This window comes from Panicum hallii, chromosome 2 (assembly GCF_002211085.1).
Source record: "Panicum hallii strain FIL2 chromosome 2, PHallii_v3.1, whole genome shotgun sequence".
In the NCBI taxonomy this organism is placed as follows: domain Eukaryota; kingdom Viridiplantae; phylum Streptophyta; class Magnoliopsida; order Poales; family Poaceae; genus Panicum; species Panicum hallii.
The window spans coordinates 40009431-40068661 of NC_038043.1; the positions used below are offsets into that span (position 1 = coordinate 40009431).

Here is a 59231-nt window from a genome sequence, read left to right on the forward strand (position 1 = left end):
AAGAAGTAATCCACCCGGAGTGGGTGGCTAACCCCGTCCTTGTATTAAAAAAGAACAAAGAATGGAGAATGTGTGTCGACTATACCGATCTCAACAAGCATTGCCCAAAGGATCACTTCGGGCTCCCTCGCATCGATCAGGTAGTCGACTCGACCGCAGGTTGCGTATTGTTATGTTTCCTTGATTGTTACTCAGGTTACCACCAGATCGCTCTCAAGGAAGAAGACGAGATCAAGACCGCGTTCATCACCCCGTTTGGGACTTATGCCTACAAGACGATGTCTTTCGGGTTGAAGAACGCTGGCGCCACCTATCAGCGGGCAATTCAGATGTGCTTCGCTGATCAATTACACCGGAACGTGGAGGCCTACGTGGGCGACGTGGTCGTGAAAACTCGAAGTCCCGAGGGCCTCATCACGGATCTGGAGGAAACTTTCGCCAGCCTATGGAAGTACCGATGGAAGCTTAATCCGACCAAGTGCGTTTTTGGTGTTCCATCAGGAAAACTGCTCGGGTTCATAGTCAGTAACCGGGGCATTGAGGCCAACCCTGAAAAGATTACCGCCATCACTGATATGGAGGCACCTGCCACAATCAAAGATGTACAGAAACTTACAGGTTGCATGGCAGCTCTCAACAGATTCATCTCCCGGCTCGGGGAGAGAGGATTACCTTTTTTCAAACTCTTAAAGTGTCAGGACAAGTTTCACTGGACAGAGGAAGCCGAGCGGGCTCTGCAGGATCTCAAGCAACACCTACAGTCGCCCCCGATCCTCACAGCACCATTGCCGGGTGAGACCCTTTTACTTTACATTGCGGCAACTACACACGTTATTAGCAGTGCTATTGTTGTCGAGCGCTCCGAGGAAGGCCATGCTTTTGGCGTGCAGTGACCCGTGTACTTTGTCAGTCAAGTACTCTCAGAGTCTAAGGTGCGCTACCCGGTGGTCCAAAAGCTTCTCTATGGCATATTGATTACTTCGAGGAAATTACGCCACTACTTTGAAGAGTACCAGATCGTCGTGATCACAGACTACCCGTTGGCGGATATCCTACACAACCAAGATGCCACGGGTCGTATTTCAAAATGGGCAGTGGAACTGGGGGCTTTGTCGATCGATTTCAAGCCACGCACTGCAATCAAGTCCCAAGCTCTAGTCGACTTCATGGCTGAGTGGAGGGAAAATCAAGTCTCAAATCCAGTTGACAAGCCAGCGCATTGGACCATGTACTTCGATGGTTCTCTCAAGCTCGATGGCGGCGGCGCTGGAGTTTTATTCGTTTCCCCAAGAGGCGAAGAACTCAAATACGTCCTCCAAATTCTCTGGGAGGTATCCAACAATGAAGCCGAGTATGAAGCGTTGCTTCACGGGCTCCGTTTGGCGATATCACTAGGGATCAAGCGACTACTTGTATATGGCGATTCACTCTTGGTCATTCAGCAAGTCAACAAGGAATGGGACTGCAACAAGGAGACCATGGAAGCCTATGTACAAGAAATACGCAAGCTAGAAAACAAATTTTCTGGCCTAGAAATTCACCATGTGCTGCGGGAACACAATGTTGCTGCCGATGCCTTATCCAAGCTGGGATCAACCCGAGCTCAAGTCCCGGCAGGGGTATTCGTTCAGGAGCTGACGCACCCGTCCATCAGCCCTTCACCACCGGTTTCCACCGCCACTGGCTCCGTACAGCCAGAACGGGAGGTACTGTTGGTCGGTGAGGACTGGAGAGGACCTTTCATCGACTTCATCCGAGATCTCGTCTTACCGACCGGGATGGACCCCAAAAGCACTGCCGCCGCTCGCCTCATGCGACGGAGCAAGGGGTTTGTCCTAGTCGAAGACAAACTTTATCGGCGCGGCGCACGATCCGGAGTACTCATGAAGTGCGTCACAACAGAAGACGGTCCGGACATATTGCGAGAAATACACGAGGGCGTGTGTGGTAACCATGCCGCCTCAAGGTCACTGGTTGGCAAAGCATACAGAGCCGGTTTCTGGTGGCCTACCGCCGTGTCCGGCGCCGAAGATCTGGTACGTCGATGTCAGAACTGCCAATTCTTCGGTAAGCAAACTCATGTCCCGGCCCACACCCTCATCACTATACCGCCTTCCTGGCCGTTTGCTTGCTGGAGCCTCGACATGATTGGGCCCTTCACAACGGCGCCAGGAGGTTTTACTCATGTTCTGGTGGCTATCGATAAGTTCACCAAGTGGATCGAGTTCAAGCCGATCGCCAAGCTTACCCCAGACAGGGTGGTCGACTTCATCTCCGACATCTTACATTGTTTCGGCTTCCCCAACACTATTATCACTGACTTGGGTTCCAATTTCACGGCCAACCAATTCTAGGAATTCTGTGAAAACTCATCCATCGAGGTCAAATATGTTTCAGTGGCTCACCCAAGGGCAAATGGGCAAGTCGAGAGGGCGAATGGTTTGATTATCGACGGCCTCAAGAAGAGACTTTATGACGCCAACAGCAAAAAGGGCGGGAAGTGGATTTAGGAGTTGCCACACGTAATCTGGGGGCTCAGGACTCAACCTTCAAAAGCCACAGGGTAGACCCCGTTCTTTCTTGTCTACGGCTCCGAGGCGATTCTCCCAGCAGATATCATGTGGAAATCCCCAAGGGTTGAGATGTATAAAGAAGGCGAGGCGGACGAAGCACGACAGCTTGAGTTGGACTCTGTCGAAGAGGCTCGCTGCTCTGCTCTCGTTCAGTCAGCCCGTTACCTACAGGGAATCCGGCGATATCATGATCGCAACATTAAGGAACGGTCATTTACCATTGGCGACCTTGTCCTTCGTCGCGTTCAGGACGAGTCGGGTTTGCACAAGCTTAACTCAAGATAGGAAGGACCGTTCATTTTCAAGAGGGTTACAAGACCGGGATCTTATCAACTTCGGCACCCCGATGGTCAGGATGTACCCAACTCGTGGAACATCCAGCACCTGCGACGGTTCTACCCCTAAGCAGACTCGTGTCCAATTTCTGTATGCGTCAATGGCAAGTTTTACTTTTCTGGATCGATTTGGCGGCTTTGTGCCACACAACCCGAAATGTAAATTCTTGAATATAATGGTGGCGGCTGTTGGCCACGCTTAAATTTTCTATAAAATCGACTACCTGCCAGTGGCACAGGGGTCGTCGCGATGCTAATCGTATTCTTTCAAACTGGTTAGGCCCGTCTGGCTCGGGTTCTATCTAACTCGTTTGGCTACTCCTGCGGTGGTTACACCTAAGGGTAGTTTTCGACTGTTTGCCATGAGCATCCTAGTCGTCGCGCCACAGACTGCGCGTTCCGGGTCCGAGTGGATCCTTTTTGGCAGGATCTTATTTAGCTCACCCGATGAGCTCTCGTGAAGGGCTAAATCGACTACTCTCTAAGTCGATGCACTCAGAGGTAGCACGCCTATGCTCCAAAGCAGATAGGGCTCTTCGTCTGCACATACGGCTACAAAGGAACAAAAGTGGTTTCTTATATTACAAAAGTCTTAAGCACTAACGGTTCAATCCTGGACCATGTTTCCAATATTTTTTTCAGCTACAGGCCGGACCTCTAGCAAATACTCGCGGAAGCCTTCATCAGTACAATCAGCAGCTGCACCCTCCGCGAGTACTTCTAGCCGAGCCTTTGGCCAGAAGGACTTTACAAGGCCTAGGGCATGGCCCACGTAAGATGTGGCAGCCTCGGTGACGAAATGGAGGATCTTCTGTGGCGCCCCACGAAGACGATCAAGTAGTGGTTGCCCATCTTCAGCACCGTCTTCCCGGGGATCCACCATCTCTACGAGTTCTTGAGCTGCCACCTTCAAATCATCGAGTTCCTTCTGGCGCTGCTCTTTCTCCTCGCCCAAAGTCTTGATCTGCTGGAGGCAGTCGACGAGTTGCTTCTCTGTGTCGGCCATCACCTTCCGCAGACCCTCGACTTCATCTGCGCGGCGATATAGCATGTTCTTCAAATCATCGGCCTTGGAGCTCGATGATATTCTGCTCGAAGCCGGCTCGCTCCTGCAACAGCTCGTCGATACGCGTGGTGGACTCTTCCAGCTTCGTTGAAGTTTTTTGGTTCATGTCCTACATGTTTTTGGGCGTCAGAGGATATCGACTTATTCATACAGTTACCAGCGGTCTAGTTGAGATTTACCAGAACAAATGAGTCGATCGCCTTGGTCATTTGGCGCAGGCGGTTCAGATCATCCCCCGGGAGGTGCATCTCTTGGAGTATAACGGTGTTTTCCCCTATAGGGGTCGGCAACCCGGGCGCCTCGCAAGAAGCACCCGCACCCTCCAAGGCGGACGGCTGCAAGGTCCCTGCAAAGGACGAGTATTAATATAGCAATGATTGCGGCAGAAGGCAGTGGGATCATTTACCTGCACCGCCGACGGGTACGGTAGTGGTGACCTCGACGTGCTCATTGCCGGGGGCTTCGGGTTCTATGTGCTGGAGCTCGGGTAGTGGCGAATCACGCATGATTGCATCTGCCCCCCCTGCTGGCTCCAGCGTGTTGGGTTGCCCAGGCGACGGCTCGGAGGCTGGTGGAGCCAACTCGAGTTCGGGTGTCACTGCAGCTGTTGATCTGCTCAAGACAACAGCACAACATTTTTACTGTGATTTGTACACATGGCTAAGGGCAAGGTCCAAGGCATTACTTACCTCTGGGATCGGATCATTGTCAGTTTCCTCCACACCAGCTTCAACGTCTTCTTTGTCACGGTACTTGTGGCTGGAGGAGTTGGCGTACAGGATGAGGGGGCTGGCAGGTCTGGCAGGGCGATGTCCGGGGCACCTATTGCCGGTGGCGGCACTATTTCAGTCGAGGGCGTGAGCTGCCCCGACCTTGTGCCTGCCACAGCGATAGTTACATCGTCTGCGACAGAAGGTGACGGATCGGCCCTATCGACCTCTATGGGCTCGGCTTCTGGTGCACCTTTTCTGGTGGAGGGCACTTCAGCTACCTTTTGGCGCTGGGAGCCGGGCAAGGAAGACGAGGGGCTGCAAGACAGGGTTGTCATCAGTGTTCAGCAAAACAACTCGACAGTTTTTATAGTTCGACAGACACTTACCCGGCAAGGTCAGTGGCGCTGGCTTTGCGTTTCCTCATATCCCGACGTCGCCGGGGAATGAGAGGTGCGTCGTCCGACCAGTCCACGGATGATCCGGAGGAGTCGTTGGCTTGCACCCTCTCCCCAGCCGCCAGGCTGCCCATGGCTGATTCGCTGCCAGCAATTTGTTCTTTCTGTGCTTTGGCGGCGCTGGGCAGCGTATGGTAAGGCCGGGGCAGATCGGGGTGTGGCGGGTAACTCCGATACAATGCTGATGAATCCTGTATTAAGACAATCAGTTAGTATTAACTCTTCAGATCAAGGGAAGAAGTCGAGAAGTCAAACACTTACTGCTGGTGGTCGATTCTGGGCTGTAAACCCTGCTGGAACATACGGGACAGCATCCACATCTACTAGAATTCGCCTGACGCGCATAAGTGCAGCATCGTCCCCAAGCTCTTCTGCGCACATACGGGATGGGTCTTCAGTTCCCAAGTATTCGAATCCTAAAGTATGGCGCTGCTGAATGGGTTGGACCCGGCGCTTGAAAAATGATAGCATCACTGATGCCCCGGTTACCCCTGTCTCTTTGTGCGCGGCAATCAACTCGAGCAGTTCTTTGACTTGGTCCATCTCGGCTTCATTTGGCTCCAATGTCCATTCGCTACGCTGAACAGGAGGCCTGCCGGACCGCACAGGGAGTTGGGGGGCATGGTTCGCAATGTAGAACAAGTGTTGTTTCCACCTGGGGACATTTGACAGAAATTTGTATGATATGTATTTGTCACTAGCGTGTTGTCTAAGCTGGATTCCAGCGCCCCCTATTGCAGAAGGATTTTTCGAGGTGGGCTGGGGCTTCACACGGAAAAGATAGCGGAAAAGAGCCCAATGTGGTTCAATTCCGAGGAAAGCTTCACAGAAATGAATGAAGATGGAGATATGGCAGATCAAATTGGGGTTGAGGTGTTGCAGCTCAATCCCATAGAAGTAGAGAAGACCACGGAAGAAGGAGCAAGTGGGGAGGGCGAATCCCCGTTCAGAAAAAGAGCAGAAAGAAACGATTTCATCGACATTTTCCATGGGAAATGGATCGCGAAGAGGAAGGCGCCAATTGATGAGATCCCTTTCCTGAAACAGACCCCCCAATACCAAATTTGCTAAATTATGGCGAGAACACTTACTAATTGCCCATTCTCCAGTTGCTGCTTGCGCCTCTTTCAGGTCCTTCTGGTTGTTTTTCTTCGGGGCCATTTCGAATCCTTGCAGCCACGATTTGTTTTCACAAGGGCTCGGGGGCTGCGGCGGTGGGCTCGAAGATCTTCGACTATGCTGGGTGGCGGAAGGGCTCGAGCAGGTCAGACTCTAATTGGGATTTTGTTTTTCTCTGATGGCGGCGTCAGATCTGAAGGCACAGGAAAAACCCTAACTGATCGCGAGGTTAAATACCCAGCGGTCAGGCAGTGGTTTACTGTGTGTCAGATGAAGCGTCGCGCAAAAAGGATTAATTGGATACAGGCGGTTTTTTGGCAGATTTTTGTGACCGTTACCCGATTCACCATTTTTTCTGTGTTAGTTGTCCCGAAAAAAGAGGTTTTTCGAGTTTCGAGTCTAATTTTTGCTAATTGCCTCTTTTTAGACTTTATTTTTTGCCACGACCTTTGGGATCCTTTTTTCCAAAAGATTTGGACTCAAGGCTCGGGGGCTGTAAGACACGTGGCATCGACTACTTATTTTTCGACAGTACTCGAAGGATATGAAGGAAAGATTTAAGGCTAGTTTGACCCTCAGCTTGATTCTTTGATTCAACCTAAGGCTCGGGGGCTACTCCATATGGAGTGCGATTGTTCATCGCACCCCATATAAAAGAAAAAATTCGGAGCATGAGCACCTCATAGCTTCGATGCAGTCAGAAGAGTACTCGAAGAGAAGTATCAAGATGGAGCTTCGAAAGAAGTCGAAGACAGCTTCGGAAGTACTCGAAGAGTCTGCAGTACTCAGCTACGAAGAGCTCGGGGGCTTGTCAGACCCGGGGCCACGGGGCTGTGTACATCAAGGAGTCCGTATTGGACTTGGGGATAGGACGTGTCCTGTACCTCATTTATGTTGTATTCTACCCGCATGCGGAGTAGAACTAGTCGATACAGAAGGAAACTACTCGAGTTGTACTTGAGTACGATTTCTATGTTAGTATCAGACTAGGATTCATGTAACCCTATCCCCCCGGATATATAAGGGCAGACAGGGACCCCCTCAAAATATAAGATCACCAGATTAACACCAAGGCAATACAAACCATCATACAGGACGTAGGGCATTACGCATATTGCGGCCTGAACCTGTCTAAATCTTGTGTTGTCTGCACCTTCGAGTTCCTGATCTCGGCGCATCCCAACCTAAAACCTACCACCTTGGGTATACCCCTTGGTGGGCAGCCGGATAAAACCCGACAGAGGAACCCTGTGCCATAGCAGAGAGCATCGACTTCCTTACTGCATCCTCCGCTTGCGATACGCTTTTCCTTCCCAACCGCTTTTTCCTTCCAGTCCGCTTGGGATAACTTTTTTCAAATTTTGGTCTTATGAAATTTCATTTCAGAATAATCTGTGTGTGAACGTTGGATAAATCTTTTGGTACAATTTCTACATATCATATAGTGCATGAGTGTCGCTGTATAGAATTTTCATGAATTTTTGAGTTCGGTAACTATTTAATTATATTTAAATGTATTTCTACATGCTTCTTGAGAGTAATTCGAACTTGAACTAAGACTACAAACAATATGTCTCAAAAAAATTCCTGAAAAATATATATTGTTTGATGTGTTATATTATTGACTAATTTCCAGAAAATGATCCAAAATTTAATTGTTTATTTACTAAAAAGGGTACCTTTGCTCTGTGTGATGGCAACAAATAAATCTAATAATATGGATTTTTTTGTCCAAAAAATCTATAACTTGACATGGCATCATACTTTAGGTTACTGAACTCCTAGAAAAAAATCACTTGATTTCGACAACTTTGGAAACACACTTGTTCATAGGATCATTGATTTAATTGACTTTATACTAACCATGTGACTCTTACTTGTGATCCTATGAACAACTGTGTTTCCAAGTTTGTCTAAATAAAGTAATTTTTTTTCTAGGAGTTCAGTAACCTAAATTATGATGCCATGTCAAGTTATAGATTTTTTGGACAAAAAATCCATATTATTAGATTTATTTGTTGCCATCACACAGAGCAAAGGTACCCTTTTTAGTAAATAAACAATTAAATTTTGGATCATTTTCTGGAAATTAGTCAATAATATAACACATCAAACAATATATATTTTTCAGGAATTTTTTTGAGACATATTGTTTGTAGTCTTAGTTCAAGTTCGAATTACTCTCAAGAAGCATGTAGAAATACATTTAAATATAATTAAATAGTTACCGAACTCAAAAATTCATGAAAATTCTATACAGCGACACTCATGCACTATATGATATGTAGAAATTGTACCAAAAGATTTATCCAACGTTCACACACAGATTATTCTGAAATGAAATTTCATAAGACCAAAATTTGAAAAAAGTTATCCCAAGCGGACTGGAAGGAAAAAGCGGTTGGGAAGGAAAAGCGTATCGCAAGCGGTTTCACAAGCGGTCGGGAAGGAAAAAGCGCTTGTGATGTTCCACGTCACAAGCGGTCGTGAAGAAGAAGCGCTTGTGAAGTTCTACATCACAGGCGGTCGTCAAGGAGAAAGCGCTTGTGAAGTTCTACAGCACAAGCGGTTTCCGTGTATCTCAAGCGGATTTTGGTTTATATCCGCTTGTGGTGTGTGTACATTATAAACTGGTTGGAATCGAGTTGCAGAGGAACCCTTTCGAGTTTCTACCGTTGCCTAACAGCGCCGCCTAGGCTGCCGTTGGCGAGCTGCCGCCGTCCCTGCCCCGAGCGCCGCGACGTGGGACGAGCTGCCGCCGCCGTCCACGAGCGCCGCGGCCCCGAGCGCCGCGCCGTCCACGGGTTGGCGCCGCGGGCCCCGAGCGCCGATTCGCGTCCACGAGCTGCCGCCGCCGGCCCAGAGCGCCACGCCGTTCGTCCACGAGCTGCCGCCGTCCCAGAGCGTCGCGCCGTCCAGGAGCTGCCACCGTCCCCGAGCGTCGCGCCATGTACGAGCTGCTGTCCCCGAGCAGAGCGCCGCGCGTCCACGAGCTGATGAACCGACCCCAAGCCGCAAGGTATCCTCATCAAATTTGTCTGTTGCTTTTATTTATGCACATTCGTTCATGATTTAGTGATCGAATTCAATTAATTAGGGGTTTTTGTAGTTCATGGCATAGAATTTTGAAGATTCAGACTTCTGTCATGTACCTATCGATATGATCTTGTTTCCCTGTCATGTACCTATCGTCATATGGTCTTGAATTCAATTTACGTTAATCAATATAGGGATAGGCAATGGACCGAGGTTGGATGTACAATGTGCCAAGACCACATCCGTCGTACATTCGAAATGTCAGAAGTTTTATTGAAGCGGCCAACAAGCACGCGAATATGCAAAAAATTAAGGAGATATTGTGCCCAAGCATCGATTGTGATAATAAGGTAGCTTGGAGAGATACAGGAGCAATCCAATCACATCTGCCCAAAAGAGGGTTCAAAAACAATTACACGATATGGACAGAACATGGTGAGCTGGATCCGTGTGAAGTGCTTGGTAATGACGAAAGTGCTGTGGGAATGTTAGCTAAAAAGGATGGTAAAGTGGATTCTGTGGATGCCAATCAAGATTTTGTAGAATTTGATTGCGAAGACATGTTGCGCCATATGGATCCAGAAATGTTGAGTTCTATGAGATCACAGAAGAAAGATCTACCTAAATTGGAGGGTCTGGAAAGTGCCTCAAAAGAACCTTTTTATGATGAATCAAAGGGCTGTGACAAAGAGTTTACTACACTGCGTACAGTTCTTGAACTTCTTAAGTTGAAGGCTAGCGCCGGATGATCTGATACTAGCTTCACAGATCTTTTAAATTTTCTGTCCCAACTCCTACCAAAACCCAACAAACTACCAACCAGCACTTATAAAGCGAAGAAGCTTATATCTCCCGTAGCTCTGGGTGTGCAAAAAATTCATGCATGTCTGAACCATTGTATTCTGTATCGTGGCGAGTTTGAGAACGCAACAAGATGCCCAGTTTGCAATGTCAGTCGATACAAGAAGAGCTACAATCAAGAGTGTGTGAACAAAATCGCGAAGATAAATAGAAACAAGAAAGCCGCTTTCGGACCTGAAATTGATGATGACACTTTTGATGACATGGATGGCAAAAGAAGGTCGAAGATCCCAGCTTTGGTGATGTGGTATCTTCCAGTAATTGATCGCTTGAAGCGTTTGTTCTCAAACCCTAGGGAGGCTGAGCTTATGCGCTGGCATGCTGAAAGTCGCAAGCAGAATAACAAACAGATTCGACACCCTGCTGATGCATCATAGTGGAAAACTTTTGATCATATGTATCCTGAGTTTGCCAAAGAAATCATAAATGTAAGATTTGCTTTGGGTACAGACGGAATGAATCCATTTGGTGAAAAAAGAAGTATACATAGCACCTAGCCCGTGACTCTGACGATGTACAACCTTCCGTCATGGTTGTGTCACAAAAGGAAGTACATTATGTTGACTATTCTTATTCAAGGTCCGAAAGCAGCTGGCGTTGATATTGATGTGTTCCTGGAACCTCTTATGGAAGATATGGCGAAGCTCTGGAATGAAGGAGTTCGAATATGGGATGAGTATCGCCAGGAGTATTTCAACCTAAGAGCAATTATATTTGTTACCATCCATGATTCTCCCGGGGGCGCCACACTTTCAGGGCAAAAGACCAAAGGAAAGAATGGTTGTGTAGTGTGCGTGGATGGAACTGCTTCCTTATACCTTAAATCATCCAAGAAGTTGGTGTTCATGGGACACAGACGGTTCTTGATGAAGCAACATAAGTACCGAAAGATGAAAGAGGAATTTAACAATGAACTGGAAAGTGAATGTGCACCAAAGCCTTATAGCGGGAAACTCATTTTTGAAATTGTAAAAAACATTCAGGTTGTATTCGGAAAGGGGAAAAAAACAAAGGAGAAAAGAGAAAGAGAACTGACCCTTCAAGTGACACAACTTTCAAGAAGCAATCGATTTTTTTCAAGTACCTCCCATACTGGAAGGATATGGAAATTTGCCACAGCATTGATTTGATGCATGTAACAAAGAATGTTTTTGATAGCATCATTGGAACCTTACTGGGCATGCCGAGTAAGACAAAGGATGGACTTAAGTCACGCCAGGACCTAGTAGATCTTCAAATCAGATTGGAACTTCATCCAGTGGATAGTGGCAAAGGGAAGCCTTACCTTCCCCCAGCTAGCTACAACTTGACAGTTGAGGAGAAAACAAAAATTTGCAAATATTTGCGTGGGATCAAAGTGCCCACAGGTTTCTCATCCAATATCAACAAACTAGTTAGGATAAAGGACTTGTCTCTATTTGGTTACAACTCTCATGACTGCCATATGATGGTGACGGTGTTCCTCCCAATTGCGGTAAGAGCCCTCGAAACAGAGCATGTCAAAGTTGTCATCACACGTTTGTGTTACTTTTTCAATGCAGTGTCACAAAAAGTAATAGCTTTAGGAGACTTGGACTATGTGAAGGCATACATCATCGAGACTATGTGCAAGCTTGAAATGTGTTTTCCTCCATCATTTTTTGATATGCAAGTACACCTTATCATACATCTCGTGGATCAGATAAAAATATTAGGGCCACTATATTTACATCATATGTTTCAGTTGGAGCAGTACTTGGCAGTGTTAAAAGGTTATGTGCGAAATCGCGCTCACCCAGAGGGTTCAATCATGGAGGGATACACTACAGAAGAAGTGATTGAGAGCTGTATAGATTACATCAGAGATGGAACAATGATAGGTGTGCCTGTACCTAAACATGAGGGTAAACTATGTGGGAGAGGGAGAATGGGCAGAAAAACTTTCCGCGTCGAGGATTACAAGATAATACATTGTGCTCATGGTAGTGTACTACAACATCTCGCGATAGCCGAGCCTTACATTGAGGAACACCTAGATGAGCTTCGTAAAGAAAATCAGAACCGCACAGAGGACTGGATCATGAGGGAGCACAAACATCGTTTTAGCGAATGGTTAATGGACAAAAACATCCCATCCGGAGACTCTTTGGAAGAGAAAACAATGAGGAATTTGGCTTCTGGACCATCGTGTTTAGTGACATCATGGCAAGCATATGACATTAATGGGTACACATTCCACACTAAATCAAAAGACATGAAAAGTGTTGTGCAAAATAGCGGTGTTCGTATTGATGCTTTTGACCTACAGGTACAGAAGACCACATATTTTGGATTCATAGAGGAAATATGGGAACTTGATTATGGTCCGAGCTTGAAAATACCCTTATTTAGGTGCCAATGGGTACAACATCCCGGGGGGGGGGTGACAGTGGACAACTACGGACTCACACTGGTAGACTTAAAGAAAGTAGGATATAAAGATGACCCGTGGGTTCTCGCCGAATGTGTTGCACAAGTGTTCTATGTACTCGATCCATCAAATGAGAAGTGCCATGTAGTTATTTCTGGAAAGCAAAAAATTGTTGGACTTGAGAATGTGGGAGACGGAGATGAGGAATACAATAAGTATGAAGAGATGTCCGTCTTTAATGGTCCTGAGAGAATCAAGCGTGTGGAAAAGAAAATTGATAAGAACTTGAAGCCATACATGCGGAAAAATGGTAGTTCATGAAAAATTGTATGAATCAAATTGTATTTGTCATGTGTCCGATCGACTATGTATTGTGGTTACCAATGAATTTAAAATCTATCAAGTTCTCTATGTGTGCTATTTAAATTCATTCACATATATATATGGTGGTTTTCTACTAACAATATAAATGCTCATGTTGATGCTAAAGGTCACGGTTAACTGATTTGTTTTGCCTATATGTGCAGCAATGCCCAGGAGAGGTCTCAGCTAGAAACTTCATTTGTTGGAGCTTATTATAGTATTACATATTAATTTGTTACTTGTAGATTATAGAAATTTCCCTTCTGTGATTCTGTATTTATCTATATTGGACTTGAAAGAATATCGATTCTGTGATTCTGTATTGATCTATCTTGGACTTGAGTATATTTCATTCTGTGATTCTGGACGAAGGGCCTCTGTCTATGCAATTTTACTGGGTTTGGTATTCACATACAAGCGGTTCTATTTAGCTTGACCGCTTGTGATACGTATCCAGCATCACAAGCGTTCCCTGTTACAGACCGCTTGAGATATGAATCCATTACAAGCGGTTAAGATTCTAAAACCGCTTGTGACACATGTCCCGCATTACAAGCGTTTCGTATTACTGACCGTTTGTGATTTCCAAATTATATCACAGCCGGTCAGGTTAAAAACCGCCTGTGATGGTGATAAACTCACAAGCGGGTTGTCTTATAAACCGCCTGTGATGTTGATGCGGATATCACATGCGCTTTTTAATTTCGGACCGCTTGTGATACTTAAACATCACAAGCGGTTTGAATGGCCTGGCACATCTCAAGCGGTTTTCCAACCTAGCCGCTTGTGATGGAAAAAGGCTACCGCTTGTGTAGAGCCATATTGTACCAGTGCAAGCACTAATGATACTAACTAGTGGTATACTAATCTAGCTTGGGGGTCCTGTGCCAGTGCACGTGCCCAGAGACGGGTCTGTTTCTAAAGCATGTGACCTTTCCACCTAAATTTTTAGTTCGATCCGTTTTGTAAAGTTAACAGGTGGGTCTTAGTCCATCCTGTATGCGAGTCGGACCATCCTTCCGTCCATGCCTCGATCACACAGATCCCTACAAATTAACGTACGTGCAATTATACGTATCCGACAATTATAGCATCTTTGTGCGTAGCAACGCACAAACATATTTACGTAGTAAGACTAAGAGAGAATAGTAGTGTCAAAACTCCAAAGTATCACCATTAACCATGCCAGCCTTAAACAGCATATTTGAGCATATATGGTCCTCACCAGGGACTGCAGGTGTGACTTGGACACCTTCTGTTAGAAAGGTTACCGGGTCAAGAGGAAGGTCCTCACCAGGGACTGCAGGTGTGACATGGTTGTGATAACTGAGAAAAAATTAATGGCTCTCAGAGATCCCTTATGAAACATAGTACAGATACAAACATTCATATACATGTAAGCATACGCACGTGACCCTACCTCTGCGAACATCTCTGGATATTGAGCTGGCGGATCCTCGATTAGTCCTGTTAGCTAAAGGACCACATGTAAAATTGTTTTTTAAGGATGGACCACACATAATAAGGATTAAGGAACCCCGACCTTCAGTTGTCCTTTTCAGGCCTGATCGAAAAACTAAAACTGCAGGGGCATCTTGACTTATATTTGTGGGGACAATTCGTTTCAAAGATTGGTAACTACAACAAATATGAGAATTGGTTAGGAAAAAAATACTGGATTATTGCTCGCAGCATGCAGTGAAGCTGATTTGAACGCTCAAGCCTGATGTATAAGCGTGCGTGTAATAACCAGGGTAGAGATCAATGGGAATTTTGGCGGCACGGAAGCTGCCGATCAGAAGAGCTTATTTGATTGTCTCCTTATTAGTAGACACGTCAACTTCAGTCCTTGTCCGCGAGCATGGTAAGGGTGCGGTTGGTTCGGCGTTGGCAAGCAGCGTTCGCGTCTAGAAAGTCGGAATCCAACCAAAGACCCAGCGTCCGCAACGTGCTTTTTCGAACGCAACGCTGCTTTCACGTTCTACGACCACAGCTGCCAAAGGGATGCTTTTTTCAGCGTTCCGCATAAAATTACCCGCACTGCCATTATGTGGATACCGATTCGTTTTCTCTCTTTCTCTCCCCGAACTTCTTTTCTTCTTGCTAGTGCCTCACGGAACTGAAGCGGAGCAGCAGGGCGAATAATGCACTTTTTTAATATATGTAATATTTAATTTTATGATGACAAACATGTCAGTTCAATGCAAAGATGATATCATTATGATTATTATGCATATAAATAGTATATTAGGGTCTTAAGAGCATTACAGACAATTTGTATCAAATCTACATTTTCACAGCAGGTTGAACCAAATAACTTTCAGCTTTTTTCACAGCTGACAGTTCACACAGCAGTTTTTTCAGAATAGACACCTTACGGTAGCTTTTTTACGGCTTACGGTAGCTTTTTTACGGCTCACAGCTGAACCAAATGTACGGTGATATCTAGAGCGATGTGCGCGTGCTGTATGGCCTTCTGTCTATCGCATGTTGGCCCAGCTAGATGACGATCTAGTCAACATGTTGACTTGGACTGGAAGCGACCAGCCAGCCAGGCTGGAAAGTTGGACGGGAAAAAATTCGGAAAACGAGCAGTCTTTGATAAACAAGTGCATGGTAGGGCTGGAAGCGCCGGCAATCCGAGCCATGGCTACAGTGCAAATGTGTTAGGCTGTGTTTGGTTCAGCTTTCTGAACCCGTTTCTATTTTCAGAAAGCAGAAGCTAAACTAAGGGGTTCAGTTTTTCTATAGCTGCTTTGAAAAAGCTGTTTTTCTATAGTATAAATTTGAAAACAGGTTGTACCCTGTTTTTGCAGCTTTTCCGAATTTGTGAAAACTAAACATCTACTATTGGTCACGTATATACCCTTTCAATTCTTTTTTATATATAAGAAAATAAAGATTTTCATATATAGGAAAATAAAAATAAAAACAATAAAAAAATTAACTCCAAATATTTTCATATATATAAAAATAAACATTTAAAGGAAAAAGAATTTGGTCATCACAAAGAAATATTGTATATTATCAATTTGCATAAAGACAATATATAACTTTTTCACAGTCGACAACTCACAGCAGTTTGAACCAAATGACTTTCAGCTTTTTCATAGCAGGTATCTCACAACAGTTTTTTCACAGCAGACATCTGACAGCAGCTTTTTCACAGCTCGCACCTGAACCAAACGCACCCTTAGGGCACCTTGCATTGAGGGGCTTCAGCAACAGCTTTTGGTAAAATCTTTGGTGAAGCTTTTGGTAGGGATCCATAAGGAGGCATAGATGTAAAATTATCTTTGATGGTGCTGCGCTTTGATTCTTTATAGAGCACAGCCTTCTTTAGAAGTAGATTTAGAATCTTAGTCTTGTAATTTCCATTGAAGTTTTCTCCTTTTTATCGTTGGGCCAAGCACCGGGCTATGTAACTTGTACAAATGTATCAATTGAAATTTATAAAATTTTAGTACGATCTTTTTTCCAAAACACAGTATTGCAGACTCTCATATACATGCACATATACTCGTTCCTATCAATACACACACGCAACTATACCCCTATAGCATTACCTCCGAGAGACTGAGCGGATAAATCCTCAACCACAGATGCCTCACTGTCGATGGGCACATCGCCTAACACTGGAAGATAAGCGTCAGTTCAATCTTGAAATAAATCCATGAAAATACTAGAACCAATGCCGAGTCGGAAACTCGAACCTGGGTGGTAGGTTTCCACCACAAGGAACCCTACCAATTGAGCTACCCTCATTTCCCAAATTTGAGTGTGGCCCTACCTGCTGCTTTGTTCAAGAAAAGCATTACCAAACAATACATTGGAAAAGGATTTCGCTAGTAAAGCTGGTGTGAATCTACCAATGCGATTGAACTGGGCAGTGTGGAGCTGAATCGGTAGCTCTTCCCGGCTGCTATTCCCCTGCTCCACATGGAACCGTATCCTGTTGCCGCTCTAGTCCACAATATATCTCTTGTCGGGGTTACTAGATGGCTCTCATCCCGCGTTCTTCCTCTCTCTCACATTAAAACACCAAACACACCGTTGACATCATATATCTCTTGCCGGGGTTACTAAATGGCTCTCACCGCCATACCATTTATAATTGGGATCGGATGATATTATTCTCAAGTGTATGGTTTGTTGATTTCTCGGTGGTTTTCATTTCATGGGTCAAGCGCCGGTGATCATAGGTATGGACTCTTCATCGGAAGTTACACTTCTTAACTTGATTTAATTCACTTAGGCCATTTTCAATGTAAGTTTCATTCTCATTAAATAAGATCTTGTTTCATTCATTAACCCAAAGTTTTTTTACATAATGTGGCACACTTTAAAACTGCATTCGGACAAAGCTAATTTACGGCAAGCCGTAATATTAGCTTTCCGTACGGTGCTGTATACGGGGAGTGGTCCTAATTGTTTATTCCTTATAAAATAAAATAAAACTAGATATTATTGCGGTGTTGTATATTCTTGGGAAGAGAAGAATGAAAAAGAAGCACATGCATGCAGGGGAGAGAAGAAGATCAATAATGTCAATGGAAAATTTAAAAAGTCATAGTTTTCAAACCGAGCATCCAAATCAAAAAAATTTTACGCCATTGCGCTTGTTTTAACCAGAGTATCAAAACAAGATCTCATATCAATATATTTTAGTGATATTTTTTTAATATGAGAAAATACTTTTCGGTGTATTATAATTTGCTTACTACTTTCAGAAAAGTTGCTTTTAACTTTACAAAAGATTGTTTCGGTCACCTCTGTTGAATTAAACGGATATTTATATTGATATTGTAAAGATAGATTGGACAGTGTAATCAGAAAAGAGGGTAAACAATTGTGTTGTGGTAGGTGGATGTTCCATGCATGTTTAATGATAGGTTATTTTTGCAAACTAATTGAGCATTTTAACTTGTTTGGTTTGGCACTTTTATATTTTACATAAGAAAATTATATCTCTTTAAAAAATATTATCGAAACAAAGTAGGATCTTATTTTGAAGGTGTCGTTGAAAGGAACATAATTGTTCAATTGAAATTTAAGTTTGATGCCTGGTTCAAGAAGTACAACTTTTTAAAATCTTGAAGTTGGTTGCATGCATTGACGTGATTGATAAAAATTTCAAACACATATTTGTAATAGAAAAGCTATGATAGTGGTGCCTGTGACTCTGGGAGAAAGACGAGACATGCAGTACAGAGAGTCTGGGAGAAAGACGAGACATGCAGTACAGAGAGGATAGGGTACCTTGTGTGTAGCAAACTGACGAGCAGTTGCGGCCGTTTCAGGTTGCTAATTTACGGCAGGCCAACCTGAAGTCTTTACCTTTGAAATTTCCCACTGCAATCTTTACTTTTGAAATTTCCCACTGCAAATGGCCTCGTACTCGCATCACAAAAATCGAGGATCCTTTCTAATAACAACCTAATTTTTATCGGGAGCAATAGGTCCTTCTAGAGTAAAAGAGTAGGCCACCAGGCGCATTCTTTGCCTAGAAAATCTGGGGCAACCTGTTCCCAATCTCACCCAAACGCTACCAGATGATAGACATGGTAAACTTATTAGATATCAAGAGAATAACAAAAATGCTTGAGAATAATAAAAGGAGGTTAGATTATTAGATATATATGATAGTCCCTCTGTCTCTAAATATAAAGACTTTTGGTGGTTCAATTTGTTTATAAATGTAAGGACTTTGGATATCTAAAATCAAGAGTTGGCTAATAATGAGATGATCCGGCCATTAACTGCGCCAATCAAATTAAGAGCTAGCCAGAACCTAGCCCGGCTGAGGAAAATGAAAGATTTTTTTCTCTCCTTACTTAATTTGTTCTAAAAAACTTATAAATCCTTGTATCTAGAATCAAGGGTCAAGGATTTTTTTCCCAGGCACACGCTGGCGGTCTAGTCTACAAATTCATAGTCATTAGTTTTGGAGTGAAAAGTGAAAGAGAGAATGAATGGAGTGAATTGTTGTATTCCACTGATGGGGGATCACTCCTTTTATACATGCCCAAGGGATCAAGGGCTAAAGGGACACACCTCTTCAAGTTGGCCCTTTCGTGATTAGTAAGCTACTTAAGGATATCATTAATCATTAACTAATTATTAATTATAGAAATTGATCACTAATCTATTTTCTTCATAACACTCCCCCTTGATCAATTTGCTCTTGTGGTCTTGGAAACAATGGAATAACTCCTTGAAAATTCTATGGGAAAAATAAGGAGATGTATGGATATGTCATAAAAAAACTCCTTTAAAACCCTTTTGGAAAAATAGGAGAAAATGTTGATATGACAAATATGATACTTGATAGCATATTGCCTCAATAAAAACCTATGTATGAGCAAACCTTGAAAGGAAAAACTCATTAGGAAAAGAGTGCAATTTTACAATCAGAAGATTATAAACATGTTTTTATCAAGGGTTTACTCCTCCTGATACTTGCAGATCTTTAAATCGTCTCACACCAATTCCAAAAATATATTTATGGAATAATGATGTAGATTAGAACTTAGTAAATAAATCTGCAAGATTATCACATGATTTAGTTTGCAATATTTCTATCTCTCCATTTTTTTGTAGCTCATGAGGATAGAATAATTTAGGAGTAATTTGTTTTGTGATATTGCTCTTTATATAACTTGCATTCATTTGTGCAATGCAAGCAGAATTATCTTCATAGATAATTATTGGTTTCATGATTGAACCAATATCACATGACTATTGTATGTGATTGATCATTCTGCGAAGCCATACACATTCACGTGAAGCTTCGTATAATGCAATTATTTCAGAATGATTAGTGGATGTGACTACTAGAGTTTGTTTGGATAATTTTCATGATATAGCCGTTCCACCATGTAAAAATACCAAGCTTGTCTGAGATCTGGCATTGTGGGGATAAGATAGATAGCCAGCATCTGTATATCCGATTATAGCTTTATCTTGATCAAATTGATCTTGTGTACCTTGGTGATATCTGAAGATATCCTTAACTCCTGGCCATTGACATTTGGTTGGAGCTGTGCTATGTCTAGCTAGTAAGTTTACCGCAAATGCAATATCAGGCCTGGTGCAATTTGCGACATATATTAGCGCTCTAATAGCACTAAGATATGGAACTTCAGATCCCTTCAGATCCCAATAATTCTTCATCTTCATTCTTAGGTCTGAATTGATCCTTATTCATATCAACAACGACCATAGGAGTCTTTGATGGATATGATTTATCCATAATAAATTTTTGAAGTATTTTCTGGATATATGCAGACTGATGTACTAATATCCCTGCTGGGAGTTGTTCAAGCTGAAAGTCTAAACAAAATTTTGTTTTACTCAAATCTTTCATTTCAAATTATATCTTTAGATGGTTGCATGCTTCATCTATATCTCGTGTATTTCCAATGATATTGAGATCATCCACATACACGGATACGATACAAAATCCACTTAAGGATTTTTTGATGAATATACATGGGCAATCATAATTATTGGAAAAACCTTTCTGTAGAAAGAATTCCTTTAGTCGGTTGTACCATATTCTTCTTGACTGCTTCAAGCCGTATAATGACTTTTGACGCTTTACAGAATACATGTTACAAGAATGATTCTTGTTCGGAATATCAAGCCCTTCAGGAATTTTCATATAAATATCCTTATCTAGTGAACCATAAAGATATGTTGTCACTACATCCATTAGGTGCATGGATAGACCTTTCTGAGCTGTCAATGATATTAAGTATCGGAATGTTATACCACTCATAACTGGAGAATATGTTTCATCGAAATCGATGTCGGGTCTCTGCGTGAACCCTTGTGCTACAAGCCTCACTTTATATCTCACCACCTCATTATTTTCATTTCTTTTATGGATGAAAACCTATTTTGATCCCACGGGAAAAATATTACGAGGAGTAGGTATAACCGATGAGAATACCTCTCATTTTTTAAGCAATTCTACCTCGATTGCTTCCTTCCATTTGATCCAGTCGGAGCGCTTGACGCACTCTGCCATGGTTTTAGGTTTTGGATTAGGTTGAAGGTCACTTGCAATCTTAGAGGAGAAATTAATATCGACAATTATAGTTTTTCTATTGAATGATTCTCCAGAATCAATATAATTGGTGAAAATTTCATTTACCCTTTGTGACTCTTCAATATTTCCCAAAGTATTAGAGTCAAGGTTTTTCGATGTCCTAGCACTTATATTTGTGTACACATTTGTGTACACATTTCCGCCTGTTACGCCCAAAATCACGATATATACCTGGGTCAGTGAGGCCGTTGTAGAAGCAGTCGATGATGTCCTCTTCTGAGATGTTGGCGATGGTGGCCCGCACATCGAAGAAACGGCGGGTGTAGGATCGGAGGAGTTCATTACGCTCCTGCTTGCACTGAGCAAGGTGATGCCGTGTTCCTGCTCGAGATATGGCCCCCTGGAAGTTATCGATGAAGACCTTCTTGAGGCCTTCCCAGGAGTCGATGGAATCGCTGGGGAGACTTTCCAGCCAAGTCAACGGTGCAGGTTCCAAAGCCATCGGAAAGTAGACGACCTTGGTAGTGTTGGAGCCGCCAGCCACCTCAATGGCAGTAGAATAACAGCGGAGCCATTGCTGGGGGGCCTGCTTGCCGTCATACTTGGTAATGCCAATTGGCTTGAAACCCTCCGGGTACTTATAGTTGTTGAATCTCGCAGTGAACGCGGGGAAACGATCGCTGCAGTCAGCATCGTCTCGCTCGACTACCTCGCGCTCCCGTCGTCTCGAGTCGAGGACTGATCGGGCATCGCGCCCCTCATTGATCTTCTGACGAAGATCAGGTTGGTGACGTGGAGGATTGGGCTGCCTCGGGTTGTTTGCCGGAGGTGGCTGTCGCCTCCCACCGGTGATCTGGCTTCCACCCACGCCATCATTGTTGTTGCTGCGTTGGGGTCGCGGGCGATGACCTGTTGTTCGACTTGGGGCCTGGCTTCGGCTGTCTCCGACGTGTTCGCCCCTGACGAGCGATGCCGGAGCCTGCTGGTCCAACTGGACCCACGCCCGTTGGGCGTAGATGAGTGCTTGTCGGATGTTGGGGTCGTTGCTTCGCTCGAGTAGTGTTGTTACCCGAGCAATGTTGGCCACAGGAGTCCTGAAACCACGTTCATCTGCCGCGGCGAATTCGGCGTCGAGTTCGCGCTGTGCAGAACGTATGCGCTCGTTGGCGCGCCTTCTGCGAACCGCACGAGCTCTGTTCCTTGCACGTCGCGCGTCGCGCTCGGCGTCGTTCTCGTTCTCGGCTTCTGCGGTGTCTTCATCTTCCGATATGCCGTCAAGTGCGCCAATGGGGATGAGGGCGTCGTCGTCCCCTTCTTCCGCCATCAGGACTTGGCGAGTTGCGAGTTCTTCGGAAGGGGCTTCGACTAGCTCAGTCGAGCCCTCGGATATGGCAGCCAACGCCCTGCCCTCTTGAAAAGGCAAAGGCTCCAGATGGGCTACCAATCGGTCTTCATGTCCGAGTGGGTCGGACAAGTTCATCCCCCCTCCAATGAACAATTCGTCCTTCGGAGGTGGTGGTGATCATCAGCCCGCAAGCAGCCAGGTGATCCTCAGCCTTCCGACATGCGGTGGCCTCGGAGCCTCCAGCCTGGAGCAAAGAGTCCAAGTCCTTCTCCAACGTGGAAAAAGGAACAGTAGAGACAGACGCTGCCTCGGTTTCCCTGGCAGAGTCAGAAAATGGCAACTCGTCGAGATTATCGACAAAGTCGTCGAGCCTTGCGGCAAGTGTTTTTAGCTTGAAGGTGTCGTCGACGGCGTGCCGACGGAAACCGCCTGCGCCGTTAGCGACGCAGACCCACGAGCCAAAAATGAAGGTTGTGCCCTCAAGGAGCACAGGACTGGGGAACTTAAAAATCGCCATCGAGTTCTCCAGCGGATCTCTGATGCGCCCCCCTACCTGGCGCGCCAGCTGTCGGGTTTTATCCGGCTGCCCACCAAGGGGTATACCCAAGGTGGTAGGTTTTAGGTTGGGATGCGCCGAGATCAGGAACTCGAAGGTGCAGACAACACAAGATTTAGACAGGTTCAGGCTGCAATATGCGTAATGCCCTACGTCCTGTATGATGGTTTGTATTGCCTTGATGTTGATCTGGTGATCTTATGTTTTGAGAGGGGTCCCTGCCCACCCTTATATATCCGGGGGGACAGGGTTACATGAATCCTAGCCTGATACTAGCTTAGGAATCGTACTCAAGTACAACTCGAGTAGTTTCCTTCTATATCGACTAGTTCTACTCCGCATGCGAGTAGAATACAACATAAATGAGGTACAGGACATGTCCTATCCCTTAGTCCAATACGGACTCCTTAATGTACACAGCCCCGTGGCCCCGGGTCTGACAGGTGTATCTGTTGAACATCCATATTATTAGGATTTTCATTATCCAATTAGTGTCTATCAACTTCATGTTGATTTGCATTTACCGTTTTGGAAGTATCCTTCCTTTGTTTTTGTGGATGCTGTTTTGGAGTATTATCCTTTGTTACCATATTTCTCTCCCTCTTATTTTGATTTGGGAGATTTTGAGTAGGAATCTCTACTCTTTCTAGTACATTAACAGCAGTGTTATATGATTTTCTGACACCTTTGTAATCAGTAAATGCTTTTGACAGGTTATTTGCAATGTTTTGCAAATTGATAATCTTTTGAACTTCACATTCAGATTCTATAGTATTTGGATCATAGGACTGAATACTTGAGGCATTCCAATTTATTTCCTGGCATTCGTTATGATACATATTATCTCCCCCTAATGCCGGGAAATTGTCCTCATCGAAGATGCAATCGGCGTGATGGGCAATGAATAAGTCCCCTATAAGAGGCTCGAGGTATTTTATGATTGACGGTGATTTATACCCCACATATATCCCTAATTTTTTATGGGGGCCCATTGATGTATGCTGCGGTGGTGAAATCGGTACGTATACAGCACAACTGAATTTTTGCAGATGGAAGATACTTGGTTGATTCCCACGTACTATCTACAACAGAGAAGCCGTATGATATGCAGTAGGTCTTATTTGGATCAAGTTTGCGGTATGTAAGACCGCATGACCCCAACAAGATGTTGGTAATTTGCAATTCTTTAGCAATGGTCTTGCAATTAATTTTACTCTCTTGATAAGAGATTTGGCTAATCCATTTTGTGAATGTACATAAGGTACAAAATGTTGCACATTAATGCCTTGAGCCATACAATAGTCATTGAAGGCTTTTGAGGAGAACTTAGCGGCATTATCCATCCTGATGAATTTTATTGGACTGTCCGGATAATATGCTCTTAATTTGATAGTTTGAGCAATGAACCTTGCAAAAGCATGGTTTCTAGTGGATAATAAACATACATGGGACTATCTTGTTGATGCATCGATAAGTACCATGAAGTACTTAAATGGCCTAGTTAATGGATGAATAGGACCACAAATATCGCCTTGAATGCGTTCAAGAAATGTTAGTGGTTCAGCCTTTATCTTAAGATAAGAGGGTCTCAAGATTAATTCCCTTGTGGCACATGCGGTGCATACAAAATCTGAAGGTATGGGAAATTTTGAAGTATTCACCTGATGACCAAGTGAATTGTTGATAAATTTTCGTATCATCCCAATGCTAGGATGACCTAGGCGATCATGCCAAGTCTTGAAGACATCAAGATTTTGAAAAATTATCTTATATGCAACATGTTGTACGGGTTTGATGTATGTGAAATACAATCCAGTTGATAGTGAAGGAATTTTCTCAAGCAGTTGCTTGGTATTTCCATCATTTTTAGTGATGAATAAATGTTCATCTTTGTGTCATTATGTGTTTCGATATGGAAACTATTACGACGGATATCTTTGTAACTCAATAGGGTACGAGTTGAATTGGGATACAAGACTGCATCCTCGATTACTAATTGAGTACCCATAGGAAGAATTACTATGGCTCGTCCTGAACCAACAATCACGGGATCGTGGCCTGCGATAGTCGTGACATTTACTTTACTGTTTGTGAGAATTTGGAAATATTTAATTTCCCTGAGTATAATGTTAGTACTAGCAATATCCACTAACCAAAATTCTTCCTCCATTTGGATTGTCCCCGTAGGATAATCTATAATGATTGAGTCAAATATATTATGGTTAACTCAAAAGATTATATAATACATACTTTATTGATTATGTATCATATGTCTTTACAATACTTTTTGACAACAATTATTGACAACACAACATAATATTATAAGAATATGGCTAGATAATCAAGTTTTAGGGTAATGGAGACTAGTTGGTGTCTCCAAATATGTCGTTGGATTGGAATTCCACGAGCATATCGTCAGTGCAGAATAAGTGATCCATCTGTTGAGGGATCTTCTCAGCGTTATTTTCCATAGGAGTATCCTTGGAGCAACTGGTGTCTAGTGAAGTGTTTTCGGTTGGTTCAATAGTGAAGTGTGCTTCATACTTGTCCCTTTGAACTTGTTTGCCAACAGATTTCTAGAAGAGTTCAACCAAATGCTTGGCAATGTGGCACTTCTTAGTGATGTGGTTGCGACAACCACACCTTTGACAAACTTGAGAGCTGTCATGGTGAAAAATTTTCTTAGAAGTGCCTTTGCCTTTGTGAGAATCCTTGTTTTTCTGATAATGATGCTTATTTTTGTTGTTCCATTTTCCCTTGAAATTCTTTTCGAATTTCTTGTCACCAAACTTCTTTTGAGTGTTCTGACTATTGTAATGGATTTCAGGCATAGGTGATGCGCCTACAGGACGCATTTGATGATTCTTTGTTAAGAGTTCATCATATTTTGCTGCCTGGAGTAGGTCGTATATCAAGTCAGAATATTTGACATAGTTGTGGCGGCGGTGTTGCTGTTGCAATAACCTATTTGCAGGGAGAAATGTAGACAACATCTTTTCAATCTTTTCTGCATCATTAATCGGTTGATCACAAAAATGAAGCTTGGAACAAATCTTGTAAAACGACAGAGTTATATTATGCAACAGATTTAAAATCCATAAGGTGAAGTAGAGACCACTCTCATCTTGCTTTAGACAAAATGATTGCCTTTTGTTGATTATAGCGTTCTTTGAGTGTAACCCAAAGTGCTCTAGGATTCTCTTCCATCATATATTCATTCTTGAGATCTGGGTGAAGACAGTGTCTCAAGAAATATAATGTGGTATATTTGGCTTCATCTGAAACAGGGGATTGTGGATTTGGCTCTCCAATTGTATTATTGAAGACTTTTGTTGTTAGCATGATTTTTACGTCCATAGCCCAAGTCAGATAGTTGCTACCATTTGCTGCGAGTTTAGCAAAATCTTTGTTGACTAAGTGAGCTATTTTTCTACATGAGAGATCATGTGTAGGATCATGCAAAATAATGAAGCTAAGATTATTCTTGCAACATAATGTAAGGCATATTGGATTGAGTAGTGTAACTATTTTGTTTGTATTCCTGCAGGAATTAATGACTTGATAGTTATATTTATACAAATTTTATTGTATAGGATATTTTGGATATACACATTGTAGGTAATCATCATAAAATATAGACCTCTCAGTAACGGGCAAGTAACTTGCTTCCTAAAAGCACGGCCTCATGGCAAATAAATTCTTAAAGAACTTATTGCAACCAGTGCCTAGATCTCCATCACCTTATGTTTTTTCAAAAATTCAGATTTATATACCTTAGTTGTAATTTTGCATATTACTACATGATGTAGAATATAATCAAGTGCTATATTTGTAATGATACAAATAAAATAAATAACACCTGAAAAGATTATTTTAAAATAAAATTTGCATAACCAATGAGAGATCTGCGGATCACATTATGTAAAATTACTGCGGTAATTATAGCATCCATTGGTGCTAATCTTACAAACATGATGGTCTAGATAGCTATTTACAATAATTATATAAATTCTAAATAGTCTGAGGACTGAAACAGAATAATCTAGGGCCTTCAATATAAACATGCAGAACATAATATTCTAAACATGTAAATAGATAAAATATCGGGGGCCTAAATGCAAGATTGCATGGGAGGGAAAGGGGGTCGGCTAGGCTGGTGGCCAGGCTTGGCTTACAGGCGAGCCAGCCTGCGGGCGGCCGGCTGCAGCGGCTCAGCCTGGCTTGCGGGCGGCCTGCTACAGCGGCTCGGTCCGGCTTGGCCTGCTGGCGGCCCAAGCTGGCCTGGCTGCCCTGGCTCATACTTTGGTTTTTGATGGCTGTTAGGGTTTCAACCCTAACCTCCTGCTCCCCTTCCAGCTGCCGTCGCAGCCGCCGCTGCCTCTACGCCGCCACCAACAGCGTGTGTCGCATCCCTCCTTCTTCTTCTTGGTGCCGCGACACCATCCCCGCCCCCGTGCGCTGGTCATGGACCAGCCGCCGGTCAGTTCGCGGAGGAGAGCCCCAGGGGGCTGGGGCTCCATGTGCTGCGTCGTATGCCTGGCCGGCGGTCGATGACCGTGGCGCGGCTGGGTCAGAGTCGACGGGCCAACAAGGCTGCTAGACCCGATGGAGATGCGGGCACCGCTGAGGCCGCTGATGCGGTGATCGCCGGAGGTGCGACCGTGGAGGGGGCAACCTGAGGGCCAAAGCCGGTGGTGCCGACCATCGCCGTCGTTGGGGAGGTGAGGTTGGGGATGATCCCGATGCCTAATTCCGTGTATCCCGGGAGGCGGAGTCGGAAGACCAGTGGGCGGCGAGGAGGATCCTCTGGTGGAGTAGGTGTCGGAAGATGTGGCGCGGTGGAGTTCCTCTGTCCATTGAGGACGATGCCATTAGTGTACGGCGGCGTCACCATCCTCGTGCACTCGGAGGAGGCATTGGTAGTATGGCTTGAAGCCACGACCACCGGCGTCGAAGGGTCAGGCCGTTGGCCTTGGTTCAGTGGTGTTGCCGGGGTTCCTCGTCGACAGCGAGGAATCCAATGGCGAGGCATACAGCAACCCCGACCACCGGTGAAGCGTCGGCCACGACACCACGGATGCGGTGGCCACAACGACCACATCAGCATGCAGTCATCCATTGCCGGAGTCCGTGCAGTGGCAGAATGAGGAAACCGTTCATGGCAAAGAAACGTAAGTCGTAATGATCCATTCTTACCTAGGGAGCGAGAGGCCTTCCGGCCTCTGTTTGCTTTGCGTTTAATAGAGAGTCGAGTGCGCGATAACGTGTTGGTGTGAAAAGTGAAAGAGAGAATGAATGGAGTGAATTGTTGTATTCCATTGATTGGGGGCCACTCCTTGTATATATGCCTAAGGGGCTAAGGGCTGAAGGGACACACCCCTTCGGGTTGGCCCTTTCGTGATTAGTAAGCATGCCTAAGGGGCTAAGGGCTGAAGGGGCACACCCCTTCGGGTTGGCCCTTTGGTGACTAGTAAGATGCTTAATGATTTCATTAATCATTAATTAATTAATTAATTATAGAAATTGATCACTAATCTATTTTCTTCATAACAATTAGAGTGCCTGTTTCTTCTCTTTATTGATAGGCTGCGTGCTTTTCTAGTAGAGGTCGGAAATTTTTTCAATTGTATTACCTACATCTACTTGATATTAATAAATTTCCCTTTTCGAAAAAAAATTCTGGGGACCAAAGGGATCACTATTAGCTAACCAGTGTCATGGGATATTGTATAAAGCCGCCCTTTTAGAGAGATGGGTTGGATGCAATCCACATCCAAATATCCATTTCTCATATTAATAATGATGCCTGCTGAGTGCTGACTATGCAAGGGAAGCTCGGAGAATAATGACTGCAGCTAGCCTTCCTAATAAGTTGTATGCATGCCTATAGCCTTCCTAATAACCTATATATAGCATGCATCCCGAAAAATACCAGGCCCCATGCTGAGAAGAGAGATCCTGACGCATCTCTCTTCCCTCTCCCTGCCTTGTTTTCTCTACCGACGCTTGGGTGGAAATTAACTGGGATGCATGACTTGCCAGGTTCAGGCACTATAGGCACAACGTAACGTTTGCAGAGCAGCATCGCAGTCAAACAGCGTTGGAACAGAAAAGCTCGTGGCCATTGACTGACTCGTTTCAGGTCGTTTAGATAATTAACGAGGCACCAATAATAGTACTGGAGAAGAGTCGAAGACTAGTAAGAGGTCAAGACGCCTTTATTGGCTGAAAAGGACATTATATATGTTTGTGGATAGATATCTCCTCCGATCCTTTGCCTAGAGACAAAGCCAAGTCACCACTCTGGCAACTGCCTTGACATCCACTTGGAAAAGAGAGATGGCGTGGAAGCCGCCATGTCCATGTGGTTCTAGGTGCTTCTTCTTGGTGTCGTTCCTCGGCTTGCTGCTTGCTGAGGCTGTCCATGGCGCAGGGAGTGAGGCGGTCGCCCCGCCGACTACGAGCCTCGTTCCAGCTGAAGGTGTTTCTCTCTCGCAACCTCCCGCGGCTGTGCTGCATTGAGATTTCTTCTTCAGCTGTTGCTTCATCAGTTTCGAGAAAAGAAAAAGGCTGGGCATGGAGCATGCCTTCTGCTTAACTGGTTTCGAGGAAAAAAATTGGCTGTACTCTTGAGCTACCAAATTACTGCAACACATGCCCAAGAATCTCCAAGGAACAGTTTCTTTGAGACAGAAAGTGCTCAACCCAAATGCTGTCTTCTCCTCATCTGTTGAAACTGTGTGTTTGCAATCTCCTTTTTCAGGGCGCGTTCTTCGCCGGATCGCGGCCAGGCTCGTCGTGCCGCCGCGCTGGAACTGGAACTTCACCGCCGGTCCTTGTGACTCCAAAAGCGACGAGATGAACTGTGTGCGGTATGACTGCTCCTTCTCCAACGGCACCGCTTGCCATGTCACCGAGATGTACGAATTCACTGCCACTTAGCTTCTTCACGATCCTTTTGGCCAACAAACTCGCACGAACGGATTTGACACCAGATAACCTTTGCAGATACCTGAAGGGGCAGAACTTCTCCGGCGAGCTCCCGCCTGACTTCGCCGACTTTCCCAACCTCCTCCAGCTGTGAGTTCTGGAACAACTGGTCAAACTGATTTGGCGCCATAAGCTTCTTTGGCTGTGTAGTAACATCATAGATAGAGCAATAAACGTAACCTCTATTTCCGTGTTGCAGACATCTAAGCAGGAATTTGTTCCATGGTGGAGTGCCTGCCCAGTGGGCCCGGATGAAGTTACAGGGACTGTGAGTGCAGGCCTTGCACTTTCCTCTTGCCCCATTGTTTGCTTGACTAGCAATAGATCGATTCATGACAGAGCCTAGGACCTCGGCTGTCGGCAAGCATCTAATAAGATACTAAAAATCTAGACCACTCTCACATACAATTTTTCTGTATCATTGATAGATTAGATGGCTTTTCCTATGTCAAAAAGCTAAATATGTGAATACTTGTCATCAATTTGTGCACTTTATATATACCTGCTTTTTCAGTAATTCATTTATTGTTAGAGCAGTCCCAACCCACTGAAAAGGATAGTTTTTCCATAGCATTAAATAGACTGTCATGTAAGCACTTGGCAGAGGTGGTAAGAGAATTATTAATGGGAGAGAAGGAAATAGTTTCTCCTGCAAGACCTTGTCAACTTGAGAACCATAAACGAACAAAAGGGATAGGGTCATGAAAGGAGAGAGAAGAAAGGGGATTGGAGGAGGATTATTTATTTTGAAGAAACTGTCCATTAGGATTGTAGTTTCTATGTATAGTCTATATATGACATAATAAGTATAGAACCTACATAAAGTGTCTTGAGTCGGGGTTGCCCTTAGATTTAAGATTTAGCACAAGAAAAAGAAATTATTAGCTCCCTTTGCAAGGTTCAACACAAGAAAAGTAAATTCAACTGTGAGCTCCCTTTGCTGTCTTGTTGCATAGTAAATTCTTGCTCATGTAACTGTGTATTTAATTCTCATTGGAAGTTTTGTTGTCCATGAATAAGGTGCCACGTAAACAAATATAGTGGCACGGCATTAGAGTTATATATGAGAGAGAGAATAACTCAGTTCACACGGTTTCCAACAAAGTAAATCTATACTTCCACACATTCATTTAGGCCTAGAGTTTCATTGCATCCAATCCCATGTCCAATTAAACCCTTCCATGTCATGCATGACTGAAATACTAGGGATTCCTATGAAACAACAAAATTGAAACTTGCCATATAAGGGTTGTTTCATTCAAGGTTTCATTGCACTCCTGGATGATGTGGTAGTCTTGGAAAACAGTTAAATGAAACTGGCCAATGGCCATGCTAATGTCATTAATCCACTACAAATAAATATATTTTTCTGATGATAAGCATAAAACTTATTTACTACTCCCCTATACTTTAATATTTGACCTTGGCTAAGCAACGTCAAATAATAGAGAATGGAGATAGTACAAATGAAGGTAGAGCAGAGTTCAATTCATAATGTAGAATAGAATCACACAACATGTTGTTGATCTATTGATGTCAAAGTCATGCAGGGTACTCAATGGAAACAGATTGTCAGGGCCGTTTCCCATGGTTCTCACGAATATCACAACCCTAACTGACCTGTAAGTAACAAGTCTGGCAAGCAAGCAATTTCTGTCAACTAGTTTATGAGTTTGCTCTCCGAATTCTGACTGTCAAATTAATATGCAGGGAGATAGAAGGCAACGAATTCTATGGGTCAATCCCTCCTGAAATTGGACGTCTCATTCGAATGGAGAAATTGTGAGTGTATTTGTAACATAATTCACAAATAGAAGATATGGTTATTTGTAGAGTTTTGTCAATAGATCGAAAGACCGGTTTGATAAATATGTAGTTTTCAATGACTCACGTCCTCATCCTGAAACACAGAATATTATCAGCCAATGAATTCACTGGACCCCTTCCAGCTGCTCTTTCCTTGTTCAGCAATTTAACTGACCTGTAAGGGCACCCCTTCACCTATTTTTTTCCTGCTTTAGTTGACTTTGAAGAGTTCTTTTTATAATGTTTAACTATCAAAACTGGTAACAGGAGGATTTCTAGCACCAATTTTTCTGGAAGGCTGCCTGATTTTTGGGGGAGATTGAAAAGGCTTACAACATTGTGAGTCAGTGAATTTGTGATGGACACATTTCGTAACCATAGAAATACCTCAGGTTTATCTTCTTTTTTAATGTAACCCCTCTTGGTGCAGGCAACTTGAAGGATCTTTGTTGAAAGGGCCAATTCCTTTCAGCATATCTGAATTGACAAACCTTTCTGATCTGTATGTCAGCAAAAATGTTTGATTTTTTCTCAGAATTTTACATATATAATGATTTTCACTAAATCATGGTTGTGTCACTGTGTCATACAGGAGGATTAGTGAACTGAGAGGTAGTGGATCAGCTTTCCCCAATTTACGTGGAATGCAATCAATGAAAAAATTGTAAGTTTGTGTTGCTGAAGTTTTCAAGGTCTTCATATGACAAATCTCATGTGATACAATTTTTTTTCTGAAATGTAGGGTACTTAGGAAATGTTCCATCAGTGGAAGCATCCCATCTTACATTGGCAACTGGAAAAATCTTAAACATTTGTAAGCATGTTTGTAAAGATAACACACACATGCATGCACGCACGTGTTTGTGTGATCTTCTAAATTGCAAAATTACAATGTACTATAATGCCGAATGTTTTAATTATATTCACATATTTTATTGTCAACATTGTCCATGCAGGGATCTGAGCTTTAATAAACTGAATGGAACAATACCACCTTCTTTCGATGGCATGCGAGGTGTAGATTACATGTAAGTTGTGGCATTTTAATAACTGTAACAAACATAGCGTTTCATTATGCTCCTTTCTTATATATGCCACTACCAAAACTGACCTGCAGATATCTAACTGGAAATGAACTCACTGGAAATATACCTGGATGGTTATTGACAAGAAACAAGATCACGTAAGTTATTGTCTATTTACACAGACTCTGAGGCAACAAACCTGAATCAAGAACGCATGTATAAAGATGATAAATAGGTCCACGAGTTGACACCTACAGATATCCATGAAAATATGTCAGTTACCTTTCTAGGAAATGTCAAGAAAGTACGGCATCAATGCAACTTTCTAAGATGTAGCAATGCTTAATAGCAACCCTAGGTCTTGAGAGCGAATTTCCAGGTTAAAAAATCCTCCTTACTAATAAAGCCGGGTTCGGAGGATTTCTCGGCCAGGATAAGGTTGACCTTCTTTTAAAAAACCGCAGCGCAGTCTTCCCCCACCGATTGCAATTCTTTTTTTTAACTTTTAAGATGGTGTTTGTTAATACAATGCCAATTGCTGAATTACTTATCCTCTTATATGATTGCGGTAAACTGATCGAATATTTCCTAGTTGTAAAAAACATCCGCGATGCTTCTGATAATGGAAATAGCTTTGAAGATCACTTCTGTCCACCCTTGTTTAACTGGTGCTTCATATCCATATGTACACGTAACTAAGAATTTCAATAATACTGTAACTGTTATTACTGAAACCAAAAGTCAAATTTTCACTTAAGTTAATACAACCCAATATAATAGAAAAATATTCATTTGCAGGGACATATCTTTTAATAACTTCACGACGGGGAGTTCAGGTCCTAGCCCACAATGCCCAATAGAGAGTACTGTGTAAGAAACCTATAGCATTGTACCCAACCTTCTTACCCTTTGGAATCCATATGAAAGTACATAACCTTTTCCTGTGAATCCTTCAATTGCAGCAATCTGGTGGAGAGCTATTCACCTGAAATGAACAGTTTGTAAGATCCTTTAGCTTGTTGCCTTAATACATCAAAAAACTTTATACGAACACACCTTCCTAGACATAATAAAATTCTCCGACTCCCATGTTTACCTTCTGTGCAGAAATAATGTTTCGCCTTGCTTAAAGAGGAATTTTCCATGTCTTGCTTCTAGTGGTAAGTTTATGCTTATTGTTGCTTCACAGTTAGTTCTAAAGCATTGGTACACCATAATGCATTCGTGTAGAGAAAGAACGAAAAAGATTTGTTTCTTTACGTGGATGCTCATAATTATGAGACAAAGGTAGCATTGGGAATGATTAATAAAATTTGGACAGGTTGCGAATCACTAATGCTTGTACGATTGTTAATCAAAATGCTTAACTCGAAATAAGCACACCCATTAAAATCACTTCATGGTAAGCTGCTGAGGCTACTTCCTACACAAAGGGACATTGGTTTTAAAGTACATAAATCTCAGGTCATAGTTTTCTTCTTGTTTTAGAGCTGAAGCTGAATGGAACATTTGCCTACACATTTCCACAGATCAGTTTTCGTTGCATATCAATTGCGGTGACAAGGAAGCTACTATTAATGGAACTACATATGAAGCTGACACAACACCCAAAGGGGCTTCATCTCTGTACATAAGCCCAGGCTCGAACTGGGCATTCAGCAGCACTGGGAACTTCATGGATGATAATAACCCTGATGACAACTTCATCGCGACAAGCACATCAAAATTGGCCATTCCCAATTCAGAGTTGTACACCAAGGCCCGTCGTTCTGCTCTCTCGCTCACATATTATGGGCTTTGTATGTTTAGTGGGAGCTATACAGTTGAGCTCCACTTTGCTGAAATTGTGTTCACAAATGACAGCACGTATTCTAGCCTTGGCAAAAGAAGATTCAACGTGTTCATACAGGTAAACTAGATTTTTAGTCGTTTCCTTTCTGATAAAACACTTTCCATTCTTAGTACTGATACTAATAATAAGCTGTTTAACCTCAGGGGAGAATGGTGCTCGAGGATTTCGATATCGAACAGTCAGCCGGTGCGGTTGGAAAGCCAGTAATCAAGACCTTTCAAACATATGTCTCAAATCATACACTAGAGATTCAGTTCTATTGGGCAGGAAGAGGGACAACAGGTTTTCCAAATAGAGGTTCTTACGGCCCACTGATATCTGCAATATCAGTAACTCCAAGTGTGTCCTTTTGACTCCTGAATTTTTCAATTTCGCATGTCAGTTCCACAAATTAACATGGGCGAGGGCACAGTATTGAAAATCATGTGTGTGGTGTTCTTAGCTGTGCATATTATAGTTTTAATAAAAGAAAGCTGTTATTTCCCATACTAATCTGGCAGTTGTGCTTTGTGTTGGTCTTGTTCAGATTTCCCGATTCCATCGGGCAAAAGCCGTTCAAGGGCATCTATTGCTTTAGTGATTGGAATACCTATTATAGCAGTATTCACTGCTCTGGTTGTTGGCATTTATTGTATTAAGAAGCAGAGAAAGAGTTCGATGCAAAAAGGTATTATGGCTATTTTCTCATTCAACCCATTTCAAATTTTAAATTATTTTGCAAACCGGTAAATAACTTTCACATTTTTGCAAAACCCACAAATAGAGCACACGTACTGCTCAGCTGCACTAGGAATTGCAAGAAGATACCATACATCGAAAATAAATTGAAATATCATAGCATGCAATATTGCTTGACAACAATTAATTTAGGATTGTGAAGATTTTGCAAATTATTGTGGGAACTAAGAAATCTTTTCTATCTATTTTTCTTTTTGCTAGGCCTATCTTATCTATGTTAGTATATATGTCTTAATGACAACACACATAAACCCTTTCTGCAGAACTCAGAGCCCTTGACCTGCAAATTGGCTCCTTCACCTTGCGTCAAATCAAAGCAGCAACTAGGAATTTCGATACAGCAAACAAGATTGGTGAAGGTGGTTTTGGTTCCGTTTACAAGGTTAGTAAGCATTGCTTCCCGGACATCAACTACGTAGAAGTTAATACTGCTAAAATAACAATCTTACCCTGGAACGTTGCCTTTGCTGACTCGACAGGGTTTATTATATGATGGCACCATCATTGCTGTCAAGCAATTATCATCAAAGTCTAAACAAGGGAATCGAGAATTCGTGAATGAGATAGGCATGATATCTGCACTTCAACATCCTAACCTTGTCAAACTTTATGGCTGCTGTACAGAAGGAAAGCAATTGTCCCTAGTTTACGAATATATGGAATACAATTGCCTTGCACGGGCTCTTTTCGGTAACCATAATCTCCATATTTCTTGGTTTAACCTTTTCTAAACTTATGCTATATATTAGAACTCACAACCTACTTTTATGGACTGTTATTGCTGGGTTCAGTTGAACAATATAAACTGAGACTGGATTGGGCAACAAGACATAAGATTTGCCTTGGGATAGCAAAAGGTCTAGCATATCTGCATGAGGAATCCGCAATAAGGATCGTGCACCGTGATATCAAGGCCAGCAATATACTGCTTGACAAAGATTTTAATGCCAAGATCTCAGATTTTGGGCTAGCAAAACTTAATGAAGATGACAACACCCACATAAGCACAAAAGTAGCTGGAACCATGTAAGTGTTTTTATTCCATACCCTTGTTCTCTGTGAAATTCAATCGACCTACAAAGCTACAGAGAATGTCTACAAATGAAGGCAGTATATGAACCAATCGTAACAGTGGACATTGTATTAACCTAACAAAAATCACTCAAAACCTAATATAATGAACATTAAAACATTTAACCCAACCCAACCACTGGAATTAGTATGTTTATTGGACTAAATAATTTAATGTTGACTTGATCGTTTTGTATCCATGCAGCGGATATATGGCTCCAGAGTATGCTATGCGTGGTTATTTAACAGAAAAAGCTGATGTATACAGTTTTGGTATTGTTGTTTTGGAAATTGTCAGTGGCAGAAGTAACACAAACTACAAGCCGAGGGAAGACTTTGTTTATCTTCTAGATTGGGTAACTCCTGAAATTTCATCCATTCATAAATGACAGTTTAGACATTGTTGGGTGGGGGGCTTGCTATGTGATCACCTTAGACATAGACCCTGTTTGGTAGAGCTCCACTAGAAGCTTCTTCAGAACCGATTCTGTGAAGCTCTACCAAATGGTTAAAGCACATCTAGATTCTAATTGGAAGCTGACAAGAATCACTTCTCCATTTACATTGTGAGCTGGAAGTAATAAACCCACTCCAATTTCATTCTACACCAGAATCACTTCTCACCTGCTCCTCACCCTGCTTCCCACCAGAATCACTCTATCAGAGAATCTGGCACCTAAAGCCGAAGAATCAAGGAGTGGAGCACTACCAAAATAGCCCATAAATAATTAAACTAACAAAGCAAGGTTGGGCCTCAGACAATTGTTTCTGTTGCAAATATCAGTTGTTGGGACGTGAGCGGTTCTGGATTGACACTTGGGTGTTTTGTATCAAAGTGCATATAACTTATTATTTGAACGTAATATAGCATGCATCCTTTCTATAAATAAATAAATATATAAAAAGGGAAGTAAGAAACTATATGAAGCTATAGTTACAGAAGGGGGAAATAGAGAGGAGAAAAACAGGGAAAACAACAAGGGAGGGGTTTAGGAGAGGGTTTTCCACCCAAGAAAGCCGCAGGGTGTTGTTTGTTGTTATGATTTTTACCTCTAGATTAACAAGACGAGGAAAGGGCACCTCGTTTTATGCATAATCAAGGGAAATTGGGTCATATCAGAATGACAAACCCTACCAATTCTTGTTTTATTCAAATGCACATATCTCAACTTACAAGCTAATTGCATCTCTTGAATGTGTTCCAGGCTTGTGTTCTACATAAGAGAGGAACTCTCCTGGAGTTGGTAGATCCAGATCTAGGATCCAATTACGCAATAGAAGAGGCGCTCCTGATGCTGAATGTTGCCCTGCTATGCACAACAGCAACGCCGACACTTAGACCAATGATGTCGAAAGTTGTTAGCCTGCTAGAGGGCCACACCCCACTTCAGCCCTTCTTGTCAGACTTCAACCTTGAAGCAAATAGCCTTAGTTCAAGTGGTGTACACGGCAACTTTTGGCAAAACCCATGTGAGAGCCGGAGCCTGACAGCAGAAGTTTTGTGCAGCGACACCAATGAATCATCAGCATAGATATAGATGTGCATCATGATTCATGAACTAGGTGTACATGTAAGAACAACTAGTATTAGCATCACAATAAATATACAGCAAAAATGGCCCTCTAGGCCATAGTTTGTGAATTGGATGATTGAGCGATAATATAGTTTTCGGGACTAATGTGTTTGTGAAGTATATGTTTTAGCTGGTTTTATGGGTCTCAAGGATGGAACACAAGCAATTTGTGTACCTTTTCACTTTCATACTCGTAACGTGTGAATATAGAAGAAACTGACGACTGATACTTTGTTACCAAGTAATTACACTCTCAAGGAACATCCAGCAAGAATCAGACTCCATTCTTTCGCCAGAAGAACACCTTGATGAAGACTGCATTGTCGTTGTATGTCAGACGACGGGGGCTGCTCGATCTGCACTTGCCCGATGACCGTGGAAACTATAGAAACAAAACTGTGGCGTGCAGAGGTATGCAAGAAGCAGACCAGGCAAGGGGTACGATACGACCGGAGAAATATTATCCTCCGCTCCACTCCGACAAGGCAACGATGGCCTCATGCATCTTTGCTCGGGGGGGTAGGTGGGTAGGAATGACCTCATATGTCTTGTTCGTTCACGCGCTGCCTTGCACGGCAGCTGCGTGCATCCGGAGTCCGGACTCACCTGGGGCACTGCAGATACCTGCCCTTGTTTGTAACAGAGCTGCCTGCCTTTATAGGAGACGAAGCCAACTCCTTTGTATCTCTGCCCAGTCCCCAGCCAGGAAGTCAACTCAACTCACTCCATCCCCTGTGGCGTGGAAGATAGAGAGGGACACGGAGCTTTGGAGAGATGCCGTGGAGGCCGCCGGCGGCGCCATGTGGCTGGAGGTGGCGGCTGTTCTCGGCCTGCTTCTTCTTCCTCGGCTTCGTGCTCGCCAAGGCGGCCGCCCATGGCGCGGGAGCCGGGGCACCAGCTACAGCAGCTCCTGCTCCTAGGCTCCATCCAGCTGAAGGTCCGTTACCTTATTGTGCTTCCCTTCCTCCTGCATGCTCCACTCACCACCAGCAGGACAGCACCGCATTGCTCTTCGGATCCAACGCCGCTCTCCCTCTCTTGCGCAGCGCGCGTCCTGCGCCCGATAGCGGCCAAGCTCGGCATGACACACTGGGACTGGGCTGCCGGCCCGTGCGGCCCTGCCGGCGGCGTGGACTGCCAGTGCTCCAACTACTACTCCAACCAGACCGTGATCTGCCATGTCGTTCGCATGTATGTAATTAAGCGTGGTTTCTCCAAACTTGCTGACGATCCGATCCAAGGCTGTGCTGTCATGCCTGTAGTTCAATGGGTGACACAGCAGATTGCATTGATCGTCTTTGCGGAGTCCTCAAGGGCCGCAACTTCTCCGGCGAGCTTCCGCCCGACTGCGCCGACCTCCCATATCTGCAACATATCAGTAACTCCAAGTGTGTCTCGTTGTCTCTTGAATCTCACTACGCCGAAACAGCAAATACGAGCAAGCAATCTGAGATAAGTCTCTAAGGGTACGTCTCAGATTACAGAAAGAGCGTCGCGCTAAAAATGAGGGCGCGGCGCTGCGTGGGGTGGAGACAAATGCGAGACGCGCCGTGGGAGGGCACGTCTCCGATCATTTTGAGATCTGAGATGCGCCTTAACGTGGCTCGTCTCGCATTTATTCCCACCTCAATGCGCCGTGGGCGGGCTTGAACGTAATGCGAGACGCGCCTTAGTAAGACTCGTCTCGCATTGATCCCAAAAAGGGGGTGGGGCGCGGTGGGGCGCGTCTGTAGCGTACAATACAATTACATATTACACGTACATGGAATCAATCTCTTAAAACCGAACGAATATTCCATTACATTGTCTCAAATACGAATAATGTCACAATACATTACAATGTCTAGGCTAAATCTAGCAATTATTATTACATCGACATCAATTATTACATAGATATTAAATCAGGCATTGGAGCTGGCTTAGGAGCGCTAGCAGCTTCGCGAGCTGAATCAACGTCCTGCCCCCTGTTTGCGTTGTTGTTCCCCGAGACACAGCAGTTTACGGTGACTGCACAGTCGCTGCAGGGGAGGCAGCCGCCAAAGCAGCTAAACAGTTTCGACCAGCTCGGAAATTTCATCCTGGACCAGCTCGTGTTTCGTGGGTTTCGTGAGACAATAGAAATCGATAGAGTACTACCACTAAAGCAAACAAAGAGAAGCTTCCTCCGTGGGTTTGCTGATGCCGATTCAGGCAGAATGCGACGATTACAACAAATACCTGCAACAATGGGGGATGTTGGTGGTGAAGGGCGTTGTGGTGCCCGTGTCGCAGATCTGCAGCTGGTGGTGGAGAAGCCCGGGGATGTTGGTGGTGAAGGGAGCTGTGGTCCCCGTGTCGCAGATCTGCGGCTGGGGGTGGAGAAGCCCGCTGGCGACCGCCGTGATCTCCGAAGCGGTGCATTCCGGGAGCGCGGCGGTCTCGGAGGATGCGTCGAGGAGGGTGATGCTGAGCGCCGCGGTCTCCGGCACGCTGGGGAGGGGGATTTTGGTGGTGGCGAGCTCCTCGGTCTCCGGGACGCTGGGGAGGGGGATTTCAGCCGTGGTCATCTCGTTCAGCGGTACATCTCGCGACTATTTTCTTTCGTTAAATAGCCGGGACGCGTCTCGCTTTATGAATGGGAGACGAGCCACTGGATGGTGCGTCTCAGATCATGCGGATGGGAGACGCGCCATTTACAAATGGGAGACGCGCCGCTGGACGGCGCGTCTGTAAGCATCTAGGCCCTCAAGGTATGTTTCGGTGATTAATGACAACCATTACTGTGACTAATGAGATTGTGCAGCTTGATAAATCATTATCGCTCATTTGGTCATATGTCAAAAGAGCCCCCTAATTCTCTTTATTCAAAAAGGCGATCTCGGCATTCAACTCAATAATATGTCAAGACTAAGAATCTTTCTAGTTCTAAGTGTCATAAGGTTGAGAAGGACACTTAGGTTAGTATAGGTTTTATAGTTTTGTAGTGATCGCACTATTAAGAGGGGTTTAGGCTAAGTAACTTAAGCATGGACATGGTCATTTGAAAATGGATGCACACAATGGTCACTCAGGTTTCTAGAAGCTCAGATAAGTGGTTCTCAACTTATATCTCAAGAATATTTGGATTTCATTCAAGACTCAAATCAGAAAAGGCAAAATCAGGAGAAATCCTTAACACCGGTTTAACCGACGCCTCAACTTTTCTATACGTCGGTTAAACGAGGTCAGCAGAGTCTGGACAAGTCAATACACCGGTTAAACCGACGATATTTGAAATTGGACGCCGGTGCAGTTGTCCAGAGACTTGGTTTTTCAGTTGATCAGTGGACAACTACACTCACCGGTTAAACCGACGATATTTGAAATTGGACGTCGGTGCAGTTGTCCAGAGACTTGGTTTTTCAGTTGATCAATGGATGACTACACTCACCGATTAAACCGATGATACGACGGTTAATCTGCCCAAGCTGTAACGGCTAGTTTTCAGAAGGGGTAGTTTACATTCACCGGTTAAACCGACGATGACTGTTGGAGGGACGTCGGATTAACCGGCGCTACACAGTTTTCTGGCAGCTTTTTCTCCAACGGCTCTATTCGTGTGAGCTGCCTATATATACCCCTCCAATGGGTCATTTTACTACTCTTGACACCATGCAACATCCAATCACTCATACTATAGTCAAGAGCCACCTTGAGCTTCATCATTTCACACACTTGTTCATTCAATCATTCAAGAAGCAAGATTAAGGACTTGAGTAGAGAGAAGCTTGTGTGCATCCGTTCTTGGTGATCGGTTCTTGCTCAAGTGAAAGGCCTTAGCTTGTTACTCTTGGTGATTGGCATCACCTAGGCGATCTTAGAGATCGAGGTGATTCTCGCGGAGCTTGCCAAGAATTGTGGGAGCCCGGAGAAGAAGATTGTACGTGGCTTGATCTCCACCACACCGGGATGGTAAACGGAGACTCTTAGTGAGCGCCCTCGTCTTGGTGACTTGGGAGGTGACAATACTCTTTGTGAGTGTCACAACGTGGAGTAGGGGTGTGTGCCAACACATCGATACCACGGGAAAAATCCGGTTGTCTCTTGTCCACTTTACTTATTCAATCACTATATTTCTTGTAATATTCTCATGTGCTTGATATAGGGATCATTCTTTGCTCTACCTTGCTAGGATTTATCTCCTTTTATCTTTCCTAGCTTGCGTAGGTAGTTTAGTTACCCGGTTGGTGAATTGGTGCCTTTCTAGTTTTACATAGGATAAGATTGCTTTATCTTGTTTTAGAATTTGAAAAAGGCCCAATTCACCCCCCCTCTTGGTCCATCGATCCTTTCAATTGGTATCAGAGCCTCGTTGCTCATTTGGATCATTAGGCTTCACCGCCTAGAGCTATGGCCAAGATGGGTGGTTCGCTGCCTCACTTCGAGGGCAAGAACTTTGCCTATTGGAAAGTTCGCATGGCCGCATACCTTGATGCGATTGCCCCCGAAGTGTGGTCGGCAACTAAAGTCGGGTTCACCGGAACTCCCACCCCCGAACAATTAAAATGGAATGCTAAAGCTAGAAATGCAATTTTCGAAGCTATTAGTGAGGAGGTCTTTGCTAGAGTAAATGGCATGGACCTAGCAAGTGATATTTGGAAGGAGCTTATTAAAATTCATGAAGGTTCCACCAAAGTTCGTGAGCAAAAATATCACTTGTTTAGAGCTAAGTATGATTCTTTTAAAATGCTAGCTCATGAAAATTGCAATGATATGTATTCTCGCTTGAATGTCATTGTCAAGGACATTAATGCACTTGAAATATCCAAAATTGACAGTGCATCCATCAATCGCAAGATCTTCATGCTCCTCCCAAAGCCCAAGTATAACATCATCAATGCTATGCTTCAAAACGAGGATCTTGACACAATGGAAGTAGGAGAACTTGTGGGGGAAATTCGCGCTCATGAAATGAGCATTCTTGGTATGTCCGAAGAGCCAACTTCAAGCAAGTCAATTGCTCTAAAGATCCAGACAAGCAAATCCCGCAAGCTCAAGATGGTCAAACAAGATTCAAGTTCAAGCAATGAAGAAGATGATCATCATGAAAGCTCATCCGATGTTGAAGATGATGGGGAACTTGCTCTCATGATGAGAAAGTTCACACGCTTGAATGAGAAGATCAACAAGAAGGGTTTCAACTTTGACTCCAAAAAGGGAATGTTCCGGCCAATGGATGTCAAGAACAAGATTTGCTACAATTGTGGCGAAAAAGGGCACATCCGTCCAAATTGCCCCAAGCCGGATAAAAGAAACAAGGACAACAAGAGCAAGCATCACCATGATTCAAGCGATGATGAAGAAGAGGAAAGAAAGAATAAAAACAAGAGATTTGGGAAGAAGAAGACCCATGACAAGAAGACCAAGCTCTTCCCAAAGAAGAAAGGGCACATCAAGAAAAGTTTCTTGGTGGAAAAATAAGAGTGGGTGACCGATGTCTCATCAAGCGAAGACTCAAGTGATGAAGAAGACATTGTCACCATCGCCCTCACCAATGAAGAACCACCACTACCTCCGCCTCCTATGTGCCTCATGGCAAAAGGTAACACCAAGGTATGTGAGGTAGATAGTGAAGATGATAGTGATGAAGAGCTTGATCCTAATGAATTCACTAACCTCATCAATGAGTATACATCCGTCATCAAGAGGGAAAAGGGCAAAGTCAAGATTCTTGAGAGCACTCATGCCAAGTTAGAGTTTGCCCACTCCGACTTACTTGGTAAGTACAATAACTTGCTCAAAAAGCACAATGAGTCACTTGTACTTGCTAAGCAAGTTGAAGAGAGCCACAAAAAGCTCAAACAAGAGCATAGGGAGTTGGCTCACAAGTATCAAGAACTTGAATTTGCCTATGAAGTTTTGATCCAAGTCTTGAGAAATTTGCTCATGAAAAGGTCAACGCTTCTACTTCATGTGATGACCTACTCGTTGATGCAAATGCCACTAATGTTGTGCCCAAGCTTGCCTCTTCTAGGGAAAAGGAATTGATGGATCAAGTGGCAAGCCTCAAGAGTAGTGTGGAGAAACTCTCAAGAGGAGAATACATCCACAAGGAGATTCTCTTCAACAATGCCCGTGACTATGGCAAGAGAGGTCTTAGTTCATTTCCGGAGCCAAACATGGTTACAACTCCTTCTCCGGAGATTAAGACAAGCTTCATCAAGGAAGTGGGTTCATATTGCCAACATTGCCAAGTCACCGAGCACCACACTAGGGAGTGCACTTTGCCATCACGTCCTCTTCCTAAATTACCCAAGAATTACTCATCAATGTTCCTAAATAACCATTTTCTCTTGAGTAAAGTGAAGAGCAATGTGAAGGCCAAGTTCATTGGCAAAATTGCTAAGGAGTCGAAGAAGAAGCTCCCCAAGAAACTTTGGGTCCCAAAAGCTCTTGTCACACATGTGCAATGCCCAAAGCTTGTTTGGGTTCCTAAAACTCAAAAATGAATTCTCATGTGTGTAGGTGAACTACAAAGCCGGTGGAAAACATTGGGTACTTGATAGCGGTTGCTCTCAACACATGACCGGCAATGATAGCATGTTCACCTCTCTTGAAGACCCCGGCGATCATAAACATGTCACTTATGGTGATAACTCAAAGGGGAAAGTTTTAGGTTTGGGTAGAATTGCAATTTCAAAAGATTTATCTATTTCAAATGTTTTGTTTGTAGAAGCACTTAGTTTTAATCTTATTTCTATTGCACAATTATGTGATCTTGGACTAACGTGTGCCTTTGACAAGAATGGTGTTGTAGTGACTCATGAAAAAGACAAGTCTTTGGTATTCACGGGGTTTAGGCATGGCAATATCTACTTGGTGGATTTCTCTTCAAAGCAAACAAGCACCATGACTTGACTCTTCACCAAGTCGTCTCTTGGGTGGCTTTGGCATAGAAGAATTGCTCATATTGGCATGAGCAACCTCAAGAAAGCCCACAAGAGAGGGATGATCACCGGCATAAAGGACGTCACGTTTGACAAGAACAAGCTATGCAAAGCATGTCAAACCGGGAAGCAAGTTGCAACACATCATCCTATCAAGACGATGTTGTCTACCTCCAAGGCGCTCGACCTACTACACATGGATCTCTTTGGTCCAACTTCATACAAGAGCATTGGTGGTAACCTCTATTGCCTAGTAATTGTTGATGATTTTTCACGCTACATTTGGGTCATGTTTCTAGGCAATAAGAGTGAAACTCCGGAGATCTTCAAGACATTTGCAAGAAAAGCTCAAAGGGAATACAATTCCCCAATCGTGAAGATCCGGAGTGACAACGGCACCGAGTTCAAAAATATGAAGATTGAAGAATGGTGCGATGAAGAAGGAGTCAAACATGAGTTTTCCACCACCTACACGCCTCAACAAAATGGAGTGGTGGAAAGAAAGAACAAGACACTCATCACCCTAGCAAGAGCAATGTTGGATGATTATGGTACGTCCGAGAAGTTTTGGACGGAAGCAATCAACACGGCATGTCATGCATCCAACCGAGTGTATCCTCACCGACTCCTCAAGAAAACTCCATATGAGCTCATCACCGGGAGGAAACCAAATATATCATACTTTCGAGTCTTTGGTTGCAAATGCTTCATCTATAAGAAGAAAAGGCTCGGTAAGTTTGAAAGTAGATGTGATGAAGGTTTCTTTCTTGGTTATGCATCAAACTCCAAAGCATATAGAGTATTCAATCAAACCTCCGGGTTAGTTGAAGAAACATGTGATGTGGAGTTTGATGAATCTAATGGCTCCCAAGAGGAGGTTGTTGGTTATGAAAATGTAGGGGATGAAGAGATTGAAGAAGCCTTAAAGAAGATGTCCATTGGGGATATCAAGCCGGAGGAGGTGCATGAAGACAATGATCAAGGGGGAGGAACTTCCTCATCTTTAACAAACACCTCCACGGCACCCCAAGTAGATGAAGATCAATATAAAGTTGATCCACTACCTCAAGAAAATGTGTCAACGCCAACACCCCAAGTCCAAGAACAAGAAGAGCAAAATGTTCCACCACAAGCACAAGTCACTCATGATCCACCCCAACAAGCATCCACGCAAATACCGCTTGTGAAGCATGGTCGCATCTCCAAGGATCATCCAATTGGTCAAATCATTGGTAGTCCTTCCAAAGGAGTAAGAACTCGCTCTAAGCATGCTTCATTTTGCGAACATCACTCGTTTGTTTCTTGTATTGAACCCACTAGCATAGAGGAAGCACTCGAGGACTCGGACTGGGTGATGGCCATGCAAGAGGAATTGAACAATTTCACCCGCAATGAAGTTTGGGTCCTCGAAGCCCCTCCGAAAGACAAGAACATCATCGGCACAAAGTGGGTCTTTCGAAACAAGCAAGATGAACATGGGGTGGTGGTGCGCAACAAAGCAAGACTTGTGGCAAAAGGGTTTTCTCAAGTCGAAGGTTTGGATTTTGGTGAAACTTTTGCTCCGGTCGCAAGACTTGAAGCTATCCGCATCCTTCTTGCTTACTCTTCACATCATAACATTAAGTTATATCAAATGGATGTGAAAAGTGCATTCTTAAATGGCTTTATTAACGAACTTGTTTATGTTGAGCAACCTCCCGGGTTTGAAGATCCGAGGAATCCTAACCATGTTTATAGGTTGCACAAGGCACTCTATGGGCTCAAACAAGCTCCAAGGGCTTGGTATGAGAGGCTTCGTGACTTCCTAATCATGCAAGGCTTCAAGATCGGGAGGGTGGACACCACTTTATTCACAAAAGACGTCAACGGGAATCTTTTCATTTGTCAAATTTATGTTGACGATATCATCTTTGGCTCAACTAATGATTTACTAAGCCATGAGTTTGCTACCATGATGTCTAGGGAATTCGAGATGTCCATGATTGGCGAATTGACTTTCTTCCTTGGTTTTCAAGTCAAACAAATGAAGGAAGGGACATTCATCTATCAAGAAAAATATACTAAAGATATCTTGAAGAAGTTCAAGATGGATGAATGCAAGCCAATTAAGACACCCATGGCTACAAATGGACATCTCGACTTGGATGTGGACGGTAAACCGGTTGATCAATCTCTCTATCGTTCTATGATAGGGTCTTTGCTTTACCTTACCGCATCTAGACCCGATATAATGTTTAGTGTGTGCTTGTGTACCCGTTTTCAAGCTAACCCTAAGGAATCACACCTTTCGGCTGTGAATAGGATCCTTCGGTATCTCAAGCACACCCCTAGCATAGGCTTGTGGTACCCCAAAGGCGCTAGCTTAGATCTCTTGGGATACTCGGATTCGGATTTTGCCGGAAGCCGTGTGGATCGCAAGAGTACCTCTGGGGGTTGTCACTTGCTTGGGCGTTCTCTAGTTTCTTGGTCGAGTAAGAAGCAAAATTCCGTGGCTTTGTCCACCGCGGAAGCGGAATATATAGCAGCCGGTGCATGTTGTGCCCAAATTCTATATATGAAGCAAACTCTTTTGGATTTTGGTGTAAAACTAGACAAGATACCACTCCTTTGTGACAATGAAAGTGCCGTAAAAATTGCCGAAAATCCGGTTCAACACTCTCGCACAAAGCATATTGATATTCGCCATCACTTCTTGCGTGATCACGAAACCAAGGGGGACATTTCCCTTCAAGGTGTGAGATCCGAGGAGCAATTGGCGGATATTTTCACAAAACCTTTAGACGAGAGTACTTTTGTTAGGCTAAGGAATGAGCTTAATGTGTTAGATGCGGCAAACGTCATGTAAGTTGCCATGTCATATAGAAAAATGCATACATAATAGGACACTTGTCTGACCATGGTAAGATAGTGATGAGCAAGGGTTTAGCTAGAGGTGGTGGTCCACTTGTTTTCCTCTAGGCTTGTAGAAAGGCTCATCATGATGAAGCTTTCCATGGGATCAAACTTGACAAGTAGAATTTAAATTCTCGCTATGCATTTCTTGTCATATAGTTGTGCACTTCATGTTTACCTCTCTTTCGCATGTGGTTGAAGTTTGCATTATCATTGCATGCGTAAGGGTCACAAAAGAGATCACTTGATGAAAATGAGACTTGTTTTACGTACAAGATCTTAATTCATGAGAAGTGAAAAGAGTAAAGTGTTAGGTGCGTTATTGCCTAGTGAGCAATGTCGTGATGAGTATGAAGCTTCCCTTCTTCAATATTTCTACGACATAGCTCATACATTTTAATTTGGAGCTTTGTCTTTCTTGCGACTTTTCCTTGTTTTTGAAAAGAAAAATTATTTAAGCTAGTAAGATATCCTATTTACTTTGAGGGGTAAAGTCGCCTATGCAGGTCCATTAACTTGAGTTTAGTTGAATTTTATAAGTTCATTGGACTTAGCATAGAAGAGTGAGCTGAGAGAGGGTTTTTGGGTTCACCGGTTAAACCGACGTTCAATGGATCTATACCCATCGGTTTAACCGGCGTTACTAAGTTTCAGGTTCAGCTCAGACATTTCAAGCGTTCAACCGGTGTATACAAAGTTCGCAGCATCGGATCAACCGGTGGACAGATCACAAATTTGACCTGAAAATCAACTGTTATTTGCATCGTTCAACCGACGAGTTCATTTGTGGAAGCATCGGTTCAACCGGCGTACAGATGCAGATTTGGCAGAGTCCTTGGTAAACTACACCGACGCAATCAACCGGCGTTCAAAACCTAAGCGTCGGATCAACCGGCGATAAGAAAATCTGCGGGGTCCACATGTCATATATCTTTCTTGCCCACTCGACCGTCGCCTGCTCATTTTCGCGTCACTGCCGTCGTTTAACCTTCGTCCTCACTCCCGCCACCGCGCCGTCGTCCGCCGCCGTCTGCCGCCATCAACCGCCACCTGCACACCCTCCGCGCCGTCCGCCGCCCGCTCGCCGCCTTGCACCACCGCTCCGCTCACCGCCGCCCGTGCATTCCCGCGCGCCGCCTGCACTGCTGCCACGCCGCCGCCGTTCGCCACCCGTGCGCCACCGCATCAGCGCCCTCTACGCCACCGTGCCTTTTGCACTGCACACGCGCAACCGCATTGTACCACCACCGCCTATACGCGCCACCCGTACGCCACTGTGCCGGCCGTGCACCCTGTGTCACATGCACGCCACCGCGTCGCCGCGTCCTTGTTACTTCCTGCGTCGTGATGGGCCGTGAGAAGAGGAAAGGGAAGGAGATCGTGGTCGAGGAGCCCGCTCGCAAGCGGACTCGTGCAGCGAGAGAGGCCGAAAGGGCCGAGATGGTGGCTAAGGCCGCCGAGGAGCAGGCATCAGGCCGTGCTCGTCCGTTCGCGATTCGGGATACGTCAGCCAGAGGCAGAGGTAGAGGCAGAGGCATGGGCAGAGTCCGAGGCGCCAGGGCCACCAGAGCCACGACAGCAGCAGCAGCAGCAGAGTCAGATCATTCACATTCAGTGGCCGAGTCGGATTCAGATTCAGATACAGAGCAGTTCGAGCAGTCTCAGGAGCAGGATACATAGGAGTCACCGATTCCACGACGCTCTGACCGCACTCCGCAGACGTCCGCAGCAGGTGACACTTCACCAGCGACCGAGCGTCGCACTGGACCGTGGACACGAGGAGGTTACCAGCCACAGGAGCCTCGCAGGTCCACAGCAGCAGCAGCAGCTCGACGAGCCGAGGCCCTTGCGGCCGAGCGCGCAGTGTTCCGCATGGACACTGTCATGCGTCTGGAGCCAGGTGTGCTGCTCCAGAACTTGACCAAGGCCAATGCGGCGAAGGTCAAGAGGCTCAGGTGGAGTGTACAGGAGGAGGAGTGGTTCCCCATGACACGCGACAGCCGGGTCGATCGTAGATTTTGGACACTTCTTCAAGCCAGTTTCTACGAGACCTATCAGAGGCGGGGCCACAGGATCTTCCCGCACAGAGTGCTTGACTGGGTTTCACTAAGGAAAGCCGCAGGGGGAGCAGATGTCAGGGAGCACTTCGCTTATTTCAGGGGACTGACCAGGTTACTTTCGATTGAGCGCAACAGATACATTGAAGATTGGGTCAGAGTCTTTTATGCCACAGCATGGATAGCCCCAGAGCGCAGAGCAGTTCACCTCATGTTTGGAGGCCAGGTCTTTGGTCTGTCCAGAGCGACACTTGCAGGGATTCTTGGAGTTGACTTGGTTGATGTCTCCCTGCACGAGATGGTCTATGGTGATGCAGATCCTCCACGCAGGGCTATGATTGGCGGAATTGCACCTTCACACGAGGCGATCTCTCAGTGTTTCCGCCAGCCATTCCCTGCTTCCTACGCCAGAGTTCCCAGTCTGCTGACCCCAGAGGCTTACGCAGTTCACATGGCACTTCGGAGGACTTTGCTCCCGAGGAGTGGCTACCCAGAGGGGTTCACAGGTCTGCAGCAGCTACTGCTTCTTCACATCCTTACTCACGAGCCGTTCGACATTGTTGACTTCATTTCGGCTGAGATTGAGGATGTCATCACTGACGGGATGGGTGTCGTGCGTCAGTTTCCTTATGCTCACTGGATCAATTCATTTGCTCTATGATAGTGCCAGCTGAGTCACCCGTCAGTGCAGTCTACAGACAGGACGAGGTTCCCTGGTTCCCCGTCTACCGCCCGACAGCACCCTCAGACCGGAGGAGAGGCAGACAAACAGATCGAGCTGCCATGGCACGCCTGTCACCTGAGGTACAGGCCCGAGTGGCCCAGGAGGATGAGGCATTGCTAGCCGCAGAGGCACAGCTTCCCGGAGGAGATGATGAGATACATTGGTCCGACCTAGAGTCAGACTCCTCCGAGGATGAGGAGTACTTCCCTGCACCAGCCCCAGCTAGTCATGATCATGAGGCAGGGGGGTCCGGAGAGCCAGCTCCAGCGACAGCTGCTGCCGCTACAGTTTCCGAGTCACAGGTGTCTCAGCCGTCTGAGCTCACCGCACTTCTGCAGCAGCTGGTCACACAGCAGAGAGAGGACCGTCGCGCACAGGAGGAGGCCAGGAGAGCCCATGAGGCCCAGCTTGCAGCGATACAGAGAGAGGCCGCCCGAGAGCGAGCTGCTACCGAGGAGCGTTTTGTCGGTCTTATTGATAGAGTATCTCAGAGGACTGACGCTCAGTTTCAGCAGATGCAGCAGGGCATGATGGCGATGTTCGGGATGATCTCATAGTTGTACTCTCACACCGGACTCGCCCCGCAGCAGCCAGGACAGTCAGGCCTTCAGGACATTGGAGCACCACCTCTCGCAGTCACACCAGCTCCAGCCTCTACTGCTCCTGCTACCTCAGCGACCCCGGAGATCACGTTCTCGTTGTCCGCACTACTCGGGTCTGCAGGTCATCCATCTTTCTCTCCACTGCCAGCGACTTCACTCTTCCAGGAGACACCTCCAGCAGTGCAGTCAGTCGGCCTCCCCGTTGTACCACAGCCACTACTTTCAAGGGGAGGCGGAGAGGTGTCCTTGTTTCAGCAGTCATCACAGCCGGCAGCGTCAGCACTTACTACTTCAGATATTGACACGTCTTCTGCTGAGCCGGCTACTACTTCCACGGACCCTCTTCCTGGCAGTGCCAGCACTCGAGCCTCCACGACAGCTACTCCTCCAGTCAGCTCAGCGCCAGCCGGCAGTTCAGATCAGCAGCTCCCATCCATCACCGAGGATCCACCGTCTGACGACGACGATGATGATGACCCGGATCGTTTCCTCGCCGTCCCGCGACAGCCGGATCAGTAGCTCGCCTTTTTGGGTGCTTTGATGCCAAAGGGGGAGAGGGAGTGAAAGTCAGGGGGCGGGTAGCATTAGAGAGAGCTCGTGATCTGGACTTTGATGTTTCTTATTGTATCATTTGATGTTAGTTCATGGATATGTACATTTGTCACTTGAGTATGCTGCGTTTTGAGACATATCTATGGATTTCATTTGAGCCTTTGAGCTCTTTGGCTCTTTTCTTTCGAGTTTGCTTGTGTTCATTATTGCCTTATCTTTTTGCTCTCTCGTTATTTATGCTTTGTGTTGTCATCAATCACCAAAAAGGGGGAGACTGTAAGCATCTAGGCCCTCAAGGTATGTTTCGGTGATTAATGACAACCATTACTGTGACTAATGAGATTGTGCAGCTTGATAAATCATTATCGCTCATTTGGTCATATGTCAAAAGAGGCCCCTAATTCTCTTTATTCAAAAAGGCGATCTCGGCATTCAACTCAATAATATGTCAAGACTAAGGATCTTTCTAGTCCTAAGTGTCATAAGGTTGAGAAGGACACTTAGGTTAGTATAGGTTTTATAGTTTTGTAGTGATCGCACTATTAAGAGGGGTTTAGGCTAAGTAACTTGAGCATGGACATGGTCATTTAAAAATGGATGCACACAATGGTCACTCAGGTTTCTAGAAGCTCAGATAAGTGGTTCTCAACTTATATCTCAAGAATATTTGGATTTCATTCAAGACTCAAATCAGAAAAGGCAAAATCAGGAGAAATCCTTAACACCGGTTTAACCGACGCCTCAACTTTTCTATACGTCGGTTAAACGAGGTCAGCAGAGTCTGGACAAGTCAATACACCGGTTAAACCGACGATATTTGAAATTGGACATCGGTGCAGTTGTCCAGAGACTTGGTTTTTCAGTTGATCAGTGGACAACTACACTCACCGGTTAAACCGACGATATTTGAAATTGGACGTCGGTGCAGTTGTCCAGAGACTTGGTTTTTCAGTTGATCAATGGATGACTACACTCACCGATTAAACTGATGATACGACGGTTAATCTGCCCAAGCTGTAACGGCTAGTTTTCAGAAGGGGTAGTTTACATTCACCGGTTAAACCGACGATGACTGTTGGAGGGACGTCGGATTAACCGGCGCTACACAGTTTTCTGGCAGCTTTTTCTCCAACGGCTCTATTCGTGTGAGCTGCCTGTATATACCCCTCCAATGGGTCATTTTACTACTCTTGACACCAGGCAACATCCAATCACTCATACTATAGTCAAGAGCCACCTTGAGCTTCATCATTTCACACACTTGTTCATTCAATCATTCAAGAAGCAAGATTAAGGACTTGAGTAGAGAGAAGCTTGTGTGCATCCGTTCTTGGTGATCGGTTCTTGCTCAAGTGAAAGGCCTTAGCTTGTTACTCTTGGTGATTGGCATCACCTAGGCGATCTTGGAGATCGAGGTGATTCTCGCGGAGCTTGCCAAGAATTGTGGGAGCCCGGAGAAGAAGATTGTACGTGGCTTGATCTCCACCACACCGGGATGGTAAACGGAGACTCTTAGTGAGCGCCCTCGTCTTGGTGACTTGGGAGGTGACAATGCTCTTTGTGAGTGTCACAACGTGGAGTAGGGGTGTGTGCCAACACATCGATACCACGGGAAAAATCCGGTTGTCGCTTGTCCACTTTACTTATTCAATCACTATATTTCTTGTAATATTCTCATGTGCTTGATATAGGGATCATTCTTTGCTCTACCTTGCTAGGCTTTATCTCCTTTTATCTTTCCTAGCTTGCGTAGGTAGTTTAGTTATCCGGTTGTTGAATTGGTGCCTTTCTAGTTTTGCATAGGATAAGATTGCTTTATCTTGTTTTAGAATTTGAAAAAGGCCCAATTCACCCCCCCCTCTTGGTCCATCGATCCTTTAAGCGTCTCAGATCATGCGGATGGGAGACGCGCCACTGGATTGCTCGTCTCAGATCAGGCGGATGGAGACGCGCCACTGGATGGAGCGTCTCAGATTGCGTCGTGCATTTGGTCCCGCCTCAGACAAGACCCGCCTTGGGGTCTGGAGGTCCGAACAAGCTGTCCGAACTTGCAGTCTGATACTTTGGTGGTGCGGCTGGGTGGATCTGGGGAAAGTGGTCCTGGCGGATGTGCGGCTAGGTGGATCTGCCGCGGCGGGCGGTGGAGATCTCGTGGGGAGCGTGTCGCGGCGGGCGGCTGGAGCACGATCGAGCCTCTTCTTGCTGTCGTGTGTCGCGGGGGCAGTGGCAAGGTACCTCCGACATGATATCGATTCTTTTGGTTCACCATGTAATAATTAAGTTCTAAGTTCAAACTTTTATGGCTAGAATAGGGCATTATAACTTATGTTCGAAAATACACCAAGATTTTTTCATGATTGTCTTCAGACATTAAGAGCATCTAATACTAAATTAATCCGAGATAAATCATATATCTTGAAAAGTAAAGATGAAAATCTTAAAATATTTTTTCTAGCACATGATATCATGTCATTTGCCATCTAACAATATTTGAACTTAAACACTAGTTGTGCATGGCCTCAAACTATGAGAATCCTAACGTTTTGATTTCATATTCTAGATAGATGTCGTATCGGCGTTGGATGTATGGTCCACGCCTTTGCAAGGAGTTTATGGATGGTGTTGAACCCTTCATTAAGAACGCGAAGAAAGATATGGTGGACAATGGTATACAGTATCTCTATTGCCCATGCAAAAATTGCAAAAATGAGAAGCGATATCTTCAAGAGCACGTGTTGAAATCACACTTGATCAAACGTGGATTCATGGAGGATTATCGATGTTGGAATAAACACGGTGAAGAAGGACTTAATGAAGCAGAGAGTAGGGATTGCTATGTGGAGAGGGAGGTCCATAGCGTTGTCGAAGAAGAGGACGACGATGTGGACGAGGCGGATATACTAGGGTTGAGCAATGCCGACATCATGGAACAGGTACTAATCAAACCTGGCCCCATAATAAAGCTTACAATTAGTATAATAAGGTCGTGCTAATATGACTTTTCATGTTTGGCTTGACAGGTTGATAACATAGAGGAGAAGGTTTGCAATGCTGACAGACACGGCGACGATGAGTTCAAAGGATGCGAATTCGGAAAGTACAAGAGGATGATCGAAGACTCTAAGAAACCTTTCTATCCTGGTTGTGGATTGAAATACTCAAGGCTATTTGCAATGGTGAAGCTTTTCCAGTTGAAAGCAATCCACGGATGGAGTGATGGCAGTTTCAAGGAGTTGTTAGCACTCCTTAAGGACATGCTTCCGCAAGGCAACACCGTCCCTGAGACCGTTTATGAGGCCAAACAGATTATCTGCCCGTTGGGATTGGAGATGGAAAAGATCCATGCGTGCAAGAATGATTGCATTCTCTATCGTGGCTCGAATTATCAGGACCTTGAGAAGTGCCCTGTTTGTGGACTCGATCGATTCAACCGTAGAAAAGATGGTGGTGATGATGAGGACTGCAACAGAACAAAGGGCGGACCTAAAAAGGTGTTTTGGTACTTTCCAATTGTTCCACGATTGGTGCGCTGGTTTGCAAACAAAAAGGAGTCAGAATTGTTGCGATGGCACAAGGAGAAGCATAAGGTGGACGGGTTGATAAGACATCCTGCTGATGCCACACAATGGCGGAACATAGATTTGCGATATCCTAAATTTGCGGAAGATCCGAGGAATATTAGGATTGCAATGAGCACAGATGGCATGAACCCATTCATGAACAATAGCACACATAGCACCTGGCCAATTGTTCTGACGATATACAACCTTCCGCCTTGGTTGTGTAACAAACGGAAGTACATTATGCTGTCGGGCTTGATACCGGGGCCACATCAACCTGGGAATGACATCGACACTTATTTCAGTCCTTTGGTTGACGATCTGAAGTTGCTGTGGTGTGAAGGAGTGGAGGTCTGGGATGAGTACAAGCGTGAGTACTTTCAGCTTCGAGCCATTTTGTTCGCGACTATCAGTGACTCTCCAGCAGCACGGAACTTGTCCGGACAGAGCAAGAAAGTAGGTTGCGGGTGCCCACATTGTTTGAGAGAGACAGACTCTGAGTACTTGAGTGAGTCAAAAAAAATAGTGTACATGGGACATAGACGCTACCTTGGAATGAAACACCCGTTCCGGAACATCTGTGATCACTTCAACGGTAAGGCCGAGAAGAGGCGTCCTCCTCCGCATTTCTCAGGTCATGATGTCTACGAAATGGTTAAGAATGTCCATGTTGTCCTCGGTAAGCGGAAAGGAGAGAAGAAAGGCAAGAGGGGCAAGAAGGTCGTTGTTGAAGAAGATGACATGTGGAAGAAGCAGTCGATTTTCTGGGAGCTACCGTATTGGAAGGACTTAGACGTCCGTCACTCTATTGATGTGATGCACGTGGAGAAGAATGTCTGTGAGAGCCTTCTCGGCACATTGCTTAACATGGACGGAAAAATGAAAGATCACGCACATGCACGAGCTGATCTGAAGAAAATGAAAATTAGAGAAGAGTTGTGGCTCAATGATGACTCCGTTAACGGAATGGAGCTGCCCACATCATGCATCACCCTGTCAAAGAATGAGAAGAAGGAGTTTTGCGAGTTCTTGAAAAGTGTGAAAGTTCCAACTGGCTACTCAACCAACGTCTCGAAGCTTGTATCAATGCCTGATCTAAAGCTATCTCCCGGCATAAAGTCTCATGATTACCATGTATTGCTGACGCAGATGATTGCCGTAGGAATTCGGAATATCCTACCGGTCAATGTTCGGGAGGCTATTATGAACCTTTGCTTTTTCTTTAATGCAATTGGTCAAAAGGTTCTAAGTGAAGAAGATCTTGAGTCATTGGAAAAGAAGCACTATGAAACTTTGTGCGTTCTTGAGATGTAATTTCCACCTGCCTTTTTCGATATCAGCCTTCATTTCACGGGCCATCTTATCAAGGAGATAAAGCTACTTGGTCCTGTGTTCCTTCACCAGATGTATGCGTACGAGAGATTCAACGGCATCTTGAAGTCACTAGTAAGAAATCGAGCTTTCCCCGAGGGCAGCATGGTATAAGGATATTGTACAGAGGAAGCCATTGAGTGGGCTCTAAACTACGCTGACCCGAGTAACCCGGTTGGTGTTCCCAAGTCTCGTCATGAGGGGAGGTTCACAGGCACGGGGACGATCGGGAAGAAGGCTATAATTCCATATCGAGATTTATTTCATAGGGCTCATTTCCACGTGTTGCAACAAATGGACATTGTGTCTGAGTACTTTGATGAGCACAAGGAGCTGTTGCTTAGAGAGAATCCTCTACACAGTGAATCATGGTTAGCAAAGGAACACATGAACAAATTCTGTGGTTGGCTCCGGAATCGAATTTCACGATCAGATACTCCTATAAGTGAACAACTCAAAATTTTGGCTCTTGGTCCTATATTCACCGTTATGACATACCAAGGGTATGACATAAATGGATACACGTTCTACACCGAACGATAAGATAAGAAAAGCATGTATCAGAATAGTGGTGTACGTGTTGATGCTTACGATGTTAACGGAGAGGACAAAACTACGTACTATGGTCAAATACAAGAGATATGGGAGCTTGACTTTCATGGTCTTAAAATTGCTCTTTTCCGTTGCAATTGGGTTCATGCAAATAGAGGTGTACAAAAAGACAAGTACGGGTTCGTTAGTGTCGATCTTAGCCGTCACGGATACAAGACGGACCCTTTCGTCCTCGCACAACATGTGGCTCAAGTGTTCTATGTTTCTGACACCACAAACAAAAGACTCAAGGTGGTTATACCTGGAAAACGACGAATCGTCGGTGTTGAGAATGCGGTCGACGAGGAAGAGTTGATCAGTTTGATGAGATACCTCCTTTCGCCACCTCAATGATCAAGCCAAGAATACCATCGGCCAACGAAACTCCCTACTTGCGCATCGACCATAAAGAAAAAGTCAAGAATTTCAAAAAACCAAGGGAACAACGGAAAGTAGCAAAATGATTTGGCACACAATGTATATTAATTGTTCCTTTGTCAAGTATGGGAATTGTGTGACTTTAATTGTTCCTTTGTGAAATATGGTAAAAGTGTGACTTTAATTGTGCCTTTGTGAGATATGATAATGTGTGAATATTTGTGAAGTATGAATTCATATTTGTGAGATATGAATTTGTGTGAATTTTCAGTTCCAGAACTGAATGGTTGTGACTTTAATTGTTCTGGACATTCAGTTCTGGAACTGAACAAGAAAGGCGAGATGCGCGACGAGCCGTAGGTAATGCGCGTCGTGCATTCCCTATGCAAAACCTAGAGGCTTCGGGAGGAACCCAGGGACCCTGGGGCACTTGTGCCTAAAGAGAGAAAACAAAAAAAAAGTTACCCCGGTTGGGGGTCCGAGGCCACCGGGCTCAACCCGCAGGGTACCACGAACAGATTGAACGGGTTCGACCGGCAAGGGAGCCCTCGGGCCCCAGACCCACACCTGCCAGCATGGGCAAAGAGAGGAAACTGCGGCTCAAAGATACATGTATTGTAATTTCGGAACGGCAAAGACCGCCCAAGCTTATAAGCTGGACGCACTCGCCTTGCGTTGGCGAGGTGGGACAAAATCCCCTCCCAACGCGCGCCTGATCAGGCAACCATCTCGGGGGCATCAAAGGCGAGACGCGCGTTACCTACGGCGCGTCGCGCATGACGTCGCGCATATCATGCGCGACGCGCCGTAGGTAACGCGGGTCGCGCATAAGACCACGAACAGATTGAACGGGTTTGACCCGCATGGAGCCCTCGGGGCCCAGTCCCACACCAATGCGCGACGGGCTGTGGGTACCGCGCGTCGCGCATTCCCCGGTATCTGCAATTATTTTTCCGGTTCTAATGGGGTCCGGGCAGAACCTAGAGGGTCGGGGCGGAAAACACTTGTGCCTAAAGAGAGAAAACAAAAAAAAGTTACCCCGGTTGGGGGTCCGGGGCCACCGGGCTCAACCCGCAGGGTACCACGAACAGATTGAACGGGTTCGACCGGCAAGGGAGCCCTCGGGCCCCAGACCCACACCGCCAGTATGGGCAAAGAGAGGAAACTGCGGCTCAAAGGTACATGTATTGTAATTTCGGAACGGCAAAGACCGCCCAAGCTTATAAGCTGGACGCACTCGCCTTGCGTTGGCGAGGTGGGACAAAATCCCCTCCCAACGCGCGCCTGATCAGGCAACCATCTCGGGGGCGTCAAAGGCGAGACACACGTTATCTACGGCGCGTTGCGCATGGAGATGCGCGACGCGCCTTAGGCACGGGAGCACGTCGCGCATTTAGAACGCGCCGCTCGGCCTTCTTGGGACTTAGGTCAAATTTTCAAATCGTTCACACCCGTTTTCTGCTCCCCGCGGCCGCGCCGTCCTCTCGCGCCGCCCGTCGTCGTTGAGCCAGACCGTCACTCCCTCGCGGCCGTCGTCCCCGGCCCCGCAGCGCCGCTCCGCGCTATCGGCGCCCCCGGGCCCGAGCTCCCGTCCCCGCGAGTGCCGCCGCCGTCGAGCCTTCCCCGAGCCGTCGCGCCGTCGTCCCCGGCCCCGCGGCGCCACCCCAAGCCACCGTAGC

The 59231-nt window shown here is 44.9% G+C and overlaps 2 protein-coding genes across 5 annotated transcripts; both read left to right on the forward strand.

Annotated features, from left to right (window-relative positions):
* The first annotated feature begins 29110 nt into the window (after positions 1-29110).
* On the forward strand, positions 29111-38040 carry LOC112879741 (probable LRR receptor-like serine/threonine-protein kinase At1g07650). 4 transcript variants are annotated; one of them, XM_025944120.1, is made up of 24 exons: positions 29111-29345; positions 29628-29784; positions 29873-29944; positions 30054-30122; positions 31405-31476; positions 31565-31636; positions 31766-31837; positions 31928-31999; positions 32091-32162; positions 32253-32324; positions 32403-32474; positions 32617-32688; positions 32778-32843; positions 33484-33555; positions 33648-33686; positions 33793-33845; positions 34215-34594; positions 34681-34876; positions 35064-35204; positions 35539-35657; positions 35755-35965; positions 36067-36301; positions 36645-36702; positions 37552-38040. In XM_025944120.1, the coding sequence occupies exons 1-24, from the start codon at positions 29204-29206 to the stop codon at positions 37876-37878; spliced, it is 2913 nt and encodes a 970-aa protein (XP_025799905.1). In that variant the 5' UTR covers positions 29111-29203; the 3' UTR covers positions 37879-38040. The 4 variants fall into 4 exon arrangements, with proteins under 4 accessions (XP_025799905.1, XP_025799907.1, XP_025799904.1 ...); XM_025944119.1 differs by having other exon boundaries at positions 29113-29345; positions 36552-36702; XM_025944122.1 differs by lacking the exon at positions 36645-36702.
* A 517-nt stretch (positions 38041-38557) lies between these two features.
* On the forward strand, positions 38558-39670 carry LOC112879743. Its single transcript, XM_025944125.1, has 2 exons — positions 38558-38857; positions 38967-39670. The coding sequence occupies exons 1-2, from the start codon at positions 38695-38697 to the stop codon at positions 39374-39376; spliced, it is 573 nt and encodes a 190-aa protein (XP_025799910.1). The 5' UTR covers positions 38558-38694; the 3' UTR covers positions 39377-39670.
* Positions 39671-59231: the final 19561 nt, after the last annotated feature.

Bases quoted from the DNA above. Each gene is read 5' to 3' on its own strand.
- LOC112879743 (XM_025944125.1), top strand. From the start codon at position 38,695: ATGCCGTGGAGGCCGCCGGCGGCGCCATGTGGCTGGAGGTGGCGGCTG. The intron at 38,858-38,966 runs GTCCGTTACCTT...TCTCTTGCGCAG, and splicing joins TAGGCTCCATCCAGCTGAAG to CGCGCGTCCTGCGCCCGATA.
- LOC112879741 (XM_025944119.1), top strand. From the start codon at position 29,204: ATGGCGTGGAAGCCGCCATGTCCATGTGGTTCTAGGTGCTTCTTCTTG. The intron at 32,689-32,777 runs GTAAGTTGTGGC...ACTGACCTGCAG, and splicing joins ATGCGAGGTGTAGATTACAT to ATATCTAACTGGAAATGAAC. The intron at 35,205-35,538 runs GTATTATGGCTA...CCCTTTCTGCAG, and splicing joins AAAGAGTTCGATGCAAAAAG to AACTCAGAGCCCTTGACCTG.